Source organism: Monodon monoceros, unplaced genomic scaffold (assembly GCF_005190385.1).
Source record: "Monodon monoceros isolate NGI ecotype Baffin Bay Population unplaced genomic scaffold, NGI_Narwhal_1 Super_Scaffold_19, whole genome shotgun sequence".
NCBI lineage: Eukaryota > Metazoa > Chordata > Mammalia > Artiodactyla > Monodontidae > Monodon > Monodon monoceros.
In genome coordinates this window covers 12,931,117-13,002,856 of record NW_021703775.1, presented here as the reverse complement: position 1 = coordinate 13,002,856, position 71,740 = coordinate 12,931,117, and the positions used below count along the sequence as shown (strand labels likewise).

At 41.9% G+C, this 71,740-nt stretch overlaps 1 protein-coding gene across 3 annotated transcripts; it reads left to right on the top strand.

Moving 5' to 3' along the window:
- Window positions 1-11,405: 11,405 nt before the first annotated feature.
- Window positions 11,406-70,152, top strand: RMND5A (required for meiotic nuclear division 5 homolog A). Of its 3 annotated transcripts, XM_029231485.1 has the most exons (10): window positions 11,406-11,836; window positions 31,259-31,401; window positions 44,757-44,891; window positions 46,603-46,703; window positions 57,708-57,874; window positions 58,563-58,728; window positions 61,943-62,045; window positions 64,048-64,202; window positions 65,489-65,576; window positions 66,420-70,152. In XM_029231485.1, the coding sequence occupies exons 1-9, from the start codon at window positions 11,695-11,697 to the stop codon at window positions 65,550-65,552; spliced, it is 1,176 nt and encodes a 391-aa protein (XP_029087318.1). In that variant the 5' UTR covers window positions 11,406-11,694; the 3' UTR covers window positions 65,553-65,576; window positions 66,420-70,152. The 3 variants fall into 3 exon arrangements, 2 of the variants coding, with proteins under 2 accessions (XP_029087318.1, XP_029087317.1); XM_029231484.1 differs by lacking the exon at window positions 66,420-70,152 and having other exon boundaries at window positions 65,489-65,988; XR_003794838.1 differs by lacking the exons at window positions 65,489-65,576; window positions 66,420-70,152 and having other exon boundaries at window positions 11,551-11,836; window positions 61,148-62,045; window positions 64,048-64,153.
- Window positions 70,153-71,740: the final 1,588 nt, after the last annotated feature.

Genomic DNA, 71,740 nt, shown 5'->3' with positions numbered 1-71,740 from the left:
TGCAGATGATGGTACACTCCCAAACTCATTCTATGAGGCCACCATCACCCTGATACCAAAACCAAAGACAGTACAAAAAAATAAAATGACAGAGCAATATCACTGATGAATATAGATGCAAAAATCCTCAAAAAAATACTAGCAAACAGAATCCAACACACATTAAAAGGATCATACACCATGATCAAGTGGGATTTATCCCAGGGATGCAAGGATTCTTCAATGTGATACACCATATTAACAAATTGAAGAATTAAAACCATATGATCACCTCAACAGATGCAGAAAAAGCTTTTGACAAAATTCAACACCCATTTATGATAAAAACTCTCCAGAAAGTGGGCATAGAGGGAACCTACCTCAACTTAATAAAGGCCATATATGACAAACCCACAGCAAACATTATTCTTAATGGTGAAAAACTGAAAGCAGTTCCTCCAAGATCAGGAACAAGATAAGGATGTCCACTCTTGCCACTATTATTCAACATAGTTTTGAAAGTGCTAGCCACAGTAATCAGAGAAGAAAAAGAAATAAAAGGAATCCAAATTGGAAAAGAAGAAGTAAAACTTTCACTGTTTGCAGGTGACATGATACTAAACATAGAGAATCCTAAAGATGCCACCAGAAAACTACTAGAGCTAATCAATGAATCTGGTAAAGTTGCAGGATACAAAATTAATGCACACAAATCTCTTGCATTCCTATATACTAATGATGAAAAATATGAAACAGAAATTAAGGAAACACTCCCATTTACCACTGCAACAAAAAGAATAAAATACCTAGGAATAAACCTACCTAGGGAGACAAAAGACCTGTATGCAGAAAATTATAAGACACTGATGAAAGAAATTAAAGATGATACAAACAGATGGAGAGATATACCATGTTCTTGGATTGGAAGAACCAACATTGTGAAAATGACTATATTACCCAAAGCAATCTACAGATTCAATGCAATCCCTATCATATTACCAGTGGCATTCTTTACAGAACTAGAACAAAAAATCTTAAAATTTGTATGGAGACACAAAAGACCCCGAACAGCCAAAGAAGTCTTGAGGGAAAAAAACGGAGCTGGAGGAATCAGACTTCCTGACCTCAGACTATACTACAAAGCTACAGTAAGCAAGACAATATAGTACTGGCACAAAAACAGAAATATACATCAATGGAACAGGATAGAAAGCCCAGAGATAAACCCACACACCTATGGTCGACTAATCTACGAAAAAGGAGGCAAGGATATACAATGGAGAAAGGACATTCTCTTCAATAAGTGGTGCTGGGAAAACTGGACAGCTACATGTAAAAGCATGAAATTAGAACACTCCCTATCACCATACACAAAATGAATTCAAAATGGATTAAAGACCTAAGTGTAAGACCAGACACTATAAAACTCTTAGCGGAAAACATAGGAAGAACACTCTTTGACATAAATCACAGCAAGATCCTTTTTGACCCACCTCCCAGAGTAATGGAAATAAAAACAAAAAATAAACAAATGGGACCTAATGAAACTTAAAAGCTTTTGCACAGCAAAGGAATCCATAAACAAGACAAAAAGACAACCTTCAGAATGGGAGAAAATATTTGCAAACAAATCAATGGACAAAGGATTAATCTCCAAAATATATAAACATCTCATGTAGCTCAATATTAAAAAAACAAAGAACCCAATCAAAAAATGGGCTGAAGATCTAAATAGACTTTTCTCCAAAGAAGACGTACAAATGGCCAATAAGCACATGAAAAGCTGCTCAACATCACTAATTATTAGAGAAATGCAAATCAAAACTACAATGAGGTATTACCTCACATCGGTTAGAATGGGCATCATCAGAAAATCTACAAACAACAAATGCTGGAGAGGGTGTGGAGAAAAGGGAACCCTCTTGTACTGTTGGTGGGAATGTAAATTGATACAGCCACTATGGAGAACAGTATGGAGGTTTCTTAAAAAACTAAAAATAGAATTACCATGTGACCCAGCAATCCCACTACCAGGCATATACTCAGGGAAAACCATAATTCAGAAAGACACATGCAACCCAATGTTCATTGCAGCACTATTTACAATAGCCAGGTCATGGAAGCAACCTAAATGACCACTGACAGACAAATGGATAAAGAAGATGTGGTACATATATACAATGGAATATTACTCAGCCATAAAAAGGAATGAAATCGGGTCATTTGTAGAGATGTGGCTGGATCTATGTCATACACAGTGAAATAAGTCAGAAAAACAAATATCATATTAATGAATATATGTGGAACCTAGAAAAATGGTACAGATGAACCAGTTTGCAGGGCAGAAATAGAGACACAGATATAGGGAACAAACGTATGGACACCAAGAGGGGAAAGCGTCAGGGGGAGTGGTGGTGGTGGTGTGATGAATTGGGAGATTGGGATTGACACATATAAACTAATATGTATGAAATGGATAACTAATAAGAACCTGCTGTGTAAAAAAATTCTAAAATTCAAAATAAAAAAGAAAAATGTGCCACTTCCTCCTGGCCTCTGTGGTTCAGGTGAGAAATCTGCTGCAATTTGTTTTGGTTTTCCCCTATACAAAATGGTGTCATTTCTTTCTGGCTGTTTTCAAGATATTTTCTTTTTATTTTTCAGAAGTTTAACTGTCATATGTCTTGGATTAGAATTCTTTGGGTTTATCTAACAGTATTTGGTATTTGTTCAACTTGAATTCATAGGTTTATATCTTTTGCCAAGTTAGGGAAGTTTTCAGCTATGATTTCTCTGAATACTTTTTAAGTCTTCCTCTCATTCTCCTCTCCTTCTGTGACTACAGTGATATAATTGTTACTTTAAAAAACAAAACACCCCACAGTCACTGAGACTCTGTCCATTTTATTCCAGACTATTTTCTCTCTGTTTTTCAGAGTCGGTAAGTTCTACTGGTCTGTTCCTCAAGTTCACTGATTCTATCCTCTGCTATCTTCACTCTATTATTGAGCCCAAACAGCAAGTTTTTGTTTTTTGTTTTTTGTTTTTTTTGCAGTACGCAGGCCTCTCACTGTTGCGCCCTCTCCCGTTGCGGAGCACAGGCTCCGGACGCGCAGGCCCAGCAGCCATGGTTCACGGGCCCAGCCGCTCTGCGGCATGTGGGATCTTCCCGGACCGGGGCACGAACCTGTGTCCCCTGCATCGGCAGGCGGACTCCCAACCACTGCGCCACCAGGGAAGCCCAACAGCAAGCTTTTAATTTTACTTATGTATTTTTCAGTTCTATCATTTCCATTTCATTTTTTAATAATTTCTATATCTTTGCTGAATTATTTGTCTTCAGTTTCAAGAAAGTTTGTAAATGATTGAAGTATTTTTTTGATAGCTTTAACATAATTATCGGATAATTCCAACATTTGATTCACCTCATTGTTGGCATCTATTGATTGTCTTTTCTCATTCATGTTGTGATTTTCCTGGTTGTTGGATGAGTAATTTTTTAAAAAATTGGATAGTGGACATTCTTGATAGCATATTAACAAAGCTCTGGATCACATTTCATTTTCATCTTCTTTTTCCTTATTCTTTAGCAGGCAGTCCCCTGTTGAGATTTAGCATATGGGCGGCTGGGTATGTATGTTTAGTTTCTCTCTAAGCCCTGCCAACACCGCCTCGGCAAAAGTGGAGCACTGACTCATGCTGCCTTGTCGCAAATAGGTGGGGTGGAAGTTCAGCACTCCCCTTGCTCCACTGACAACTTCCCAGTGCACTCGGGGCGCCAACTCCCACTGTCTTGTTGCCTCTTAGTGGGGCTGTAGGGCTTAGCTCAGCTCCCTGCTCAACGTGTTTGATACCACTTGCTGGGGGAATTGGAGCACCACCTGCTTTTGCCAGGCAGGAGATGGAAGATCAGCTTCCTGACTCAGCCCTGCCAAAACCATCCTGCAGAGGAATTGGAGTGCTGCCTCCACGTCCATGGAGTAAAGGGGGTTGAGTGGAAATTAAGTCCCTGCTCAGCTCTGCTGATACCATGCTAGGGGGAGAGGATACAGTTTTTTGTGTGTTTGGCTGGAGTAGGACGGATATTGCCAACAAAGTTTTCATTGTTAGGCCATTCTTTTTTCCATTCGTTGATGAGGGCTCTTCTTGGAGCTTTTGTCTGTGCCTGTTTGTGGTGCTGGGTTGAAGGCTTCTGCAGTGCCCCATCTGAGATATGAGAGGAAACCTGTGAATTTACCACCATGGCATTTCTCAAGTCCCAAGACCCCTATGCAGCCCAACTTCTTCCTACCTTTCAAAACATTCCTATGTTTGTTCCTATGTATGTTCTTCCTACCTTTCAAAACATTCCTATGTTTGTTTTCTGTGCTATGTCCAGAGTTTTTTAGGAATAGCCTGGAGGAATGGGATTACTTCACGTTTGTGGAACTGGAAGTCTCAAAAGGCCATTTTTAAGCACTTGCTTAGTTTACTACCTGGAGTCTCCCCCAGGTTGTCAAAAGTCATGAATCTTTACAACCTAGACTCTGCCCTGAAGAGAGGCATAGTAAGATACATAAACAGATGAATCAAATGCATACATAATAAGAGGAAATAACAGCACCCCAAATTTTTATAGGGCTTCATGGTTTACAGAGTACTTTCTATATATCTACATATATATATTCTTATACATTTACTAATTACATGTATACATTTACTATCGAAAACATATTTATATTACTTTATAAATAAATATATATAACTCAGTGATATTGCAAGGTGGGTGAAGTAGATACTGTTATTTAAAAAAAAAATAAAGGCTGTTTGGTTAAGATTCTTACCAAAGAATCTTAAGTAGAAATGTTACAATTTTTGTGAATTTTAGCCCTAGACTCCTATTACCTAACCACACTACTTAGGATAAATGATCTTTTGTTTTATTAGAAACCCCATGTTAACAAGTAATCATGGAGCATAATTTTGCTTTTTTGAGGTACACTGCTTATGGGTTTTGGAGTCAGATTCAAATTCAAATTCCAGCTCCACTGTGTATTAGCTGTGTAATCTTCGAGAAATTACTTAACCCCTCTCTGCCTCAGTTTCTTCATCTGTAAAATACTGATAAAAATAATATTTACTTCAAAAGATTGCTTTGGATAATCACACATTTAAAGCAAAGTGCCTGGCATATTGTAAGCACTCAATAAATAGAGGCTATTATTATTACTTGGATAAACAAACAAAGCCGGGGCGGGGGGGAAACCCATTGCATTTCCATAATGAGGAAGTAATGATTCAGAATCAAAGATTTCAAAAGCAGGGAGGGTGCATCTACCCATTCCTGTTCGGCTGTGTAGTACCTCACATGTTGCTTAATAAACACTGACATCTCTGTAATTCTAGAACTGGAAGGGACTTAAAGGTCATCTATTTCAAGCTTCTCATTTTACATATAAGGAAACTGAGCCTGAGAGGGGTTGAATGAATTACTTCAGGGTTACAGTGCTAGCACCCTTCTGTTTACACCTGACCTGGTAAACCACACAAAAGAGTGAGCAGGAAACAAAGTAAAGAAAGACACCAGGATTCCAAAAAGAAAAAGATTCAGACCGATAAAACTTGAGGGAGCAGGTCCAAAAGGTGTAAATACCTCCCTACGGACGTCATATATGAGGGCAATGCCTACATATCATCCTCGTAGAGATCTATAATGGGATATCTAAACTAGAAGGCAACCAGTGAGTGGCTTACAGAAGGGGTGAAGGCTACATTGGGGTGGGCTTTGTTGGTGAGAGAGGCTGTCTTCTACAAACATCAGTGATGTGGAAAGAAGGTGGTAATGGATACAGAAGGAAAGGCATTATTGTCAACACTGCCTGTCCAATCCCTAACAGTAGGTCATTATGGCAGGCAAGTATCATCCATGTCGGCAAACAGGCATGTAAGTGGCAATATGCCCCAAACCACAGAGGAGATATAAAAGAAGTGAAAAACATTCAGATCAATATTTTTTGCTAGCAGTTATGCTTTCACCCATTTCTTTTTTTTAATTTTATTTTTGACTGCGTTGGGTTTTCGTTGCTGCTCGCGAGCTTTCTCCAGTTGAGGTGAGTTGGGGCTACGCGGGCTTCTCATTGCTGTGGCTTCTCTTGTTGCGGTGCACGGGCTTTAAGCGCACGGGCTTCAGTAGTTGTGGCTTGTGGGCTCTAGAGCTCAGGCTCAGTAGTTGTGGCGCACAGGCTTAGTTGCTCCGGGGCTGTGGGATCTTCCCAGACCAGGGATCGAACCCGTGTCCCCTGCATTGGCAGGCATATTCTTAACCACTGTGCTACCAGGGAAGTCCACCCATTTCTTAAATTATTCTTAGTAGCAATTTCCAGAAATGTCCATGTGGAGATTATTTTTTTGGCTTAAAAATGATGAAAATTGATTTTTAAAGAAACGATGAAAAGAAATGTTATTTTTTGTAATCCAGCATTTCATAATAATGCATTTTGTCAATTTAACCTTACTTTCATATTGGCTGTCAGCTAGAACAGTCAGTAAATGAGCAAGGTCTCTTAAACAAGGTCTGTTTTTTACAATTATAAACACAGTCTTTCTTACTCATATCTGAAAGTGCATTTTGCATAAAAGCATATTTTTAAAGCAGTTTTTTAATAGATTCTCAAATCTGAAAGACGAAATTTTGACTTTTTCTGTCTTGCCTCTGTCTAGTTTCAAGCTAAGAATAAGTCAAAATGAAAAGAATACATATGAGAATAAGGGTGAATGCTAAGTTATAGTTAACTATTAAACATTTCAAAAAGATGGCATGAGCAGTTCTAAAAACTTCTTTTTGTTAGAGAAATGTTAAGTGGACAGTAAAAGCGGTTTACAAAATAGTTACATATAACGAAGGCTACCCTTCACATATGGGTCTATGTGTATACGCAGGAAAAACTCTGGAAATTCACCCCAGATGTTAAAAGTGATTTTTTTTTTCTGGGTCTTGGGATTTCACGGGTTGATTATTTCTGTTCACCTATTTGTATTTTCTGATTTTCTTACAATGAACATGTATTTTGGTCATAAGACAAAGGGGTTTTTCCCCTCTTCTTTCTTTCTTTGGATTGTTTTCTTAAATGTTACAGAGAAAGGAATCTGGAGTGGAGAGGAGGACCAATGCAAAGACCAGAATAATTGCAAATGAAAGGTTCTCTAGACTGAACAAAATATGGGTCAGGAGTCCATTTGATACTGGATGGGGTTTTTGTTTGTTGGCTGGTTGGTGTTTGTGTGTGAGTGAATTATTTTTTGTTGTGTGGTAAAAATGCAATCATAGAAAAATAATGTTGCAGTTGTTCTGAAAATGGACTTTTTCGGTTGTTGCTTCTACAGACCCTTCTCTGAGAAATCAAGGTTTAGGCTTAAAGCAATTGTGCACTGGGTAGGAAGGGCCAATACAAAGTAAGGAGAGAACATAAAGATCTCTGCCCTTAAAATTACTATTTTTCTCTCCTCGGTTAAATTTGAGACCTCTTCTCCTCTTGTTTATTTTCTTTCCTTTAACAAATACCTAGAGCACTTTTTCTGTGTTGATTAAATCATAGGAGAGGAAAGAAAAGTCAGCCCTGACCTAGGTGCTAACAATCTAGTTGAGAAAAAAAGGAACACATTGGAAAAGTTAACTAAAAAGACAGGGGCAGTATGCATTTAAGCATTAAATGACTGAACAGCGAAGTCCTCCAGCAGTTAAAGGAGTGGCTGGTAACTTTACTATGGTCATGGTCTAGATCAGTACTGTTCAACTGAACTTTCTACAGCAATGAAAATGTTCATACTGTGCTAATTAAGACAGTAGCTACTAGCCATGTGTGGTTACTGAGTAGATGAAATGTGGTTAGTACAATTGAGAAAATGAACTAAAAATTTTTTTAATTAAAATTTTAAATAGCTACATATGGCTGATGACTACCATATTGGGGAGTGGTAGACCAAGATCTGGAAAAAGGTATCAATAGTGAAAGGTATCAATAGTGAAAGGTATCAATAGTAATAGGAATTGTCCTGTTACTTGAAGAAAGGGGAGGATCTGAGTAGCTGAGAATAAAGAAAAGCATTCTAGAAGAAGAAAAAGCATGAAGAAGCTGTACTCAATTCACCTGGAAAGTGTGAAAGTGCCCATTGTTTGGATGGGGGATTGTGATGTGTCACTATGCTGGGCAGACCATGCAGCTGAGAATTAGGATTTGAAGCTGCAAGTAATGGGGACTCGTGACTACTTCTGTTCAGTGGATAATAATAGCTCTTACCATATGCCAGGCATTATTATATTGAGTGCCTTACATGGATTGTCTGATTTAATTCTCTGTTTTTTGGTCTGATTTAATTCTTATAACAACCTTTTGAGGGGAATGAAGATTCACCTGGTGGGACTGTAGAGGTAAGAGATAAAGGCAGGTAAGAGAAGCAATTATAACCTTGGAAACATGTCAAAAGTACTAAGGAAGGTGAAGGATGTAGAAACTAAAAAGCCTCATTTAAGACATTAGGAAGTTAGACTCAACAGAACATGTGGAGGGTGAATGGAAAAGGGAGTGAGACAATCTTTATCCTTAGGGATACTGATGAGGACAAAATCCTGGGAAGCACCAATAATTCTGGGGTGACTGAAAGCAGCTGACTTAGTAGACGGATCTTGAGAAGGATGTAGTTGGCAATGGAAACAGGTTAGTGGAGTCAAGAAATCTGATGGGGAAAAGGTTTTCAAGAATCCTAGAGGTAAGTTAATGATGAGGATGGTGAAGTGGCAGAGGAACATGGGAGAGTTAAGGTAATGCTGACGAAAACTGAGGAGTCAAGAGGAGGAAAGTCTGTTGTAGAAGGGAAATACGGATTCTGTTTCTGACATGTTGACTGGAGGTAACGAGTCCTCTGGATGATGATGTCTTGCTAGTTGGGGGGAATGTGAAGCTGGTTTATGAGACACATCAAGGCTGGAGAGGGGCAAGTTTAATGCGTTCTCACAGTATAGCAGGTAAAGGGAAAAGAGAAGGTTGAGGATAGAACCTGGGACGAATGCTCATCCACATAGGTGACTAAATGAGAAAGAAGAGCCAGCAAGGGAGAAGGGGTGACTGAACCATACCATGGCAATGCCCTGAAGGTGAAGGAAGAATTTTAAAAGTGATGGTGAGTCACAATTTTCATGTGTTGCATGATAAATAGTGATGGTGCGAACCCACCCGGAAACCCATTCCGGAGGTCAAGGAAAAAAAGAGTGAGAAAAGGGTGACTGAGCTTATCAAGGAAATCCTTGGAGAAACAGGAGGAACAAGTGCAGAGGATTTTTTTGGGCAGTTTGGCCATGGAAGGACTGAGAGGAAAAGGGAAACAGCTTGAGGAGGGTTACATGAAGGTTTCCCCCATGTCCCCAGGTCAGCTGGCAGCTTAGGAAGGGAGAAGGGACTCTTCTTCCTTTAGGTATTTGACAACAGTTAACAAAATGGATGCTACAGGTAGACATACTTTGAGAAGAGTGGCAGAGGGTGCTGGAGTTGGATGTTTTTCACTTTCTCAGTGAAGCCGGAATCAGGGCCACCTGCCAAGAAAGGAGAAAGGAAATCAGGTTAGGTGGGGAAGAGAAAGAAGATATGTAACAGCAACAGTTGGGGCTGCCCTTGAGAATTACCAAGAAATAAATTACAGGATTGGGTGCTAGACCAACATGTTCCATGACTTTTAACTGCCATCTCAGATTTACTCCTGGGAACCGCCAACAATAGTAACAACCACCATCACTATTTATCATGTGGTTATCATGTGCTTCTGGGTGTTTACACAAATTATCTCACTTACTTTTCCTAACAATGATGTGAAGTGTTATTAATTCTGATTATTTCCAAATTATAAAAAAAGGAAATTGAGGCTCAAAGAGGTTTTACCTTAATTAAAAAAAAAAAAAAAGATTTCATACTATGTTGCCAGGCACTGTTCCAGGCACAGAAAAGACGGGCAAGGGGGCTGCCTTCGTGGAACTTTATTGAAGAGGTGCAGACAGAAAAGTAAACGAATAATTTAATCCGATCATTTCAGATTTTAATAAGTAGAGCGAAAAGAATAAAACTGGTAGTATAATAGGTATTATAATAAATGATATAGTTTATTATATCCAATGGAGGAGGGAGTGCGGGAGGGTAGAAGATACATTAGTGCGGTCAGTGGAGGACCCTCTGTGGGACAAGCGAGCTAATGACAAGGGGGATGACAAGGTGGAAGAGCTTTCCAAGGCCAAAGAAAAGCTAAGGACAGAGGCCCTGAAGCAAGAACCAGCTTGGCTCCTCGTGCAGCTGCAGCTTAGTGGGCAAGCAGGTATAGGCCAAGGTTGGAGGCGCCACGGCAAGTCAAGGAAAGGATTTACGCAAAGGGGGTTACTCCATCCGATTCAAAGGAGTAAGGCGCCGAAGAGGCAGGGGCCAGGCCGTCAGGATCTCCGACGCGAATTTGCATTCCGCGAAGCTGCCCGCATTACACGCGGAGCGAGGCAATCGGTCAGGAGAGGCTCCAGGCCTAGGGGCCAAAGGGCCGAGGCCTGCGGGGGTGGAGGTGTGAGGCGTGTGACCTTCCGGTGTCGCAAGAGTCGAGACAGCACCGCGGACCACGCCCGGCCAGCAAGCAGCCCCCCTCTCCCGCCCCAGAATCACCCCCGCCTTTCATTCTCCTTAGCGACCCTCGCCTGCAGCACCACCCACCACTCCTGGCCAGGCTTGATTTTTCCTCCGGGGCGGAAAATCTGTCTTCCAAAACTTTGGAACGACAGTACCCCCAGGAGTGATGGGGAAATGAAATAACTCAGGGCTAGAGCGAAGTCCTACGGGAAATAGACCTTTTTATTTCTGCCTTGTTTTCCCTCTTGGCTTTCCAGAAACGACTTGCTTCCCGGGATGCTCTCCAAGTCACCCCCTCCAACAGCGAGTCTATTGGTTTGGCCCCTAGTCTCGGATTGGCTGAAGGGTTACGCCTCGGCCAGGGATTGGAGGATGTTTGTTCCTCACGTATTCCCTGCGCCCATTGGTTCGTTTTCCCCGTTTCTGGGCGGAGTGGTTCGGCACGGTTTCCACCCTCTTGTTTACGGAGCGCGTAGTTGTAGCGCTCTCGAATCTCTGGGGCTGTCTCCAAAGTTCCCTATTTAGCTCTTCGGACCAATTGGGTCCTTGCTCCACCCTCTCCCGCTCCCTTGCACGCCTCCCGCGTGGTACGGCCCACAGCTTTAGAGCGGCGGCGCAAGCGGACGCTCATCGCGTTCCTCCGCCCGCGCTCGCCGGATTGTACCCCCCTCGAGGGTGCGCTTGGTACGGCCCGCGCCTCCTCCTCCTCCTTCTCTAGCTCCCCTCGGGTCGGCGGCGCTTGGTGCCGCCCGGGAGAACCAGGTCATCGGTCGGTTCCCGTGAAAACAAAAACAATCGGCGGCGCCTAGGCTGGCAGCCGAACGCGGGGATCGGGGGCGCGGGGCCGGGTGGGACCAGCGAGCGGGAGCAGCGGCGACGCGCCGGGGTCGGGGCGCCATGGGGCAGGCGGGCACGGGCTTCGCCGGGGTCCCCCGGCGCCGGGGCTAGCGCGTCCGCCGCCTCGGCCGCCCGCGCCGCCCGCCTGGGGGACGAGGAGCAGGACGCGGCCTCGGCCGGGCCCGGGCCGAACGGCTGCGGACACCCGGGCACCGGGGAGCCGAACGCCGCCGCCGCCGCCTCCGGGATGGATCAGTGCGTGACGGTGGAGCGCGAGCTGGAGAAGGTGCTGCACAAGTTCTCAGGCTACGGGCAGCTGTGCGAGCGCGGCCTGGAGGAGCTCATCGACTACACGGGCGGCCTCAAGCACGAGATCCTGCAGAGCCACGGTAGGGCGGCCCGGGTGGGCGCGCGGGGCCGGGCCCACCCGCCCGCGTCCCTCAGGCCCCGGCGGGCTAGGAGGGTGCCCGGTCCCGCCTTCCCCGGGGCGCGGAGACCCACCAGGCCCCTGTGACTTTTTCTCCTTCTCTCGCCCGATTTGTCTCGAACCTGCCCCGTTCTCGTTGTTAATTACGAGTCAGCGCGAACCCACCCGGAAACCCATTCCGGAGCCACGGGCTCCAGCCCGGGTTAAACGGGGATGGGGGCCGGTCCTTCGCACCTGCAAACTGCTACACTCCCGGGGTGGGCGCTCCTCGTCAATTGCCTTGGGCCCAAGGATCTGGGCCATGAGAGGGTCAGTGCAGCGAGCCCCCTCCTCCCCTGCTCCGAACACTTAGCCCGGGGACTTTCCTCGCCATTCTTCTCTTTTTTTTCCTTCTTTTTCTTAAATTAGAAACTCGAGTGTTATTCTTAGCTGTGGATTAACGGAACAGCCGCTCCTGCAAGTCCATAATTTGACTGTGTAGAAGTAGCTTTTCTTCAACTCCGCAGCGGCACCGACACGATTCCTAGGAAACTGGCTAAATCAAACTGTTCAGCTCTCCTAACGTAGCCTGCGAAGAGACAGAGGCAACTCTCCGGAAACACGTTGTAACATAAGTTGTTAGTTCGTTGCGTTACCTGGTCAAGTTTTTACTTGATTTCCTTTCAGAAAACAGATTTTGTCTAGAAGGTGTTTCCCCTATATTATTATTGCCCTGGGCCCTGGGGGCAGATACGTTGCCAGAGTTAACTTGTGGAAGCTGGTTGGGAAGGGTTTTGGGTTTTGGTTTTGTTAAAGGTCTGGTATCCTTAGATTAAAATATCCATAGTGTTGATTCCTTCTGAGCAAGAAATAAAGGACTTTATTTAATGGATTTATTGAAGAGGTTGGGAGGTCTTCTCAACTCAGAGGCTGAACAGAAGTTTCTGACAAGGGAGGTTTGGTAGCTGGGGTGATGTCGATACTGTGGTAGGTGCGATTGAGGACAGTGGCAATAGCCGAGCTTCTCTCCACCTCTCCTTCCTTCTTGTACACCTTCCTTTCCCAGACTGCTTTCAGTTGAGAGTTAGTGCTCATCCATGATGAGGGAGTCTTAACAGCAACATCTCATCGTGGACACCGGCAGTCACGTTTGAACTCCGGGGAAGAAGCAAACCAGAGACCGTAGTGGGGGTAGGACTTGGGATATGAATATGGAAAAATGAGCAGACCTAGACGGCTGCCTGTGATGGGGAAGGAGAGGTGGAGTGGGGTGGGACTCCTGGCAAGGCTCTGGTGAACTTGGTTTTGGACAAAGTTGGCCTTGAAAGGCCAATGAAGATAGCCAAGGGCATAATGTCTACTGGTGGCTGAAGATGTATAGATGGAGTTTAGGAGGAAAGTAAGGTTTAAGATGGTTTCCTGGTGTCATTCCTACAGAGGAGAGTGAAGGAGATTACTTAGGCTGCAGGGAAAAAAGACTCTAGGATCTAACCACAGGCTTGAACTCCTGTTGAAGAGCGGAGGGCCAGGAGGTGCCCCCAGAAACAGAAAGGACAGGCTTAGAAAAAGAGAGGTTGGTCAACTGGTATTTACTATTGGGAGTCAGTGACCCTCTTTGCTTGCAGTTTCATAGAATTGTTAAAATAAACTAGGTGACTGGGAGTTAAGAAAAATAATGCAGATTGAGGGGTGAGGGGCTGCTTAAGTAATGGGGCTGAAGGTGTGCCCCCTCTGCCTTCAACTGCAGAGGAGATCTTTGTTTTGTTAAAGACAGAAAGGGAAGGAGTGGGTGCAGGGTGCAGACTTGGAGCGGTGGAAGGAACATTTCATTTTTGGGGACCAGGTCAGAGATTGAGGGCTTGGATAGGCAGAGCTTGAGAGGCAGAAGATGGAAAGTAAAATCCCTTTCTTCCATGAGAAGACAGAGGGCATATTAATTGAAGGGAAATGTGATTGTGAGCCTCATTTTAGGGGATTTGGGGCCCATCCCAGATGGATAAAATAATTTTGAGAACTTGCTGAAGCAGGAATGTGTTTTAGACCTCTTTGCTTGGGATCTTTTCAAGGAACTTATGGTCAACGGGGTATTAGCCACAGAGTTTGCTGTGCTATTCATACAGTCTGATGTGGTGAATTGTGTGTGTTCCCTCTTCAGCCTCCTATTTTTTAACCTTCTTGTCTACCAAGTTGCAGTCTTAAATTAATAATCTCTTTGATTTTTAAAAAATTCTTTAGTAATAGGATTAAGTGACTAAAGGCAGCTATAAATCATGAAAGAAAAATAAGTACCACAAGTGCCAGGTCTAGTTTTCAAAATAAAGTCTACTTTCTTATGGTGTTCTTACATATATCATGCTTTGCTATCTGGGTTATGGTATTTTTCAAAGCAGATAATTTCTAAAGTTCTCTGCAGGGTATTACATTGAATCTTAGATATACCCTTCTCAAAGTTATATCGACTGAAATCTGAATTTGGAACTCCATTTTCAAGTTTAAAGGGAAGTTTGCAAGGCTCTGAATGTACCTGTCTGGGCAAGTGATCTGGTGGCCTCTGGTGACCTGAGAGAGGGGCTCCAATTGGGACCCCCCATTAGGGCTTTGGATCTCATTCTCTGGGCTCATTTGTGGTGATATTCTTGTAAGAATGTGGTATGAATAAAGTAGAATCTTGGACTTCATAGATTCCCCTAGTTTGCATCATACTGTTGGTGAGTGACTGCCTGATTTAGAAGTGTCCATTAGCGAGGGTCAGGGGATCAGGTCAGTTTTGGAGGTTGAATTACACTTTCTTATGTTTAAATTTCTTTTTTCTAAAGTTGTGAGCGGACAGCTATACCAAGTGAGGACAGTTAGGATGGTTTGTGGTAGAAACTGATCAAACATCAGTGGAGTTTAATTTGTAAGCCCATTGACAACCCAGGTCCACTCTCACCACTCTGATTCCAGATCGAAAACACTGCCCAAAGGGTGCTTGCCTGGCCTGCCCTAAGATCTCTCATTTGCTCTAAATTGCCCCATGTGGCATTTCCTCAACTCTGAGGGAAGAGGAGAGCACTGTTGTCATTTAGTTGTATCAGCTCTTCAATGAGAGTTTCCCTTGGCAAGTATATTTATATTTTGTTTCTCATTGTACTTCTGTGGTGAAAGGGAGAACATAAAAGAACTATATATCATGTATTGCTGATACTCTAAATTCATATTTCATGATAGAAAATTAGGCTGAAACAATTGGGTAACGGCTTTATGACATGTATGTGGTATACTTGAAAAAATTATAATCTTTGTAAGTGTAAAGGATGTACAGTATTTTAAAAAATTATTATTTTTAGGCTGTTATTAAAGGGAGTTCTAATATAGTTTCTGAAAGTGATTCTCAAGGAATTTTCTAAATTTAAAATTGTATTTATTTTGAGTAGATAATACATGTAAATTGTATAAATTCAAATGATAAAAAAGGATACCCAGTAAAAAAATCTCCATCTCAGTCTTTCTTATTCTTGGACCGCTTCACAGCCAGAGATGCTAGTTTCCAGAAAAAATTTTAAGAGGATTCAGGGAAATGATAATTTATCACTGTTTATTTTTCCTTTGAGGCATTGGACCTGTGGTTCTACTTACTGTGATTTAGGCTTAGTATTATCTCAATTTGCAAGTTTGTAAAGACAATTTCATTTGTGGGTGTGATCAATACATATTATCATCTAAAACTCCTTGTGTGTGTGTGTGTGTGTGTGTGGTCTGACGCTTAGTAATAAAACTGTTTTAGGGCTTCCCCGGTGGCGCCGTGGTTGAGAGTCCGCCTGCCGATGCAGGGGACACGGGTTCGTGCCCCGGTCCGGGAAGATCCCACATGCCGCGGAGCGGCTGGGCCTGTGAGCCATGGCCGCTGAGCCTGCGCGTCCGGAGCCTGTGCTCCTCAACGGGAGAGGCCACAACAGTGAGAGGCCCGCGTACCACAAAAAAAAAAAAAAAAAAAAAATCTTTTAAAGTATGATCCTCTATCTTTATTTATCTCTTTGGTGAATCAAAGAGAATTTAGTTACTACCTGCAGAATTGCTTCCTTTTTTTTTTAAATTTGAGGGTGACAAATGAGAAGTAGGCAATTAAACATGAAAGAAAAAACAAAATAGATGATCATGTTTTAAACTAATTTTTGTGGTATTGTGTCAGTAGACAAAAACCAGAGGTCCATGGTCGCATGTTAGGCATAACTTTGCATTCTAGAATTTGGGTTGTATATACTACATACATATTGAAAAGTATGTTTATTTATATATGTAAGTTCTCTGCTTTTCAGAGCCTACCAGTGTTGAGTGTACTGTGTTGAATGAATTGTGAAAGGATCAGGGTTTGGTGGACTGGTGCTTTGTCTTTTTATTCACCTTTATTCTTTGGTGTACTTCAAGTAGACTATGTAGCTTGGTCTTCCATTTGTTAATCAAACTTTTTGCTAGACAAGACACTCCTGAGAGAATAATGCCTTTAAAGCTCTGAATTGAATAAAATTTGGCATCTACGTTGAACATCTAGTCTGGAAGGTAGCAGATAAGTAGGTCAGAAAAGTTTGCGTGGATTAACAATAGCCATTGTTCAAATACTCAAGGAAGAGAATAGACCAGTCACCAAGCTACTTGGGCCTATTTTATATATGGTGAGAATAATAATAATAGGTTAGTGTTGGTGTTTTCAGTTGGGTTTAGAAGCAGATTTAACTGTCACCCATTCCTTTTCAGGCTCATTTAGGAGATATTCCTTTGTCCTTTGGCACCATACTCATTCAGACTAGTATATTACTCAGGATCCTTTTGGTTGCAAGTGGCCGAATAGTTTTAATTAAGATGGAATTTGTTGACTCATAACTAAAAAGCCTGAGGTTAGGTCAGCGGCTCCAGGGGCACAGAGGGTGTTGTGAGGACTGATTTTGGTCTCTTCCTCTCTCAGCTGTGCTTTCCATGGTTGGCTTCATTCTCAGCAGAGCTTTTTCCACATGGAAGTAAAGATGGCCAGTGGACTCATGTCATCCTTGTACTGCTTGTGATCCCAGATACAGGAATATGCCTGTTTTCTGTATTTCCAACAAAATTACCAGGGAATATCTTTATTGTCTTGGTTCAGGTCATAAGCTTTTCCTGAATCAGTAACTGGGCCTGGTGGGTGGAGTCCATTAGCCACCTTGGACTGTGCTTAGCAAATGTCAGATGTATGGCCATGTGATCCACTGTTGCTCAGAGGAGAGAGTTCTAGAAAGGAAGACTTGCACACCCAGACAGAAGTGAGACGTCTGTGATAGTTGAGCAGCTACAAGTTATATTTGATAACAGTGTTCTTTGAGATGGTTTCTTTATTTCTCAGCTTTTGCCTTGGCTCCTAACTGTAATGTTCATATAATTCAAATACTGAGTTGCTGGTATGACTTAATCTGTAGACTAGAGAATACAACTCAATTCATGTTACCTTTGGGAACTTATTTGAAATTGCTTTAATGATTGGTATAATTTTCCTAGGGTTATCTTATCTCTTAAGTAGTTTCTAACTCTGGTTAATAACATCGGTGAGGGAGAAACTTGCCAACACTTCTGTGATACTGTCATACTAGAGTTAGTAGAGAAATTTCCATCGTTTTCATGTCTTAATCTTAGTAGTTCGAATAGTGAGAGTGGTGTTTTAGGCAAACTACTATTCACTTGGGATATTAAAACTGTCTTGTTTTTATTTTGGGCCCTGCTTCTTGATCTGTAAAATCTTTGAAAATGACCCCAAAATGCAGTTGAGGGGAGAACTGTTTGGGGGGGCGGGGCCCTGGCCCTGAGTTGTGTACATGTAACTCCCAGAAGTTGATAGACACCAGGGAGGTGATGCTCTCAACAGGGCATTTCGTCTGGCCTTCCTCTTAGATTACGTGCAGTCTAACGCCTCAAAGAACAGAGACTAGAATCTCTGGCAGAACTTGAGGCTTTTAGAAATAAGCTTTCATCTTATTTGGGAACATTGTTCAGGGAGTCCATAAGGCTTATGTTGCCAAGTCTTTCTCCACTTAAGAGGCCTGGGCACAGTGTGTTATCTTTGATGAGTTTGTTGTATCTGTGGAATCCATATAGATTTAATATCTTAGTATTGGTATATGAAGACATTTGGGAGGAGATAAAGAGAGACTTCTTTAAAAAGAAACATTGTATACATGGCCTCAGTCCTCCAGGATGGTGGAGGCTAGTTCAGGAGGTAAGAGGATGAGTCTGTGCTTGTGGAGAAGAACATAAAGCTTTGTCTGTCCTTGAGCTTAGGAGATCTGGATTTGAGTCCTTGTTCTACCACTTCACTGGTTCTACAATCTTGCATAGCCTCTTTCCTCTTCAGTAGACTGGTAAGTTATATTACGGAGTTATGGGAATTAAATAGATGATATGAACTGGCTTTGAAATCTGTAAAACAAGGTTTACTCGTTTTTTTGTTGTTGTTTGTTTGTTTTGCGGTACGCGGGCCTCTCACTGTCGTGGCCTCTCCCGTTGCGGAGCACAGGCTCCGGACGCGCAGGCTCAGCGGCCATGGCTCACAGGCCCAGCCGCTCCGCAGCATGTGGGATCCTCCCGGACCGGGGCACGAACCCGTGTCCCCTGCATCGGCAGGTGGACTCTCAACCACTGCGCCACCAGGGAAGCCCCTACTTGTTATTTTTAAGGTCTGTAACTTTAAGCAGTGTTAAGCAGTGTTTTAATTGAGACACTCTGACTATTTAGATATCTTTATTACTGGTGTTTGTTAGCTACCATTCCATATCCAGTGGTCTGCTTAACACTGTAAGGCAGAGGTCCCCAACCCCTGGGCCAGGACGTAGCCGGTTAGGAACTGGGCTGCACAGCAGGAGGTAAGTGGCGGGCCAGCGATCGAAGCTTCATCTGTATTTACAGCCGCTCCCCATCACTAACATCACCGCCTCAGCTCCACGTCCAATCATCAGACATTAGATTCTCATAGCAGCTCAAACCCTACTGTGAACAGTGCATGCGAGGGATCTAGGCTGCGTGCTCCTTATGAGAATCTGATGCCTGGTGATCTGAGGTGGGGCTGAGGTGCTGATGCTAGCGCTGGGGAGTGGCTGCAGATACAGGTTATCATTAGCAGACAGATCTGACTGCACAGAGACCATAATAAATCAACTTCTTGCAGACTCATATCAAAACCCTATCAGTGAGTGGCAAGTGACAATTAAGGTGCATCTTATGAAGTAGACTGGACATAAGCAACACACTTCAGGTGTCACTGTCTGCATCACCCCCAGATGGGACCATCTCGTTGCAGGAAACCAAGGTCACGGGTCCCACTGATTCTGCATTATGGTGAGTCGTATAATTATTTCATTATATATTACAAAGTAATAATAACAGAAATAAAGTGCACAATAAATGTAGTGCACGATAAATGTAATGCGCTTGAATCATCCCGAAACCAACCCCACCCCCCGGTCCGTGGAAAAATTGTCTTCCACGGAACTGGTCCCTGGTGCCAAAAAGGTTAGGGACTGCTGCTGTAAGGAATATTCAAAAGCTATACAAAACAGAGTCTTCAAGGAGCTGTATTTGGATAATGAGGCCAGACTTTTACATTTGAGAGGGGAAAAAACCATGGCCATAGTACAGTACACTATAATAGATAAGTGTTTCTGCTTGGTATAAATACTAGCAATTCAGAGAAATGGGAAGAGAGGACCCCTTAGAAGGAGCTGCTTGGAGGTGGGCTATTTCAGTTGAACTGTAGAGCACTTGATCAGTAGTTATTAATCACCAAGTATATGTGGAACTAGGCTAGATCTTGTGGAAGTTACAGAGGACAAGCAATCGTCCTTATCATGCTGTAAGAACTTCCTGAGTAGTTGGGGAGATGAGCCCAGTATGTTTTTACAATGCAAGGCCATGTGTAGAGGATAGGCCAAATGCTGATTGAATGGTACCAACAATAGGGTAGGGTTTGAGACAGGGACAGACTCTTCTAACCTGTTGGAAGTTTCAGTAACAGACTGAATGTGGAGAGTGGGAATATAGGGCGGGGTGCCAGGAGAGGAGGTTGGCGAGAACAAAGGTGTGGAGGAGTGAGAGTACAAGAGGCGTCCTGGGAACAGTGAAGGACCAGAGTGGGGAGATAAGAGTAAAAAGAATGAAAATTAAATTGGAATCAGGTTTTATAGGGTCATGGCTATCAGGGAAGGCGGTAGACTGGGAAGATACTGAATGACTTGGGGCAGGGGAGGGAGGTGCATTTTGAACAGGGAAGGGACAGGGACATGATCTGAGACCAGTTAGCATTTAAGTTGATCGGAGTTGTGAGTGAGGTTTGACTAGAGGCAAGAAGTCTAGTTAAGGTTTATTGTCAACCTCGATCTGATGAAATAGGCACCTGTTTTGGGGTAGTGGTGGTAGAGATGGAGACCCATGCGTGGGCTCTCCTGAGGGAAGGAGTTACCAGGACTTGGTGCAGAGTAGGAGAGAAGGGCTGGGCTGGAAAAAATCAAAGGTTAATCTAAGGTCTGAGCATGAATGACAGGTAGACAATTATAGAACCAGGAGGAAAATGGGAAGTTTAGGAGAGGGGAAGGTAGAAATTTGGGTTTGATTTTTAAATGTGAAACCCACATTCAAATGCTAAAAGAAGCCCTATCTGGTTCACCTATTCATTTCAGAGATAAATAGATGTCTAGAGATTAATTCTCTATATTTCTAATTTGAACGGAGCGAACAGGCTCTCTAAAAATATCTCGCAGACATTGAAAAACTTGTGCCTGCATCTTCCTCCTCTTCTCTGGGTGGTTCTTGCCTCACAGGCTACTGTAGAGCGTCACCTTTCAAACTTGTGCCCGTCATGTTGGACTTGCTCTCTGCTCCAGGAGCGCTGTTAGTCTGTACCACGTCACTTAGCTCTCAAAGATAAATGTTTGTGTTTCTGTTTTCTCTCGTGGTTGGTTTTGCAGCCCACTAGGCTGTGATTTGGTGCAGTGGATCAGAACACCTATCTGTGAATCTACCTTTCTGTTCAGAAAGGTCAGAGGTTGACCAACAAGTACTATACTTTACTTTGTACATTTGCCAGTACATTTGTACATTACCTATACCAAAAGGTTTGTTTTGTTTTCAGGATGTACTGCCTCTAGAAAAAAAAAAATGAGTGTTTTCTCTTTGTGCCTTTTCCTTTTCCTCTGAGTAAATCTCTGATGAGCAGCTGCTGTGTTCAAGGTGCTGAGGTAGCTCATAAGAAGCTCAGAACGTCAATAGGCCACAGTTTGGTTTGCTACTTACAGTATGAAGTAGCCCTTTTATTATTATTTTTAATACCAGCCTTACCTTTTAGAGTTTCAAGTTTTTCTGTTTTAATATCTTGCAAGCACATCCATGTTCACCTTGTCAACAACTTCTTTAGAATCAGTCTTGGACTCTTATCCTTTATCTCCTTTTATTCCCATCCTAAATTTCTTTTTTTTCTTTTTAAGCTTTTTTGTTTTTAGTCATGCTTACTGAGATAATATTTCATTTTATTTTAATTTGGTTTGGCTCGGTTTGGGCTTTTGGGATCTTAGTTCCCTGACCAGGGATCGAACCCGGGCCCTAGCAGTGAAAGTGCCGAGTCCTAACCACCGGACCGCCAGGGAATTCCTTCCTATCCTAAATTGCTTAATCTGTCCGTACCCTCAACGCTGCTGACAACATTCAGCACTCAAATGTTCATTGACTCTTAATGTTGTGATTTCTCCCTCCCCTTTTTAAAAAAAAATAAATTTATTTGTTTTTGGCTGTGTTGGATCTTCGTTGCTGTGCACAGGCTTTCTCTAGTTGCGGCAAGCAGGGGCTACTCTTCGTTGTAGTGCACGTGCTTCTCACTGTGGTGGTTTCTCTTGTTGTGGAGCATGGGCCCTAGGTGTGCGAGCTTCAGTAGTTGTGGAACGCGGGCTCAGTAGTTGTGGCTCACGGGCTAGAGCACAGGCTCAGTAGTTGTGGCGCACGGGCTTAATTGCTCCGCGGCATGTGGGATCTTCCCGGACCAGGGCTCGAACTTGTGTCCCCTGCATTGGCAGGCGGATTCTTAACCACTGCGCCGGCAGGGAAGCCCCTCTTTAATTATTTTTTAAAGGAACTAATCTAGAATGAATTCTGGAGTATAGTTCTGTGAGGTCTGAGTTTTCATTTAGGTACAGTTAGGATTATGTTTAGTAAATGGATTTCTTTCTGTTTATCTGTATTAAAACTTGTGTGCCATTTTGCTTTCCCCTTAATTCCAAATTTAAAATCTCTGTCCATTTTATGAAAGCGGAGTTAACTTTTAATAACTCAGAAGAGCTCAAGTGCCATATATGTTTTATTTATAAACTTGGATATTTAAATTTTTTCCTGCCTCCACAATATTCATAAAAACGTTAAGTAGAGTCTTAGTGATTTCTGGGGAGTCTTATTTATTTCTCCCCAAATGTCCTAATCCTAGGTGGTGAGGTTCTCAGCTTTTTGGGAAATGTTAACAATCGTCGTCATAGCAATACCTTTCTATGTTGTGCCTCACCGTCTTTTATAGAGTGGTCTCCGTTGTCATGAGTCTCGTCTCTCACGCGTTTGACTCTTAGGCAGCTTGTACTTTGTGGTGTAGTTGACACCTCTAAACTGCCTTTTATGGACCAAATTAGAACTTTTCATTATCTACTGATGAGCAGACATATCAACTGATGGCATTTGTAGAGCTACCTACCAACCAGCTGTTCAGTTTTAACAACACTTTCTTAACTGTGTGGGTGTAATTTTTTGTGGTTTTTTTCCCCTGGGCTCCCATAAAAATAAGTGGCAAACAAAATTGAAAATGCAGACGCTGAGTAGGGATGCAAACTTAGTTTTCAGTCTTAATGATAACATTGTCTTGCTTGTATTAGGTGGCCCCAAATGATGAGTAAATCATGTCACAAAGTTGTTCACATGGCTGTTTTAAGCCATGTGATTAGTAATGAAGGAAAATAATGGAACAAATATATGAGCAAAATGATCAAACTGTGTTAAAAGTTATTTGTAAAACCAAGTTAAATTAGGAATTTTATAATTTTTTGCTTTGTGGGAACCAAATACCCTTTTTTTTTTTTTTCTGTACGCGGGCCTCTCACTGTTGTGGCCTCTCCCGTTGCGGAGCACAGGCTCCGGACGCGCAGGCTCAGCGGCCATGGCTCACGGGCCCAGCCGCTCCGCGGCACGTGGGATCTTCCCGGACCGGGGCACGAACCCGTGTCCCCAGCATCGGCAGGCGGACTCTCAACCACTGCGCCACCAGGGAAGCCCCTGGGTACACTTTTATAGGAACACATTATGTACTAAAGTTGAGAAGTATTTCATTTCTTTGGCAAGCTTTGGGATAATTTTCTTTTACAAACAAGGAAACTGTGGCTCAAAACACAAGCCTGTGAGTTCTTATTCCAAGTCTTCACCTACATGTTTAAGGGTATTTTTTGGGGGGTGTCGTTATTTGGAAAAGAGAAGGAACTTATCACTGGGGGGACTCTACTTTGTGAATGTGTTTTATTTGAAAATTGGTGTGTGTATTGATTGGTGTATCTCTTTGGTGTTTGGAAAATTTAGGGTGCAATGCTCTTGGGAGTAGTACAACTTAAGCATCCTGGGAGAGAGCAGAGGAGCAGCGAGCAGCTAAACGTGAAAGGTTGGCAGCTGAGAGGGCGTTGGTTCACAGTGTTGGTAGTGCCAGAGTCTCCAGTGCTGGGCTTGAAATTGAGACTGTGTAATACACGATCTGTTATTTTTCTGTTCATTCAGTAAATAGTTATTGAATGCCTGATATGTGCTGGTTGCCATGCTAAATGCTGGAGATTAAACACTCATATTTTCTACCTTCAAGTAATTTCGTGGGGGTGATAGACAAATAAATATTTACAATGTAGTGTGAAACCCTGATAGAGAAGTACAGGAAGCTATGCAAACAAATATTTTTCTAATTTACAGTTTCCGTGAAACTAATGGACATAAATCCTGAAATGGCTAGGCAGTGAAGCTGAAGGCGGGCAGAGCTTGAAGTCTTAGCTGGGCTCTATAAAAACAATTAAGGAGTTAACTCAAATATGTTTAATTCAGTTTGGCAGATGTCTGATTTTGGAGGAGACCATGCCTATTCCAATTTCTGAGAATATCATGCTCAAAATTTGTTTATAAAAGGTACTATTCTATTGCACTGAAAGAAAAATTATCTTTAACTTAGACCAACCATGTGTGTTGGTTCTTTGTTTGGATTTAAAATCTCTTACTGACATGCTAATTATTTTGCCTGTTGAATCAAGTCTAATAATAAAAGTGACCTTAAAAAAAAAAAAGTACTTTTCTGGTACAGCCACTTTGGAGGACAGTTTGGTGGTTTCTTACAAAACTGAACATTACTCTTACCGTAAGGTGCGGCAATCAGGGCTCCTTGGTATTTACCCAAAGGAGTTGAAACTTAGGTCCACACAAAAACCTGCACATGGATGTTTATAGCAGCTTTATTCATAATTGCCAGAACTTGGAAACAACGAGGATGTCCTTCAGTAGGTGTATGGATAAGCAAAGTGTGCTTATGTCCAGACAGTGGACTAAATAAAAAGAAATGAGCCATTAAACTGTACATGTACAGGGGCAACGTATATAGGGGAAATCTCAGTGCCTCCTCTCAATTTTGTTGTAAACGTTTAGCATGGCAACCAGCACTTATCAGGCATTCAATAACTATTTACTGAATGAACGGAAAAATAATAGATCGTGTATTACACAGTCTCAATTTCAAGCCCAGCACTGGAGGCTCTGGCACTACCAACACCGTGAACCAACGCCCTCTCAGCTGCCAACCTTTCATGTTTAGCTGCTCGCTGTTCCTCTGCTCTCTCCCAGTTTTATAACTGCTCTCAAAAAATAAAGTATTAGAAAAAAAAAGTACTCGTGGTGACTAAGTGGTGAGCACTGTCTCAGAACGATTTCTTTCATGTTTGTGTATGGGTTCTGAGTACAGGGAGGTTTATCGCATTGCCAGACACAGTTGGCACGGGACTTCATCCTGGGTAAAGAGTGGCCACTCCAGTGGCAAACCTGGAATCCAGCGTTCACCTTCATATCTGGTTTAGTTATGGTAAAGATGGCTGTCACAGTAATTGCCCAGCTTTCCTCCTAGGAACTGAATCCAATTAGATTTCTTTCACAGAATGGTTCTCCTTGAAGCATGTTTTGTTTTCAGACAAATAAATCAAAAGAACATTAGGACATTCCCTTCAGGACTTAGAAGTTTGGTCTCAGTCAGTTTGTTATTACAGTGATTTTCAAACCTGTTTTTACCTTTGGCTGCTTTCCACTGAATCCATTTGAAAACGCATTAGTGGAATCCTTCTCTCTGAACAGGGCTTTCCCAGGGTTCTCTTTCAGATTATTCCATTATACTTTTCTTGGGCTTCCAAATAGTTTGTAGAAATTATTTTTCCTTGGGGCATACTGAAGACTCTCTCAGTGTTAATTAATTGACCTTATATTACTAGTATCTATCATTTATAAAAACTAAGTTGCTAAGATTCGAAAATATCGATGGATTTCAAGGATGGGACATAGAAGTTCAGCTGGTAAATTCCAAATGCCCTCTCTCCAGCTTGGGCTCTGCTTTTCTGTTCCTTAACCATTTGCTTACTTTGTTGTCTACTGACTGTAGAAACAAACATGTCTGGATGGATAGGAGTTATGGTTTGCATTTTTTAGGTTTTTTAAAAAATTGAGTTAAAGTTCTCATACCATAAAAATCACCCTTTTAAAGTGTGTATTTCACTAGCTCTTAGTACATTCAGAGTTGTGCAGCCATAACCATTATCTAATTCCAGAACATTTTCATCACTCCCAGAAGAAACCTCATATCACTAAGTCACTCTCTGTTCCACCCTTCCCCCACCCCCTGGCAACCATGAATCTCCTTGCCTATTCTGGACATTTCATAGAAGTAGATTTAAACAATTTGTGGCCTTTTGTGTCTGGCTTATTTCACTTACTGTTTTCGAGGCTCCTTCATGCTGTAGCATGTATCAGCATTCCTTTTTATAGCTGAATAATACTCTGTCATATGGATTTGCCACATTTTGTTTATCCATTCATCATTTGGACATTTGGATTGCTTCCATTTTGGAGCTATTAAATGCTGCTATGAACATGTATAAGTTCGTGTATGGACATACGTTTTCATTTCTCTTGGGTGTATACCTAGGAGTGGAATTCTTGGGTCATGTGGTAACTTTGTTTAACTTTCTGAGGAATGTTTTCTACCGCTTTTGCACCATTTTACGTTCCACCAGGAATGGATGTGGGTCTGAGTCTCTATATTCTTGCCAACACTTGTTGTTGTCCATCTTTTTTGTTATAGCTATCCCAGTGGGTGTGAAGTGATTTCTCACTGTAGTTTATTTATTTATTTTTGGCTGCGTTGGGTCTTCGTTGCTGCGCACAGGCTTTCTCTAGTTGTGGCGAGCGGGGACTACTCTTCCTTGGGGTGCCAGCTTCTCATTGTGGTGGCTTCTCTTGTTGAGGAGCATGGGTTCTAGGCACGCAGGCTTCAGTATTTGTGGCACTTGGGCTCAGTTGTGGCTCACGGGCTTAGTTGCTCCGCAGCATGTGGGATCTTCCCGGACCAGGGGTCGAACCTGTGTCCCTGCATTGGCAGGTGGATTCTTAACCACTGTGCCACCAAGGAAGTCCCTCTCACTGTAGTTTTGGTTTGCATTTCCCTGTTGATTAAAGATGTTGAGCACCTTTTCCTGTGCTTATTGATTATTTGTATATCTTTTGTTGTTGTTGTTGTTTTGACTGCATTACACAGCTTGTGGGATATTAGTTCCCTGACCAGGGATTGAACCCGGGCCACGGCAGTGAAAGCGCCGAGTTCTAGCTGCTGGACCAGCAGGGAATTCCCAGTATATCTTATTTGGAAAAAATGTCTATTCAGTCTTTGCCCTTTTTTTTTTTTTTTTTTTTTGCGGTGCATGGGCCTCTCACCGCTGTGGCCTCTCCTGTCGCAGAGCACAGGCTCCGGACGCGCAGGCTCAGCGGCCATGGCTCATGGGCCCAGCCGCTCCGCGGCATGTGGAATCTTCCCAGACCGGGGCACGAATCCGTGTCCCCTGCATCGGCAGGCGGACTCCCAACCACTACGCCACCAGGGAAGCCCCAAAAATTTAGTTTTGATGAAGTCCAATTTAATTATTTTTTCTTTGGTTGCTTTTGCTTTTGGTGTCATATCTCAGAAACCATTGCCCAATCCAGGGTCAAGAATGCACCCACTTTCTTCCAAGAATTCGATACTTTCACCTCTTACATTTCAGTCTTCATTCCATTTTGATTTAATTTTTCTCTACGGTATGATTCTTTTGCATATGGATAGCTCGTTATCCCAGCACCATTTGTTCAATATGACTTTCTTTTTAACTTTTTTCCCCCTTTATTTACCATCAATCCAAATACTTATATTAATAGTGCCTGCAGATGTGCAAGGCATATAAGACTGTGGAGTATACAGTTTACAATAAGAACTTGTCTTCCCTTTGGGTCTTACATCTAGTTGAGATTGATGGTGGCATATATACATGAAATCGTTAAATAGTGTATGATTCCGTGCCAGAGGAGTGGTGGAGAGAACAGAATTCATTAGGAACAGAGAAGACTGAGTAAGTCTGTGGGCAGAGAAGTTCATAGAGAAGATAAAGCCATTGACTTTAGACAAGGTTAGATACAGAAAGACCAGAAATGGTCAGAGCAGAGCTTACTGAAGCAATTAGATTCTTTTGGCCCCAAGTATGTATGGGACACCTTTTAGACAGATTTTAAAATTTTCCTGGATTACCAAGTATTCTCTTAGCCTAAACTGTGTTATTAGAAATTGGAAGCACCTGATATATACTTTGTGCAGTTGTGTTTAGAAGTGAGGGTAGTTTCTATTTTGGCCACCCCACATTGGATTGGGTACCTTATGGGCACTATCTCCAGTTTACTTATCTTTTTACTTCTCTCAGTGGTTGTCATTGAGTCAGACTTATTATATTCCCTCTTCACAGTCCCTACAATCTTCGAGATTTCTTTTCTTAAAACTCTGGAAAAACTATTCTTGTCATGGTCACTGATTACTTCTGTATTGTAGGTCAGTGGTCAGCTCTCAGTCCACATCTTACTTGGTACATAGCAGCACATTTAACGCAGTTGGTTACTCCCTCCTCCTTGGCACATTTTCTTCACTTGGCTTTCCGAACACCATATTTCCTTGATTTTCCTCCCACACCAGAGTTAGTATTTCAGTAGTCTTTGTTAGTCCCCTTTTCCAGTTCTACTTTGTCTTGGTCTCATAAACTTGGAGTTCCCAGGACTCCCTCCTTTTATCACTTCTGTGTGTCTGCCCTGACTCTCTCTTGTTGATTTCACTTAGTATCACATGTGTGCCAGTAACTCACAAATTTGTATCCAACCTTGACCTTGCTCTTGAGCTCCAGGTTTATATATCCAACTCACTCTTACACATATGCACTGGGGTGACTACTCAACATCTCAGCTTTCACAAGCCCCAAACTGAACTCTTTTATGTCTCCCTCCCCCTCATAACTGCTCAGCCTTTAATCTTTTTCATCTGAATTGAAGACAGCTTTGTCTTTCTGGTTGACTTGGGGTGAAAACCTTGGAGTCATCTGTGAGTCCTTTTCTTCCCTCATACCCAGTCAAAATCCTGTTGGCTTTGCCCTCAGAATATGTCCGGAATCCAACCACTTCTCACCACCTCCACACCTAACACCCTGGGCTGAGCCACTCTTCTCATCTGGATTGCTGCCACAGCCTCCTGACTCATCGCCCTGCTTCTGTCTTGTACTCGTATCATCAGCCAGAATGACTGTATTAAAATGTTACATCAGTTTATGTAGCTGTTCTGCTCAAAACTTTGCAATGGGCATTCCTATCACTCAAAGAAAGTGAAAGGCAAAGACTTTACGGTACCAGAAAGGCCCTACAAGATCGGGACTCCCGCCCTGGTCTCCTGGGCTTCCTCTCCTACTGATTTCCTTTGCCAGAAATCTACTTTAGCCACACTGGCCTCTTTGCTATTTCTTGAATAATCTAGGTATATTTCTGCAATAGGGCTTTGTCCCCCTCAGTCTGGAATGCTTTCCTCTGTAGGGGAGGAAGAATAATTTTCTTTCTACCCTTGCAAGTTCTTGGCTGAGAATACTGTATTAAAAGACAGATTAACCAGTGAAAAACAGACAGTTTGTTAACACGTATACCTCATGTGTATGTGGGAGATTCTCAGGGAAAAATGAGTGACTCAAAGAGGTGGCTTAGAATTCAGGCTTAAATACCATCTTCAGCTAAAGACAAAAGAAGGGTTGGTATGGGGAGGGCAGTAATGGAGAGGTTACCAGGAAAAGCACAATAAACAAGAATAAGGTTTGTTATACAGATCTAAGTCTGAGCTGTCATCATGATAAAAAATTTCTTTAGAGGTTTAGAGCCATTCTTCTCTGCCTGGTACAGAGAGGGAGATACCCTTGCAAATGGAGATTTATTTTATAAATTTAAGTTTCCTTTACCAAAGGGTAACTTCTACTCTGTGTTCAGAGCTTCTGTGTCTGCTGTTTCTCAGAATAATCAGCTCAAAATCATCCTTACGCCAAAGAAGCGATTTTGGGGTGACGTATTCTGCTACCCTTCACCCCCCGAGGTCTCCACATGGCTAATTCCCTCGCTTCTTTCAAGTCTTTGCCCAGATGTCACTTTCTCAGTGAGGCCTACGATGTCCACCTGTTTAAGATTACAGTTGCTCAAGCCACATGCACTCCCCATTTGTTTCACTCTGCTTCCCCCCACCCCTGCCAGTGGCACGTATCCTCTTTTGTCGTACTGTATAATTGACTGACTTTGTGTTTATCGTCCTCACCAGAAGGTAGGTTTTAGGGCAGAGATTTTTGCCTGGACACTTCTGTACCTGTCACATAATCGAGTGCCCAATAAATAGCTGTTGAATGAATAAGCATCCTAAGGCTACTGTACGTTCAGGCTTTTTTTTTTTTTTTTTTTTAATTTGGCTGCGCTGGGTCTTAGCGCAGCCAAATTCCTGATGTAAATTAAAGTTTAAGAACCACCAGTATGAGCAGGATTTCAGGAGCCAGGTCTGTTGCTTACAGGTATGGATGTGTAGATCTATGAGGTAATTGACAAGTATAACTGAATTTGTTCTCTCTTGGTTCTTCTCTTTCTCTTCCTCCTCCCTATTTCCTGAGGAAGTAACACAGGGAAAGAGGATATAAAGTGTAGTAACTTCCAGTTGATTAATTGTGTGTGTCAGCGTCCCCAAGACTACCTTTAGGTTCTAGCGATTACCAGGAGGATACACCGGACCCAGCAGGTAGTCACACCCGTACTTATGGCTAACATTTATTACAGCGAAAAGATACAAGGCCAGAATCAGCCAAGGGAAAAGTCACATGAGACATAGTCCAGAGGAAACCAGAAGAAAGCTTCCAAGAGTCCTCTCCCAGTGGAGTCACACAGGGCACGCTTAATTCCTCTAACATCAAATCCTAACGAGTGTGAAGTGTTACCTACCAGGGAAGCTCATTTAGAGACACAGTATTCAGGTGTTTACTGGGTACTAGTCATACAGGCCCCCTCTGTCTAGCAGATACCGAAAGTCCAGGGATGCCAAGAAGAAAAGTAGCTCAGCACAAACCACATTATACAAACAGTTTAGGCACAGTGAGCCATTCTTAACCAGTTAGGGTGGTAGGAACCCTCCGGTTCCGGGCCTGCTTGCAAGGTTGACCCTTGGCTGGCATCTGGGAACTTGGATTTCAGGAGGGTTCCTACCCCCTAACTGGTTAAGGGTGGCTCACTATTGCTTACAGGTGGGGGTATGTTAACTCTTCTCTGCCCTGTTTCTCTTTTTCACTGTTTTCATCATGGTGTCCAAAGAAGTTTGTTTTTTCTTCTTTATGCAGAACATAAAGCATTTGGATTTATCTCTCTTTAGGAAATTTAGTAATAATCAGAATGTGAGAATGACTTGGACAGTTTAAGTGGATTGAATAAGTGAGTTTATTCATGTAGGCATATTTTCTGAAAAATGCCTTCGCAGTATTATTGTCTCCTGATTTTAGTAATTACAAAAGTGATTTATTTCATGGTAAAATTTTAAAATTTATTCCAAACAATAAAAAATTAAGATAGCTTTCTTAGAATTCACTTGAAAAATATTATCTATGAATGTGACCATCTGTTCAAAGCAGACACTGATTTTTCTTCACTCTACTTCCATCTTTCATGTTTCAAAGGGCCAATTTGTGACTTGCCATCTTTGGATTTGCTTTTGTGAATAACCAGTCTTCTTCCTTTCTTTCTTTTTTTATAGGTCAAGATGCTGAATTATCAGGGACACTTTCACTTGTTTTGACACAGTGCTGTAAGAGAATAAAGGATACTGTTCAAAAATTGGCCTCAGACCACAAAGACATCCACAGCAGTGTTTCTCGGGTTGGAAAAGCCATTGATAAGGTATGGTGTTGAAGGGAGTGTCTGGCGTGCTTTAGCATCATCCTTCATCTCCTGTCACTGCTTCAATAACATTAGCTGTCTCAGATTATTTTATGTTGTTTCTTTTATCCTTGCTTTTAATAAACTTTTGCACATCTGGTTTTACTATGTTATTCAAGTTCCCTGTTGCTGTTATTTAAAAAACAAAAAGAAAACAAACCAAAACCCTTCCCTTTTTACAGCCTTGTTTTTTACCCATTTGCTTAAATGATTACCGCTCCTAGTGTCATGATGAGTAAATTTCCAAGAAATTTTAACTTACTATGAGGGAGTTTGTTTATAGAAGTAACTTTTCCTACTTCCTGAGTAATTCCCAGGCCATGACTCTGCCTCTGTTATGGGATGATTAGGATAACACGCTTGCATCTGTCTCCCCTGCATCATTCTAACTCTTGTTGTCTTCCTGTGAGCATGCTAGTCACTTTTCTCCAGTGTTGCTTTCTGTGTGAGTGGGTTGGTTGCTAGCTAGCAAGGCCTGTCACTTGTATTGGGCGATTTTTCTTTTTTAATTTTTATTGGAATATAGTTGCTCTTGCGACATCTCTTAAATCTTTAACTTGGTGGTTTACTTTTAAGCAGTTTTCACTTTTAGCACTGGGCCAATTTTGCCCTTGGAGTTCATAGTCCTAGTGGCGACTAAGAGAAGTGGCCTAAGGTTACTGTGTGATACCTCTGACTCTTTCAGAGGAGTTTGAAACACTCAAACGTTGGGGAGTTTGTGACTGGTTATGGACATTTTTGTTCACACATTGTAAACCTCCGGGAGGGTAGGAGGAACTTTTGGGGAGAGCTGTTTGTAGTAAAACCGGTCTTATGAGCTGCTCCATATGTATACATGAGAACAGTAGCTGTAACGTAGAAACTCATGGAATCCAGAGAGTGGCTGTAACTCGTGGGTAAGTCTGTTAGAAATAATCCTACAGAGCAGTAGTGTTGAAAAGCTAGGCTCGAGGCAGCCTCAGTGAGCACTAGATGCTTGTAAGGAGATGTGCTTAACTGGTAGGTACGGTGTGACAGGACTGTGAGTGGTGGGGCTCGGGGGGCTGTTTGGGTAGCTGTGCCTTCAGAAGTGTTCGTGACCTTTTGGAGAGCTCTCACCACTCCCACAGCGCTGTGGGCTTCGCCTCAGCCAAAGAGGCAGAGGAGTGGTGTTGGCGGCAGCAGCCTCGTTTTTGGGTCAGTGATGGCCGTTGCCAGCAGAGGCTGGGAAGGCAGCAAGCGTTCTCCGAAATAGCTTTGAGGTTGTGATGCCTGTTTGTTCATTGCAGGGGAGCGAACACAGCTTTGGAAGCGGCTTCAGCCTCAGACTTCTGGGGGCTGTGGTGCTGGCTGTGGTCAGCTGGTACGTGAAGTGATTGTTGGCGTGTACTGCTTAAAGACCTCCTGGAATGGTGATGGGGGCACTTTAGAGGTGGTCTTAAATCGCTGTGGGTGAGGAACCCTCTGTTTCTTTAGGGTGAGGTAACTACTGGCGGTGTTGAGGAAGCTTCGGATTTTGGTGGCTGACAGTGACCAAGGCGTTCTAATGATGGTTCAGACCCCAGGAGGTTCCTGGAGGCATCGGCCACCATGCTGCCTGCAGTTATGCCAGTGTCGGGGGGCAGCAGGACCAGAACATGCCATGACAGTGAGAATAGCTGAAGCTTCCAAAGCAGCCAGTCAGAGAAAGCGTCTGAGAAAAGAGCCCAGATTCTGGGAATAGGTAGGGACGGCCTCAGCAGTCGTACCTCAAGTGTGTGGACTACCGGCCACCAAGATTTGGAACATTTGGGCAAATAATTCAGGAGCTTTGCATTCTGCCACTGGTAGGGTGACCGTATGTCCTCATTTCCTAGCTTATGTCTTGTCCTGTCGTAATTATCATCAGAACCCTCTTTTACTCTTGTCCCCCAGCTACTGGTGACTTGCTAAACATGTCTTCCTCCCGACCTGGCGAGTCTTTCTAGATATTCACAAGGGTTATCATGTTCTGGGTAATCTTTGAGGCAAAGCATTTAAATGTATTTGGTGCTAGAAATGGAAGTTCTCTTTTTGAGATTGGATAACAAGGGAACACATAGTGAGTAATCTATATTCTGACTTTTTTAGGGGGGATGTGTTTGAGGTGAATGCTGCTAATTAAATATTTTAATTTACTCATTTCTCTTTTGAAGACATTTTTCAGGTACTTGGAAGTTATAAGGGCTTTTTCAAGTAATTTCTTTTTTTTTTTTTTTTTGGTAGGTTTTATGTTCCTGTGAAAGTAGCTTAGGTTCTAGGGGACCCGGCTTCTAGATTCTTCTGATCTATCATATGAAATAAGATCATTAAGTTGATAGTGGTGATATTTGTTGAATTATAGTCCTGGGTCACAGCAGAAAGCTTGGATCTCTTAGCCCAGTTCACTAACATTTTCCAGTGCATTCTCTCCCCTTTTTTGGGGTGGGGTGGGGGCATCTACTTAGCCTCAGCTGTAAACGAAGCTGTTACCCTGCTAGAACTATCTAGACCTTGTACATGAGCTTCCCATGCGTATGAGGAACTCTGTGTTGGCTGTTGTTGTCAAGACTCCTTTGCCTTGTAAAGTCTTCGTGCTCTTCTAGTTTGCACCTGGTAAATTTGTGCAAGCTTCCGGGGCCGCCTGCTATAAAGGCTGGGTGGACTTGTGTGGACTGGTAAACAAACAGGATGAAGCTGAAGCCATTGTGGCTCAAGCCTTTAAAGGCTCAAGCCTTTACACAACAAACAGCCTTGAGTAATAAACTGGAATGTCATCCAGCGGCCTGTGAGTACCATGTTATGGACACATGTTCCCACCCTGCTGAGAGGAGGACAGTAAAGAAGCCGGTGACTCCTTTATGAGCAGGTTGGTTGTTGAGTGAGGAACTTCAGTAAATTTTTGACAGGCTTAAATGATTTATTTTTTCCTTTAATGTTTCAGTGCTCCTTTTAAAGTTCTTTAGTCATCACTTCGCTGAAAATGTACACAGAAGAGAAGTTTATGATGTTAACCGAGACATTTTCTGGCTTTTAATTATTGCCAACATAAAAAGTTATTGAAGATTTCTGCTTTAACGTGTTGACTATCTCCAGATGTTTGTAGTATAATCATAGTTTATAATATATAATAACAATAACCATTGGGTTTTGTGGTAAAAAATTTTTTAAATGTGTTTTTAATATTTATTTTATAATTTTTAAATTCCTTCTCTATTTTAAGAAAATCTAGAATTCTCTCCTGTGTAGTGTATTTTAGTGTTTTACTTTAGTCTTTTGACTTTTTTAAAGTTTAATTCCTAAGAAAAGTCAATAAAAACAATTATTGCTTTAGACTCCTGTGTGTGTGTGTGTGTGTGTGTGTGTGTATGTGTGTGTGTGTGAAATAGTGCTAAGGTTTTAAAGTGTCTGAAATTTGCTGTGGGACAGTGGAAAGTGGAACATACAGTTCTTTAGAAGATTGTGGTCTAGTTTGTTCATGTAAGGGTGCCTTTTGTACACATAAAAGAACTGCAAAGATTCCGAGGCAACATAAAGTAAGTTTGCATAGGATGGACTCTGCTTACTATAAAAAGGAAAGGGAAGGGCTTCCCTGGTGGCGCAGTGGTTGGGAGTCCTCCTGCCGATGCAGGGGACACGGGTTCGTGCCCCGGTCCGGGAGGATCCCACATGCCGTGGAGCGGCTGGGCCCGTGAGCCATGGCCGCTGGGCCTGCGCGTCCGGAGCCTGTGCTCCGCAACGGGAGAGGCCACGGCAGTGAGGGGCCCGCGTACCGCAAAAAAAAAAATCAAAGGTTTCTGGAGTTGATATTTTAAATTTGATTTGGAAGAATGGGTAAGATTTAGAGCAGCAGAGCAGTGAGGTGCGGTTCTTCTGTGGCACCCAGAAAGGAGCTGAACAGCTGAGAAAATGTTTGACTCCTGTTAAAGACTCTCAGGGACTGACTGGATTGGAGCGGCTGCCCTTGTCAGGACTAGGACAAGATCAGGCTGGGGACAGGCCAGTGATGGAAGGCGTCAGGATTTGTTCCAAGGAGATGAGGGGGAAAGGGAAGGAACGATGAAAGCATTTGAGGATTTGCTTGTCTTCGTTAGACAGGATGAAATTAGACTAAGGAGAAGTCAGGAGTAGGAAAATACAGCTCTCAGTTAATGGAGTGTTGACCATGTTCCAGATACTGAGCTGAGAGCTTTATATACATTTATAGCCCACGATGCAGGTACATTATTCCCATTTCACATATGAGGAGACTAAGATTCAGAAATACTAAGTAACATACTCCAGGTGTACAGCTTGGAAGTGGTGAATTGATGTTTGGGAAAAGGTATCACTCAAGAGTTTGTTCGTAAACAGTGTGCTGTTCTAGGAAATCAGTTAGGCCATTGCAGGGCTGGTAATGTTTTAAGGGGGAATATCTTCTGCCACTAGATGGAGCATCTACACTGGTGAGGCAACATGATGATTGTTAAAAAAAAATGGAGTAAGGCTACAAAAAGTGAAATAGAGAATATTTTAAGATAGTTCTGGGTGAGCCGTTTGGAACTGCCTTTTATGTAGGTATGACTGGGGTATGAGAGGAGAAAAAGATACTGGCAGGAGAAAATTTGGGGGCTTTAGCCTTAAAAAGTCATTTGGTTTGAGTGGGTGAGGTTGGCTCTAAAGTTCTTACTATGTAATGGATAAATCCTTGTAGTAGAGAGACGATAACGAAGGAAGGAGATTAAGGAAGGAAATGAAGGAAATTAAAAAGGCTAGAAAATTTAGTCTAAGATGAAAAAGCTAAGTTTTGAGTTCTGAAATATAGGCAGATAATTTGATTTATGTTTTGGGTGGGATTTTTAGAATTATTGAAAAGGAATGTTGAACAAAGTTATAAAAAGACAACAGTGATTAGAAGCTAAGAACAAATTCCCTAAAAATAAAACATGTCAAACTAACCTCCTTCCCCCCCCCCGCCCCCCACCACCAATTACTAGCAAGGCATTTAATAAAAATCTCATATTTTTGTGGTCAGGATGGAAGCTGTTCTTTTTAAATTATGTGGTTTGAATAGGAGCAGCCGTGTTCTCGATACCGTGTCCACTTCGACACGAACCCGAGTCCCCTGCGTCGGCAGGCAGACTCCCAGCCACTGCGCCACCAGGGAAGCCCCTGTGCCTCCTTTTAAATCCTACTTGCTTGGGCAAAAGAGATTTCTGTTTGTAGGAACCAAGAGTCCTGACTTAAGCAGCTAGTTGCTCTCTGGGTCTCTTCACTTGTACTGGGCTTCAGTTTCTGTGAAACGATACTGGTTTTGTCCTTTTCAGTCTGAAGATCGTTCTCAGAAGAGGAGTTGAGTTCCGCTTTCTCTGCCATGTGTCCCATTACGTTATTAGTTTTAGGCTCTGAGCAGAATGAAACTACATTATTTAGTTGGTAATGATAATTATTTGTTGAATTATAGTCTAGTCCACAGAGGAAAGCCTGGACCTTTGCAGTCAAGTCTCAGATTAGAATACAGGATCAGAGAGCCCCACTGGATCTGGAGGGGGCACAAACCCACTTTTGCCTGCGTCGAGATGAAACAGCTTGCTTGGTCTAGCATCCAAGCTAGGTTGGGTTGAGAGGGGAAACAGACCCTATCCCTATTACGCTGTGCCAACTAATCCAGTCTGTGATTGTATTCAAGTGATTTTCAATGAATGAATTTATTTTTAATGCCTCTGTTAAAGTGCTTTTGTGTTTTTATTTTTATTTATGTTTTCTAAAATGAAGCTCTTTTAAATGTAGAATCAGAAGATTTGGTGGCAAGGCCTGGCCCTCAGATTCAGCATCTGTATTATTGAAGGCTTACCAGGGGATAGGTACTGCTAATAGATATCTTCATGTACATTATTTAATTTAGTCGTTAGCAACACCTTGTGAGGTAGATTGTGGTCGGCATACACAGATGTGAAAACCAAGACTTTGGTTAAGTAACCTGCCTGAGATCACAGAACTAGAAAGCAAATGGAAGAGCTGGGATAAAAGCCCAGATTTTAAGACTTTGAAGAGCCTTTCCCAGCTGGAGCTCTTTGAAAGAATTAATTCCTAGTACCCTGAGGGCACCCACTGTATGTATGAATTTCTGTCCTGTGCTTCTAGGGTGGTAAGAGGTGTGTGCCTTCTTTGGGAGAATTAGTAAAATAGTCGCTCAGATTTCTGTAGTTGGTTCAGATAAGGAGGAAGTTGGGGAAGCAGATTGACCAGAGCAGAAAGGTATGTGAAATAACATGTAAAATAATTGTGAAGGACGGGGATGTAAATGTGACAGGTGGATAGATTGTGGGGCATTTTAAGGATCTTAAAAGCCCAACAGAGTAGTTTGACACATGTCTGGCCACGCCACATGACTCCCCTTTGTTTATAAAGAAATAACTTATCAGTGTGCACCCCCTAACCCCCCCACACACACCTTTCTTGATCTGGCTAATCTACCTATCTCTTAACTTTGAAAACTAAAGGAGAGGTATGAATATCATGCAGAGGAGAGACTGGAATGTCTAAAAGGAGCAACATTTATAAATGCTCATTATGAGACACTACTAAATTTATTTACCGACCCATAGTTGGCAAAGCACTGCTGTCTGGTATATACCTACATACGGATTATTTTATTACAGGGCATATACCTCATCATCACCTTTACTAAGTTTACTAGTAAAAATTTAGCAATTTTTCCCTAAAGGGTTTATAACAATTTATAGTCCTACTGAACATATATAACAGTTTCTGTTTCCTCAATCCCTACTTACACTTGGTATTATCAGACTTTTGTTTTTTGTTTTTGTTTTTGTTTTTTGCGGTACACGGGCCTCTCACTGTTGTGGCCTCTCCCGTTGCGGAGCACAGGCTCCGGACGCGCAGGCTTAGCGGCCACGGCTCACGGGCCCAGCCGCTCCGCGGCATGTGGGATCTTCCCGGACCGGGGCACGAACCCGTGTCCCCTGCATCGGCAGGCGGACTCTCAGCCACTGCGCCACCAGGGAAGCCCTATCAGACTTTTAAAAAATTTAAATCAATCAGATGGATGTGAAATAGTATCCATTTGTATTAACTTGCATTTCCTTCATCATCTTTGAAGTTGAGCATCTTTTCATATGTTTGACCATGTGAATTTTCTCCTTTGTGAATTTCTTGGTTATTTGTCCATTGTTTTCTACTGGGTTATTTGTCTTTTTTATTGATTGGTAGGAATTTTTTTTAAAAAAACCTCTTTTGGATATAATATCTTGGGGGTTGTAGTGAAGTCGGTATCTTTTCCCAGCCTGCGTGGAACCAGAATCCAGGTCTTTTTGTTCTCTGTTAAATATGCTTTGCCGTTTACCTCTCACTGCTAAATCAGATTAACTGGGTGCTTAGAAGGGAAGTTGATTCCTGGTGGCTGCAACAGTAGCACACAGTTAGGTTCACAGACCAATTTTTCTTCAAAAGTAGATGGAGAAGTTTAAAAAAAATGAACAGTATTCAAGAGTTGGCACGTAGGAATTAAAACAAATGCTGAGTTTTATCGTGTATGGTTATCACTACCTGCTCAATAATTATAATTTCATAAAATGTATTTCAGAAATGGATGGTGAGCAATGAAAGCCAGTCCTTAAATCTAACCAATTTGTAAGCACGTTCACGATACGGCAGAGAGGTAGGATGGTTTTAGATTTCATGGTTTCATAGTGATGGTCTGTTAAAGTCATTTACTCCTCCTCTGCCTAGCTTCCAGATTTTAAAACTTTTAACCCATCAAAAATGCGAATGATACTAAAAGTACATGAGGTGGTGTACGAATTTATGTGTCCTGATTTCTCTTTTTAAGCCATAATATCTTTTCTAGGCGGACACACCCTTGAATGTGTGCTTTTCTGCTTTTGATTCTTTTTTGAATCCTGCCTTCACATTTAAGAACATCTTTCCACTTTTTTTTCCTTTTCCTTTAAAAATATAAAAGGAAAAAGTATAGTAAAACAGAAGTGGTAATAGACAGATGTTTCTCGTCACTAGCCACTTCTTGGCTGGTTTGCGGTGCTGCTGATTTCCTGGGCAGCCATGCAAATGAGTTTGGTCACCTAGCAACAGGGGCTAGAACTGATCCTTGCTCTGATGCAACAGTAAGAATGTGCAGTTAAAACAAAAGGAGTTCTGATACTATATTGCATTTCCTCAACCTTTTTTAAAAAATAATTTTAGCTTTAATTTTTACTGCATGTGAGCAGAAAATAAGCTATGAAAAAGATTTACTTATCGACCTCAGTGGTTTAAACTGGAAAATCAGAACGGTAGAAGGGAGCTCAGAAATTTTCATCGAATGCATTGCTTATTCATGCTTAGTTGTATTTTCCAAGACTAGCAAATAAGTTCTAGAACTTGAATGTAGTAGAGGTATCCTGAGTGCAAGGGTATTCAATTTTTCTTACCACCTGTGTAGTAGTGACCATGGTACACATTATAGGAATAAAGTTACATGAAGAGCATCATTGTATAACCGTCTAAATTTGTTTAAATGTTAGACTCTTTCATTTTAAAGTCATCAAGTTTTCTAGATGAACATTTACCTTTGGTATGTATATTAAAGAAAGATTTAAAGGAATTGTTTTGTTTGATTGGAGCAGTTACTGTCTGGTGGTAGCTATTAAAATCCTGACTAAGTATATACTACCAAAAAAATTGTCTGTTTTAATGTGGTCTGTGCTTTGAGCTGACCATTGTGTCTTCCAAAGTTTTTTCTTTCTTTCCTGCAGAATAATAGACACCTGATAAATTTGTTGGGGGTTGATGCGGTTGGGGAGTAATCATTAAATGAATAAGTAGAAATCTGAAGGTTGTATTTGGATTGAATGAGGTTGATAGATCAGTGAGGAATCTTAATTAGGCTCGGTGATTCTTGCTTATAGGGTGCATTCAGACAGTTATACAGTTATAGGCAGATTTCTGAGTTCATAATAAATTCTGTCATCTGATACCCATTCCTTTAGTCATTTGAATGGCCATTTGTCAGGGGAAATAAAATATGGGAGAGTGTACATCAGTCACCCTTCTAGGCTTGTACCTTAGTCCAGAAGAGGGACAACATAGCACCATCTTCACTTCTAGTGTTCTAGTTGTCATAGACAGCATAAAGATATAATAATTTGCTTAAAAGTATTGATGAACTGTTATGAAATCCTCTCTCAACAGGCGGAATCTGATAAGCAGATGGGAAATTAGAGAACCTTATCCAAACAATTCTGGCTTTTCTTCAGTGCTAGATAGTCTATTCAGTATGGGCATGGAGACTCTTGCTGTAGCATCTAGATACCCTGTATTATTTCCATTCTTTAGATTAAGTACCAGGCCAAGAAAGAGGTCTATAAAAAGAAAATGAAGAAAAATGAAGACTCAGAGTAATCTTGCTTTTTGTTTTTGTCTGAGTAATTCCAAATGTTAATGTGCATATTTAGTTTTAGGCTACTGACTTGACACCTAAGAATAGGTAGCTCTTAAAAGAAAAATGGGCTTACTGTTGGAGAGGAGAGCTCTCCTGCATTGTAGTGATCGTAAATGGTAGGTGGTTTGCAGTTCTATTACTACCTGTTCGTGTATGTACTGTAAAATGATCCTGTGTCGTGTGGACTGTATTTAAGCAATGATTGACTAAGATTGTAATTTCAGTAAATCTAAATGATCTCGTCTAATTAAATTCATGTGCTTCAAAAAAAAAAAAGAAAGAAAGAAAGAAAGAAATGCAAGAGGTTTACCAGGGGGTAATGCCTATGAAAGATAAGGCGGTGGAAGTAAAATTGAGCAGGGAAAGCTTTCAGAGGTAGCTTTGTTTTTCCTTCACTCTTGATGTTCCGAGTTGTCTTCTACTAGTATAATTTCCCTTCTATCAGGAGAACTTTTAGCGATTCTTTTAGAGCAGGTCTTCTGCCAACAAATTCAGCTTTCCTTCATCTGAGAATGTCTTTATTTCACCTTCATTCCTGAAGGATATTTTCACTTGGTACAAAATTTGGGGATGACAGTTCTTTTCTTTTAGTACTTGAAAAGTGTGCCACTTTCTTCTGGTCTCCATGGTTTCTATTGAGAAACCTGTAGTCATTTGAATCATAGTTCCCCTATAAGTAGTACATCACTTTTCTTGATAACTATTTCAAGATTTTTTCTTTGTCTTAAGTTTTTAACAGTTTGATTACGAAGTGTCTAAGTGTGGATTTCTTTGAATTTATCCTTTTAGGAGTCTGCTGAGCTTCTTGAATCTCTAGATTTCTGTCTTTTGCCAGGTTTGGGAAATATTAAAAACATTTTTTTCTACACTATACTCTTATGTTGTTCTAGCACTCCATTGACAGGACTGTTAGATCTTTTGTTATTGTCATGCAGGGCCCTGAGGCTCTGTTCGTTTTTTTCTCAATCTTTGGTTATTCAGATTAGGTCATTTCTATTGATCTTCACTGACTTTTGCTCTGTCACCTCTGTTCTGCTGTTGAGTCAATGCAACAAGTTTTTAATTTTGATTACTGTATCTTGTTTCTTGCTGAGACTTTCTGTCTTTTCAGAAGTGTCTGCCCTTCCTTCTTGAAGCAATTTTATAATTGTTCTAACGTCTTTGATGATATCAACATCTGTCATCTTTGCATTGTTGTCTGTTGAACATCTTATGTGAATTTAGATTTTCCTAGGTCTTCATATGACAAATAATTTTGGATTGTATTTTGGACATTTTTAATATTATGTTTTGAGCCTCTGGGTCTTATTTAAGTTCTATGGAGAATATTGATGTTTTTGTTTTAGCGGACTTGACCTGGTTGGGTTCCGGCTACTCAGTCTTCTCTGAGTTTTAAAATAGTTTCAATGTCAGCTTCGTTTCCAAAGCCATTACAGAGCTATTCAGTTATGTTCTGTTTGTGTGCCAACCAGTGGCCATTCTGGGACCTGGAAACTAGGGCTGTCCCTTAGTTCAGTTTTCAAAGTGTGTGGTATGCTGCTGAGGGTCAGACCCATGCCTGTATAACTTGAGGGTGAGCCCAGGAGTTCCTAAACAACTTGGTGGGGGGATCACTTTCCTGCGTTCCTTCCTCTCTGTGATCTCCCTGCTACTTTATGGTTCTCTGGGGCTGCCATTTTAGTCACCCAGCCAGAAATCCGGGGCTTTACCTACCCTGCTCTCCCGTATATTTACCATAACTCTGCCTATATCTGGGGCTACAAGGTGGAAGGACAGAGAGAAAAGATGCAAGAGGGGTTTTTGCCCCTTGCTCTTGGGACCATAGCTTCTCTGACTGGAGAGGAAGGATCCCTTTCTAAAGGTGCCTCAGAGTTTTAGGCTTCCTGCTATGGTAGACAGAGTTCTAAAGGTCTCCCAAGATTCTTGTCCCATGGTTATTCAGTCAAACATAATCTAGGTACTGCTGTGAAGGGTAGAAATAGAAACTGATTTAACTACAGACCGCCTGGAGCTACAGTACAAGAAAAGGGAGGGAAAAAAGCATGCGATTTCCCCCTCTCTCTATGTGGTAGGAGAATACACTCCTGTTCCCCATGCCAGCACCGAAGGGCTTCTCCTGGAGTGCTCTGTCTACATCCTGGGTGCCCAGTTGTGGGTTTTGGCTGCATTGCATCCAGGCTAAGAGATATTGGAGGGAGAAAAGTAGTAAACTCACTGCCAGTTCTTTGCCTTCCTCCCCAGTCCACTTACTACTATTCACTTTTTTGTTTCCTCAAGTAGCTACTCCATTCAGTCCTGATTTTGTAACTGCATTCAGTGGGAGAGACAGGTTGGGTTTTTAAGGATTCTTTTTTTTTAACAAATGGAGTCATAACTTTGTAGTTTTGTAGAAGTTGCTTTTTTTCACTTAAGGTGTTATGGACATTTTTCCATGTTAGTAGATACAGAACAATGAACCTCACTTCTTAATTATGAATAGTAATACTAGCATAATAGCAGCTACCATGTCACTGAACCAATAAGGAAGTATATTAAATTATGAGGGCTGCTATAACAAAGTACCACAGACTGGGTGGCTTACACAGACGTTTATTTTCCCACAGTTCTGGAGACAGGAAGTTCCGTATCAAGGTGTGGCAGGGTTGGTTTCTTCTGAGGCCTTTCTCCCTGACTTGCAGATAGCCATCTTCTTCCTGTTTCATCATGTGGTGTCTTCGTCTGCTTGCGCTACCATAACAAAATTCCATAGACTGGGTGGTTTAAACAACAGAAACGTGTTTTCTCATAGTTCTAGAGACTGAGAAGTCCAAGATCAAGGTGCTGGCCAATTCATTGCCTGTTGAAGGCAGACACCCTCCTTCCTGGCTTGCAGATGGCCACCTTCTCGCTGTGTCCTCATGTGGTGGAGAGCGAGCTAGCAAGCAAGCTAAGCCCTGGTGTTTGTTCCTTGTCTTTACAAGAGCACCAGGCCTCCCGGATTAGGGCCCCACCCTTAGGACTTCATTTAACCTTTAGCACTTTCTCCCAGACTCTGTCTCCAGATACAGTCACACTGGTTGCTGGGGCTTCCATGTAGGAATTTGGGAGGGACACAGACGTTCGGTCTGTAACACATGGTCTTCCCTCTATGCCTGTCTGTGTCCTGATTTCTCCTTTTATAAGGATACCAGTCCTGTTGGATTAGGGCTCTCCTTAATGACCTCATTTTAACTTTATAAAGTATTGGGAGTTAGGACTTCAACACAGGAATTGTGAAAGGATGCAGTTCAACCCATAAAAGTATTTTTCTCTGCTTAAGATAAGGAAACTGAGGCCCACAGCCCTTGAGTAATTTTGGCCAAGATCACACATCTAGTAAGATAGAACCAGGATTCAAACCTGGGTAGATTGGCCCCAGAGCCTGTTCTTTGAACTATCTGGCCGTTCTCCTATCCCCAGTCTCCACCTTGGCACGGCAGTTGTTGGGATGTGCCACGGATTATTGAATAATCCTATGCTGGACGTAATGGGTTTTCTTTTTTTTTTTTTTCTGTTAGACAGTGCTGCATTGAACATGCTTTTACAGGGATCACTGCACACCTCTGAAAATATTGCTATCGTATAATGCCTAGAAATCAATTTACTCACAGAAGTCATTGTTAAATTTATGTATTTCCCCAAAATACCCTCAAAAAATGTGCTTGTTTACCCTCCCAGCGATAATGAGTGAGAGTGGCAAGTTTTAGAAAAGAGCAATGGAAAAGCTACTTCTGTCATAGGCTACAGATGAATTGGAATTGGGTACTTATTTGAGGTGTCTCAGAGTGAAACAAAGGCCATTGTTTCTGTTAAGTTAGGTGGGGTGAAAACATACCAAGTGATGTATCCTGGTCAATTCATGACGTGCTTTCTTGTTTTTCAGAATTTTGATTCTGACATTAGCAGTGTGGGAATAGATGGCTGCTGGCAGGCAGACAGCCAAAGGCTTCTCAATGAGGTGATGGTGGAGCACTTCTTTCGACAAGGAATGCTGGATGTAGCTGAGGAGCTCTGCCAGGTAACAGTGTGCCACCTGCGAGAGCATGACATGGAAACAAGGGAAGTCCTTGCAGTTTTTAAGTCTTCTAAGCCATAGGCGGATTTTTACATTTTAATCATCTGGGCTGACTTCAGTTTACTAGGAAGTTTTGTTTTTTGGTTTTTTTTTTAAAGTTGGTGAAAATTATAGTCCTAGAACTTGTTATTCAAATTATTTCCTTATTCCTGCCCCAGAATGTTGGTCCCAGGTCATCAATCAAGGGTCAGAAGTGATGCTACTTTTTCAAACATCTCCTCTTTTGTTTTTTTTGTTTGTTTGTTTGCTTTTTTGGAATAAGCCAGGGCATTTAATTTATTTTTTTAATTAATTTTTTTATTGGAGTCTAGTTGATTTACAGTGTTGTGATAGTTTCTGCTGCACAGCAAGTGAATCGGCCATACATACACATATACGCACTTGCTTCTAGACTCCGTTCCCATATAGGTCCTTACAGAGCACTGAATAGAGTTCCCTGTGCTATACAGTAGGTTCTTATTAGTTATCTTCTATATACAATAGTATTAAGAGGGAAGGTTAGTATAGCAGAGGAGAAAAGGACAAAGAGGTTTATATTTGCTTTTCTCATCTAGCCCAGCTTAAAGAACTTTGTTTATCAAATGAATTTCAAGCTAAAATTTACTTCAAGTGAACAGCATTTGTCTTTTATTCCATTAGACATGAAGTTAGGGGTCTCAGAAGAGTTTACCAATACCACATAGTCATAATATTAGCAGCTGCCCTGTATGGAGTATTTACCACCCTCCAAGCCCTGCCTTTATTCTTCACTGCAACCCTGTGAGGAAGAAATGGTTGAGGAAGAAATGACCGCTCCCATTCTACAGAGGTGGAATCTGAGGTCTGGAGAAGTAACCAGCCCAAGGCCATACAGGTTCTTAGTGGAGGAACTTGGATTCAGGTCCAATTCGTGTGTCTTCAGACTCTGTTCTGTGGCTTACATTCTGTGCTGTTGTATTTTCCATTTAGAAAAATGAAGGACCGTAAGGATTAAATAATTTAAAGCCAGTCTGTAAACCAGACCTCTAATGTAAGCCTTTTCTGTTAAACAATTCAGATAAGCAATAACTCAAGTCTTTCTCTGTATGTTATGGGATTTTGTGTATGTGTCCATAGAAATTTCCTAAAATAAATTGTGTCATTTAGGATTAAGTTTTGTTTACAAGTAACAGAGACCCAAAATACCAATGCCTTAAACAAGAACGAAGTTTATTTCTCTTACACAGAAATCGGAGGTAGTAAGCCATCCACTGCATATGTGGTAGCCATGTGCCGTGAAGCTCTTAGGGACCTTGGCTGCTTGTAGCTCTGCTGTTTCTAAGGTGTCCCTTGTCCACATGGTCCAGGATAGCCCGAACCCCAGCTAGACGTTTTGTATTACAGGAAGGGGCAAAGAGTATATACTTATGTTTCACTGGCCAGAACTTACATCTTGCAAAGCCATGCCCAGCTTTATTCCATATGGTTATGTGCCCAGCTAAAATTTGGGGTTTTACTATTATAGAAAAGGAGGAAGAATGATACTGGGGCTCAGTCATCAGTCTTTGCCAGAGAAATGCATGGTAAAAAGAAATTATCTTTAGTGGTTTGCCTCACATTTTATAACGTAGAACATGCTTGTACCATATCTCTTTATTCTGATTACTGCTAATGAAAGTTCTTTCAATTTTTTCAGGAATCTGGTCTTTCTGTAGACCCAAGCCAGAAAGAACCATTTGTGGAGTTAAACCGAATATTAGAAGCGTTAAAAGTCCGAGTTCTGAGACCTGCTCTGGAGTGAGTGACTGAGTTTGTTTTCTTTTAAGTACTTTGAGAGAACTCTGTAAGAAAATGGAATCAGAAAACACGTTAGAGATTTTGAGATTATATATATATCTCACCTGGGGTAGACTTCAGAGGCATCAAGGGAGAATTATTTTATTTCTTTTAGCGAAGTGAGTTTGGGGGATATGCAATATGAGAAAATGGTTAGGGCTTATTTCACTTATCAGTTGGTCTGAATTCCCATGAGAGAAGAGGGTTTCCTCTAGCTAGGCTACACCTCCGCTTTAGAGTAGCTTTATAACTGAAGGACTGTTGTTCAGATGGTCTGAGTTTGATATTTGAACTTCCATAATGTTCTGGGTTCACTGCTTGCATTCTAAAAAAAAAAAAAAGCAGTTTAATTGGTTATTGGAATCAAGTGGTATATGTAAAGAGAACAAATATTGTTATGGAGTTTTACTCTAATTGCCGTCATAAAATAATTCACTGTGAACTGGTCATTGATGTGAATTATACGAAATTACTGGGTTAGCTCTGATAAATATTATCCTAGTACAGAGTCAGCAGAGTTTTTCATAAAGGGCCAGGTAGTAAATATTTTAGGCTTTGCAGGCCACATAAGGTCTCCGTTACATATTTTTCTTTATTTTATTTTACAACCCTTTAACAATGTAAAAAAACCGTCTTGACCATCTGGCATACAAAACAGGCAGCAAGTCCTGTTTGGCCGGTGGCCATAGTGTGCTGACCCCTGTCCTAGAATTTTTTAATGTGAGAATTATCAGGTTATTTGTTTTAAAAAGAAAGAAAGGAAGAAAGGGAAGGAGGAAGGAAGGAAAGTTATAAAATAAAAGGAAGAAACTGGGTGATAGAAGCAGTGACATTATTTTGAGGTCATAGCCTTAGAATCCTGGGATTTTAAAACTGGAAATATTTGATATCGTTGTTATCAGGAAAAAAAATAGTTGGGAAGATCCTTCATGAGTTTTAAAAAATACACTTCCTTTTCCTTCTGCTAACCCATTTAATTTTTCATAGGTTAGTTTTCTGTTTCTCATAATTTCTCAGTTCTTAGAAAATTTTGCAGAGTTCTAAAAACAGCCTAGGTGAACAGGCAGAGATAGAGTCCTGTGTAAATTTATAAATATCAAATTTCTGTATAAATTGTAAATATGAGGTAACTCATTTATTTTATTTTCGTTGCTGCATGTGGATTTTCTCTATTTGCGGCGAGCAGGGGCTACTCCTCGTTGTGGTGCAGTGGCTTCTCGTTGCGGAGCGTGGGCTTCAGTACCTGCAGCACACGAGCTCAGTAGTTGCAGCCCTAGAGTGCGGGCCCTAGAGCGCATGGGCTTTAGTAGCTGTGGCACGCGGGCTCTAGGGCACACAGACGTCAGTAGTTATGGCATGCGGGCTCAGAAGTTGTGGCTCGCAGGCTCTAGAGCGCAGGCTCAGTAGTTGTGGCGCATGGGCTTAGTTGCTATGCGGCATGTGGGATCTTCCCGGACCAGGGCTCGAACCCGTGTCCCCTGCGTTGGCAGGCGGATTCTTAACCACTGCACCACCACTGCACCACCTCATTTATTTTAATTCTTTAAAGATGTAAACGTCACTTAAGCAGCACCACTGTGTACTATGCATATTACCTTTATAGTTTGATTTTTTTTAGATTTTATTGTGACATCCCTGTGAGATTATCTTTAATCAAGTACCTCTAATAACACCTCTTAAACAAAATATGGCAGCCATTCTTCTGTCTACTTTCTATATTCCACCTAAATGATTAAACAATTATAAAGGAGAGTGAGGGAGCCTAAATATAAAAATGTAATGGGTTTCACAGTTGTCTTATAATGATTTAGAAATAATATATGAGTTGTTATTTGAGGTAATAGTCATTTATCCATTAATTTCTCAGGTTCATCATCAAACTTTTATTGAGTGCTTATGTACCAGAGACTGTGCTGAGAATTTGGACTGCCTTAGCCCTCAAAATTCTCAAGGCTTGTTCCTTTTGGAATGAAGAAAATTCATAAGACCCTTTTAACTTTGGGCTTTTTCTGTAAGATCTAAGTTTCTGACTGGTAACTATGGCATATATATCAATGATTTCTGTAAATGTTTTCTGTTATTTGTAGCCTCAAGCAGTGCCTCTCAGGCAAAGGGAGGGCTCATTCCATCTACTTGGCACTAACAGTGGAAACTACTGTACAGTAGTCCCTCGGTATCCATGGGGGATTGGTTCTAGGGACCCCTGTGGATACCAAAATTCATGGATGCTCAAGTCCCTTATGTAAAACGGCCTGGTATCCTTGCCTCTCCGTATCCACGGCTGCGTAACCTGCAGAGGCCCTCCATATCTGCAGGTTCCACAACTGTGGATTCGGAGGGCCAACTGTATAGTGGAAATTTTCTCCTTTCGCTTTTCTGGGACTATTGCCATGTTAAATATCTGCGTATGGGGATGTAGTCAGTCATAATTATAGTCGTCTCTTTTGGAGTGCTTATTATACGCCTAGCATTGTTCTAAGCATTTTATTTGTATTAGTTTATTCAATCCTCATAATAACCCCATGAAGTAAGTACTGGGCTTACAGAGGAGGAATGGAGCCTGGAAGTTGCTCCATGAAAAAGAGGATATGGAGTCAAAAGGTCAGTCGAGGAAAGCTTTACATGATATTCCCTAATATTCTCCTGTAAGCGAGTCACTTTAGAAGTAAGGGAGAAAGAGAAAAACAAATATCGTATTAATATTGCTTACATGTGGAATCTAGAAAAACGATACAGATGAACTTAGTTGCCAAGCAGAAATAGAGACACAGATGTAGAGAACAAACATATGGACACCAAGGGGGGAAGGGGGAGGTGGGATGAATCGGGAGATTGGGATGGACGTATATACACTATTGATACTATGTGTAAAATAGATAACTAATGAGAACCTGCTGTACAGCACAGGGAACTCTACTCAGTGCTCTGTGGTCACCTAAATGGGAAGGAAATCCAAAAAAGAGGGGATACATTTATACATATAGCTGATTCACTTTGCTGTACAGTGGATACTAACACAACATTGTAAAGCAACTATATTCCAGTAAAAGTTAATTAAGAGAAATGAGAGATTCACTTTAGCATATTAGAGGGGCCATCAGCAGTCCTACGGTAAAGAAACTCATTTAACTTTGTAAAACCCAGTGTTTCCCATGCGTATTTAACCAAAGACTCCCTGTCTCCTAACACCTATTAAAACTCACAAAATTGGTGATCTGTAGAACATAAGTTTGGAAAATCTTAGTTTAACAGAAATCTCCATTACAGAAACTCAGACTTCTCCAATTCTTGCTTATTGGTGGATGCAAAGCAAATACTCATTCAACATATTTTATGGGCAAGGTATGGAAAATTCACTGTACTCAACTTGTACCAAAAATTTAAAAATGTGGGACGTGAGTTTCAGGGATTTTGGTTCAGATACACAGTGGAAAATCTTTCATATTTCATGTGTGGCATCTTCTCTTTGTACCTGCTGGGAGGTACAGGAACCACCGTGGAACCACACGAGAGAGAAAGAAAAAGGTGAAAGCCTGCAGCAGTTCTCGAGGCAGCCTAGGTAGTTGAGGCAGCGGCCAACCAAAAAGATTAATGTGGATAGAGGTCATGGAAGGCCTAGATGAGAAGGAAGTCTGGTGAGCGTTACCTATTAACCGCAACTGATAAAAGACGGTGGAAAAGAAGTGAGTAAGGAATGGTGTGACATGGCAGAGAGAAGTGGCAGAAGAACAGCTAATTATATATACAGATCTAGTCAGGACCCTGCCTACTCTTTTGTTCCTGCCCCTGTATTTCTGAGTTTGTGTACAGATTTTTCTCCTCATCCAGATCACTTTATCTGTTTTTTGAGTTCCTCTTGGCACCTAGTAGCATAGTGCTTATTTCGTAGCAGGCACTCAATAAAAGATGGAATAATTTGCAGGAGAACTTTGAACAAACATGACCTCCTCCTTCATGTGGCAGATAGACGCAAAGCCAAAGATAACTAGTGTCAACAAAAGAATAACAGTAACTTACTTTGAGGAGATGGAGAAAATGAGAAAAATAGAAGCTGTCTGTAACTCTGTGCCAGTTACTGACGTTTTGAAAGTGCTGTCTCGAGGGGAAGCTGGTTGGTTGCCTTCCTAAAGGTGTTTCAAAGAGTAATCCTGCCTTGGTGGATTTGCCGCAGTCTAGAACCTGACTCTCAACCTAGCAGACTTGGAAACCTGTTTTTTTTCAATACCCAGAGCAGGCCCAGGGGCCTCATAGCACTTGCTGAGAGGAATTTGCAGTTCTGTTTGCAAAGTCTCAGTAGAATGCCATTAAGAGAACAGAAACTAAGTGAATGATTATAACAAAGAGATGTTATAGAATTTTTCACAGAAGAAGAGAGAAAAACTATTTCATTAGTCTAGATCACTGCAGAGTTTTCGATTAGACAGGCCATGAACAGTATCAGGCAAGCTGTTGAAGTATGAGAGGAATCCCATCTCTAAGCCTAGCGATTAGGTGAGGCTAGAAATAAAAACCACAGAGGAATGTGAGGTGAGCTTGCCATTGTGGTTTCTTGGTGGTGTGTGTGAACGGTGGGTCTGAGGAGAAGAAAATGGTTGCTGGACTTAGAGAAATTGTGGTATCAGTGCATAAAACACAATTTATAAGCAGAGAAGGGTTTTAGAAAGTGAAAATGACGGAAGCAAGCCAAGGTGCCTGGTCATAGAGCCTTGGCTGCCACTGGCAAAGAGGGTGACCAGGGTTACGCTGTTTCTGGTGTCTGTTTTCTCGTTGTTAGTTTTGTCTTCCTGTAGGCAGGCAGTCTTGCTGATTCAGGCATTTTTAATAGCTACATAGAACCACAGAATAAAGACTCTGATAGATGTACTTTTGGAGAAGAGGAATCAAGGTCTGAACAAGTTGGGTTTCCCTCCCCCAGTCTGAGGGGGTTCTGTTTCGTTTTGTTTCTTTTTTTGTTTTGTTGTGTCCCAGGGGTTGTTAATTCTGAAAGGGCAGAAGAGCTGAGTTGAGGGATATTGTTTTAATTCACGGGGACCATGCACTAAGTCTGGTGGAGAGAGCGACTATTAAAAAGAAGCTAATTGAAAATGGAAAGAGGTGCCCAGTGGCAAGAACACAGAAGAGAAAAAAGCACAATGGAATATAAAGGCCAAAGGGGAAAAAATATCTGGGGTGAGGACATCATTTTCTGTTGTCTGTTCTATGTTTGTTGCTGGCAAAAGTCTGTATGAGGTTCCAAGACAGTAGGTACTCCTCAGGAAGAAGAAGAGACGTGGCCATATCTTATCTGGATCCATCCTCACCAAGGACCTGGGCATTACTGGAGATGAGTGGGCAAGCTATGACTATAGAGAGATTAAGAATCTTCTTCTACAAAAAGGGAAAATTGAAAGAAACTGTCACTGAGATTAAGTGTTTAAAAGAATAAGGCGTTGAACTAGGCCAGGAGGGGGAACTAAAGGGGACTCTGGAACTTGTTCTTATAAAATGCTGAACGGTTATTAATTTAAGCTTATCAAACACTTGGTTTTGTGGTGGGAAACTAGCAGTAAATAAGGCAAAGTCATATTTAAGTACTTTATTAAAAACTCACGGGCTTCCCTGGTGGCGCAGTGGTTGGGAGTCCACCTGCCGATGCAGGGGACGCGGGTTCGTGCCCCGGTCGGGGAAGATCCCACATGCCGTGGAGCGGCTGGGCCCGTGAGCCATGGCCGCTGAGCCTGCGCGTCCGGAGCCTGTGCTCCGCAACGCGAGAGGCCACAACAGTGAGAGGCCCGCGTACCGCAAAAAAAAAAAAAAAAAAAAAAAAAAAATCCCTAATCTATAGAACTGTGCTGTCCAACGCGCTGGCCACTTGTCAGAGGTAGCTATTGGGTATGGCCGCCAAGCCCTGTGTTACTAAGAACCTCCTGTAAAGTTGAAGGTATGATTCAAACGTGAAACACGGTAGTTCGTGTGGTTTCTTAAACAGCATGGAAGAAGGACAGAGATCCACAGCACCTCTGAGATGAGTAAAACGTTAGTAGTTCCAGCGATGGACTCAACTCATATCTGAATTGCCATTTGAAAATATCCCAGAAATCCAATGCCAGCTATCCTAAAGCGAAGCGATAGGGTGCTTCACTTTTCTGGCTGAATTCCAGTTTCTGGATTTTTTAAGCACTTGATTCGGTCACCAGTGACATGCAGCCAGTCCACACCTGTGGAGTAAACACATGTCACTCATTTCCCTGAGCTTCAGCTTTTACCCCCAAGAAGATAGCCCCAAGGTAGACTAGAAGAAGAAGGTATTTGTAAGCCTTTTTAAAACGCTGTGAAAGGTTGTAGTGGAATGTGCCGTAGGAACTGGAGAGAGGCATTTTTATTCACTATTATCAGAAACAGATCCCAGCCCAGGCTGGCAGAATGGTGAGAGGAGAGATAAACAGACCAGTGCTGTCAGTTAGGTTTCTGGGAAAGAACAGCTAGCTCTGAAGGTAGAACCTTGTTTTAATTATTTTTGGATTAATATGGAAATTCTAAACATGGAGCTAACAATGGGCCAAGTCTTTTCGGAGGCCTGACGATGAAGATAATTAACGCTTCATGTTTCTGTGGGGTAATTGCATCAATGTGGGTTGTTTCTGACTTGGTCACCTAAGTAAGTAGTATTGTTTTGGGGTCTTTTAATGGAAGTGGCCCAGAAGGTCTCTCTACTAGTCACTGCAGTAGCAGTGAACAGAGAGAATTGTGACATGGTGACCTTATTGGCTGTCATTGTTTTGGTCTCCAGTGTTTCTCTAAACAAGGAATGGTTCCAAAGCTGGCATTGCTCTTGTGGCACACATTGGAGATGTGGGAGCAGAATTTATTTTAGAAACCACAGTAAAGCTAATAATTTACCTGAATGTTTACACGTAGCTTGCTGGTTGTAGTATAGTGATCGTTCGTTTTTTAAAAATTAAAAATCAAAAGTTTTCTGCTAGGAATGCCATTAGCCAGAGTACAGCACCCCGTTCACTTATTAACTGTTTTTTTTGTCTTTCCGTCACATGTCTTCTAGTGCTTTGTAGACAAGTGGATTCAGTTTTTGGTGCCGGTTGTAGTTTGTGCTTTTGCAGTCTCGTGTGCTTTGTTGGTTTTGCATTTGTTGTTATCAGGTTAATCAAGGTCTGTTCTACCCCTTATTCCTGCTCAGTGAATCACACGGTCCAATATTCAGTGTGAACTTCTAGCGAAGACAACCTCAAAAAATTTTGAAGGGGATTAGCTGGTACATGCTGATTCCCACAGAGTTGGTTCTATAAAAATCAAAGCAGCACTGAGTATTACATGGAAATGCCCAAGTAACTCTTTTAAATGTAATTTTCTTACTAATGACTTTGGAGAACGTTAAGCCTATCCCCTCAGTAAACACATGTTAAGTAGCTTATTATTGTCTGTGCCAGTCTCCCGGCTCAGTGCTTCTACGAGCCCCCTCATTTAATGCCCATAACCCTCTGAGTTGCCCCCGCTTTACAGTAAGGAAACAGACCTGAGAGCATTAAGTGACAGACTGCCCCGATTCACCCCACAGAGCCAGGATTTAAAGGGCCATGCACGTTTGGCTCTATTAACCTGTACCCTCTATCACTGTACCCCATGCAGAGTAGAAGGGGCACCGAGCTGAGCAAGGCAGAGCCCCTGCTTTAAGAGGCCAGAAACTGTCCTACCAAGTAGATTGTGTGTGAAGAGCTGGGAGAGGTTCAAATAAAGAACCTCTCGAGCTCTGTGGATGGAGAGATGAGTAGGGAACTTGTAGAAAATATGATCATTGAGCCTGGGCCTTGAATTTTTCAATTCTGTTCTCAGCTACTCAATTTGTTTGATTGCACTATTGTAAAAATGTAACTAGCACCTGCACTGGGAGATAGGACCATGGCTTCTAATTTCATAGAAGGAACAAGTCCTGTATCTGGACCAGCTTTCATTCACCTGGACACATCACTGTTGATGGTGGTGCATATTGCTACATCAGGTTGTCTGAATCTGTTTGCATGTTTTTCTTGGCCTGCACCTCTCTCTGCCTCCATTCTGTTCTCAAGAGGCCTCTTATTTTCCTCCTTTAATTCTTTATACCACATGGCAGATGCCTCTAATTTACCCTGTCGGCATCAACCTCTTGGTTTTCCAGCCTTCCCTCTTAGAAACAGGAGTGGAGGGGCAGAGATCTCGGTGATGACAGGCCCCGTTCCCAAGCTTCTTTCTCCATTGTATCACTCTGGGCTGTCTTTGCCTTTATAAAGTAACCTCCTGCCTCTGAGAGCCTTATGTTTTTCCTCTCCTATTTCTTTTCTCTGTTGAACCGATGGACAGTTCTCTCTGCACGATTCCAGTGTGCCCAAATTTCACTTACCACAGTTTAGGTAAATAACACCAATTCCCCAACAACACAGTTCAGATTTCAGTCACCATGAAGTATTGTGAGTAACTGCATAAAATAAAAACTTCTCTGCCAGCTCTTCAGTCCACAGATACATAGTAACACATGTGCATCATGATCATGACTGGTCACCTCATTGCTTTTTCAGTCTGTTGGTGATTGGTCACAGTGCAATTCATTTCACCCTCAGGCAGCAAAGGTGACACATTACAGAAATGGATCATTGAAAGAGGGACTTGGTCAACAAAGATGAATTGCTAGAAGTGAAACTGCATGCATTGAGGAAGATTTGAAAATGATGACAGCAAAGTGAAGCTAGGACAAGACCTAGGCCTACATGAAGCTATGGTACACTGCATATTGAAAAGTCCTATGAATGTAAAAACCAAGGTTAAAGTCGCTTCAACGCCTTTTAATTTAAATCGCACTGGGAACAGAAAGCTGCTTGTGATTTAAATGATGGAGCATTTACTTCTACTTTGTTTGTAAAAACAAACAAGACAAACCAAAACACCTCCCATCAGTTTGGCTAACATTCGGGCCAAAGTGCTTAAGTTATTAGTTGCCTCATTGAAAGAAAACAGTTTAAAAAGGAGATTGAGGAAGGACTCTACTGCCAGTAAAGGATGGTTTCAGCATTTCAGAAATCATCGTGAATCGACTAACAAACTGTCTAGGGAGGCTGCTAGCGTGGATAAGAAAGCTGCTGTGAAATTCGTACCCAGATTCCAAAGATTAGGTAAGGCAGGTGTTAACGATGATTGTCCAGAGAGACAACCCCATCAAGAACTTACACAACTAGAGATGTAGGACCACGAAGTGATCATGAAGGATATCAAAATAGATGAACTCTCTCGTTAGGAGGCAACACAGAGTGTTAAACCTATACTCACCTGGCTGGTTAACTGTGGCCCAGGAATTAGGGTCAAGAAAATACAAACATGGGGCCCCGGGTACAATCCTGGGGATGAGGGAGAGGCCGCGTCAGCAAGCGTTTCACCCTAACGCTTAAATGTGCTTTTACATGTCTGCGGGGCTAAAAATGGGGTAGATCAGCCTTAGCTTAGAAAGTGGCATTTTGCCAGAGAGGGAGAAACTTAGAAATGTTTATTCTAATCCCTGGCCTTGTGAGATTTAAGCTCAATGTACTATTCAGAAGTTAAATGAAGATGATACAGTGTTTCAGAATAGAATGACAAGAAACATGACCCTTAAGAAACACGGGAAAACTTGTATTCTATGAATTTAGGTTTTGCATTCTTCCTACACTCTCTCTGCAGCTCTTTTTTGTAATCGGTATCTACTTTTCTAAGAATATTGTAGGGGGACAGCGATTAGCAATGCTAGTTTTTCCTGATTATTTTGTAGCCCTGTCTGTAGCAAAATTTGAAAGTGTGTCAAAATAAATTCAAGGTGTAAATTAGGAATTACATTGTCTAAATGCCTCTCCAAGTTTAGAAATGAGGTACATATATTTATAGCTTGAAAAGCTTGAATTTCTAATACATAGCCTGAATTACTTTTAACAAAAGTAATTTGCAATTACCGTTAGCTCTTTGATGAAAAAAGAAAGTTAAGAAATTTTGTTTAGTTTTACATTAGCTAAAAAAGTTAAGTATAAAAATAAGTAATATATGTTCATTATAGAAAACTTGGAAAACTCTCCTTTTTTTTTTTTTTTTTTTTTGCGGTACGTGGGCCTCTCACTGTTGTGACCTCTCCCGTTGCGGAGCACAGGCTCCGGATGCGCAGGCTCGGCGGCCATGGCTCACGGGCCCAGCCGCTCTGCGGCACGTGGGATCTTCCCGGACCAGGACACGAACCCATGTCCCCTGCATCGGCAGGCGGACTCTCAACCACTGCGCCACCAGGGAAGCCCCAACTGTTTGTACTCTAGAGGCCTGCGTCACTGTACTTTGGATGATTCAAAACCGCATGTTGTTCTTTCCTTCATTAGCACTGTTTGTACAAATCTTTTTGGTGCTGTGTGTTGACACTGTATGTTATTTACACAGCTTTATCTGCCTGATTAGACTGAAAGCATCTTGAGGGTAAATACTTATGATTACTGTTTTTAATCTCAAAGCACGTATAGCACCAGATCTTGCACCAGTGAAAGTTTAAACATAGATGTGCCCCTTCAGCATCCTGTGTTTCATTTATAAACATGCCAGTTTAACAGGAAAAGAGTAGTGGATCTAGGCAGTCAGTAGTCAATCTCATGGCTGACACCTGCTTCATAGTGTGGCCTGGTACAGTTCCAAATATGTCAGAGACAGTCCTGTCTTGGTGTTAAACCTTATTAAATATGTAATTGTCATCTAACTTAATATTTTTTCTTTCTTTCACTGGCTGCAAATCATCTTTAGGTATAGTTTGTTTACTTTCTTTACGAAAGTCTCTGGGCCTAGGGCTTGATGTTACCACTGACTTCCACAAGATGGCAGACTAAACCCATTTTTTGGTGTTAGGTGTTTGAAACCATTTTTAACACACATGCTCGTGCTCTTAATTACTGTTAAAAATCTTTTTTGAAGAAAAAAAAATCTTTTTTGCTTTTTCTTTAGATGGGCAGTATCAAACCGAGAAATGCTTATAGCCCAGAACAGCTCCTTGGAATTTAAGCTACACAGGCTCTATTTTATTAGCTTGTTAATGGGTGGAACTACAAATCAACGAGAGGCATTACAATATGCGAAAAATTTTCAGCCATTTGCCCTGAATCATCAAAAAGGTGAGTCTAGAGTCAGCTGTTTTTAATGGTTGGAACAGGACCATGGCCGCCACTGGAATTTAAGTTTATCTTAACTAGATCTAATATACATTTGCTAATAAACTGAAACAATTGTAGATGATAAATCACTTACTAAAAAAAGCTTCTTGGCTGGCTCTAGAACAAAAGTAAAGCATTAAAGCCTCTTAATTGAAAAGTCAGAGAGAGACATTGCATTTTGGGGGATTCTGCATTAACCTAAGAGGAGACAGAGAAAACGTAAAGTATGCACTTGGCATCCCCCCACCGTACTGCTGTTATGGCCACGACAGAGTGTCTGAAGGTGCAACAGGGTAGCAGTAATTACTCCCAGGTGTCAGTGTAGAGGGACTGACTAGTTTTACAGCCAAAGATATGTGATGACCCCATTTATGACATTATTATTACTTCTCTAGATAATGGTAATTATACTATGCTGTGTATAAATTATAAGTTCGGTATTTAGTGCTTCCCTTTTCTTCTTCTTTTTCTCTGTGCTGTTTCTTTGATAGAAACCAAGCTTAAGTGCCAGAATTTTAAAAGACATTGTCAGTAAGTTATTTTATGCCATGTCAGCTGGGGGAATTCTTGCCTTTTTCAGTGTATCGCCTGAAAGCTCTGTTTCAGGTGTGATCATTCACACCTCCAAATTGCTTCTGCTTTTGTTTAGACATTCAGGTTTTGATGGGAAGCCTCGTGTACCTGAGACAAGGGATTGAGAACTCACCATATGTTCACCTGCTTGACGCAAACCAGTGGGCTGACATCTGTGACATCTTTACACGGGATGCCTGTGCCCTCCTGGGGCTCTCCGTGGAGTCCCCGCTCAGTGTCAGGTATGGAAGTTGTCCTGTTATTGAAATGTGCGTTGCATTGGTTAGTTCTGCTTAACTTGTTGTCTAGTTCTTGACGTTTAAAGCTGAGAGAACGTGTGTCTTTCTGAAGAAGGGTACAGTTGGTGTTTCAAGAGATCGTCACAATTGGCAGTGACCTAGTTCTGAGTGTGGTCTGTGATCCTTTGGGGGGGTCTCTGAGAGCCTTTTCCACTGTGTTCACGTTGTGGGTTAAACTGCTCCAGCCTTAGCACAGATCGGGGCAGTGGTCCCAAACCCCACAAGGACTGGCTGTATTCCTCACCCACCACACACTTGCAGATTTTTCAGTTTTACTTAAGAATGTTCTTGACAAAACGTTAAAAGTCACTCACTTTATTAAATTTCGACCTTTGAATATACATCTTCTTAACATTCTGTGGGCCCAAATAGGAAGCTCAGATAAAGCACTTCAGCTCATGCCAAATCATGAGGCAGTATGATGATTGTCTCAAGAAAAAGCATCTGTATAATGTTTGAGTTATGAGCTAAAAACTAGTTGCTTTTTTCCTGGAACACAGTTTTCACTTGAACACAGTTTTTACTTTTACGTCTTAGAAGACAGACTACAGTTACTCACACTCAGGTTTTTGGCAGTATTTATTCAGATGAATGAATTAAGCTTGTCGCGTCAGGGAAAGCAACTGGTGGTATCTTTTGCTCCAGTGGTAAAATTCAAGATTGTAAGCTAAAATAGAAAGTTGGGAAAACTTGAACCGACCACTGTAAGCTTGACAGTTCCCCAATGCTTAAAGACATTTCTGATGAGATTGGTGGTAATAATAATGAATTTGAATTTTTTGATATTACATAATGAAATGTGCTAACACTTGGAAGATCAGTAAGATCTCAACAAAATCATGCATGAGGAAAAGATTCATTCAGAGTACGAGACCATTGGATTTTAGTGGAGCAGGGTACAAAAAGTACAATGGCAAGGATTCAGATTCCACTTTCCAACTAACATTAAAAAAAACTAGTACTTCTTGGGACTTCCCTGGTGGTCCAGCGGTTAAGACTCCATGCTCCCAATGCAGCGGGGGGCTGGGTTCGATCCCTGGTCAGGGAACTAGATCCCGCATGCTACAACTAAAGATTCCACATGCTACAACTGAAGATCCCGTGTGCTGCAACCAAAGACCCGGGGCAGCTAAATTCAAAACAGAACAAAACTACTATTTGTTGAGTTTTGGTGTGGCATTAAAGAAGACTATCCACAGTTACCTGAAAAGGTGGTGTAAGTGCTACACATCTGTGTGAGGCTAGATTTCTTTCACTTACTTCAACCAAAAGAATACATTGCAACAGATTGAATGCAGAGGAAGTCGTAAGAATCCAGCTGTCTTCTGTTAAGCCAGACATTAGAAGGATTTGTAAAAATGTAAAACAATGCTGCTCTTCTCACAGGTTTATTTTTGGTTTGGAAAATACAGTTATTTTTTGTGAGTCTGTTATTTATAACATGTTTTTATTTTTAAGTGAATTAATCAATATTTTAATTCTCAGTTTTAATTTCTAATACAATAAATAATGATAGATATAACCCACAAAATTAAATGCTCTTTGAGATCCTTAATGTTTAAGCCGGTAAAGGGTCCTGAGATCCAAAAGGTTTAAGAACCAGTTTTGTTTTTTTTTTTTTTGCGGTACACGGGCCTCTCACTGTTGTGGCCTCTCCCATTGCTGAGCACAGGCTCCGGACGCGCAGGCTCAGCGGCCATGGCTCACAGGCCCAGCTGCTCCGTGGCATGTGGGATCTTCCCAGACCGGGGCACGAACCCATATCCCCTGCATTGGCAGATGGACTCTCAACCACTGCGCCACCAGGGAAGCCCCAAGGACCAGTTTTAAGAAATAACTTTTTAGGGACTTCCCTGGCGGTCCAGTGGTTAGGACTCTGCTTCCACTGCAGGGGGCGCGGGTTCAATCCCTGATCGGGGAGCTAAGATCCTACATGTGCCTTGCTGCGCAGCCAAAAAAAAAAAAGAACCTTTTTAGCTCTTCTATTTATTTGGTTCCTCCAGCGTTTTGAATCCCTGCTGCGTGCCAGGCATTGTGTGGGACACAGAGATGAATAAGGCGCAGCCTGCATTCCACAGGGGCTCCACCTGAACGGAGGAGACAGACTCGTGCAGTTAACTGTAAGGTGTGGTGGGGCTGCAGGTCTGGTTCTCTGGGACAGACTCTGAAATGAGCGGAGACTCACGTGCAGGAAGTGTGCTGGGATCAGCTCCTGTGGGGAATGAAAGCAGCAGGGTCAGGCAGAGGGAGAAGCTGGACTGTGATCCAGCCTCACCAGAGGCCTCAGACCACCCCTGCGGAGCTCTGGAGCTGCAGTGGCCTGTGGAGTTGTCCCAAATTGGTGCAACTTTTGTATCCTCAGGTGGAGCAGTCATCGAACGTGTCCCTGGTCAGGTCGCTTTCTCCAAATGAGGACAGTCCTGAAGGGGACTCAGTGGAGAGCTGACCGCCAGCACTTCTAGATGAGAAAGGTGCTTCTGCCCTGTACAGGGGTGATCTGGGTCTGGAAGGAACTGTGAAAGAAAATGTTTCAGAGTGTCATTAATGTTAAGAATGCCATTAATGGACTTCCCTGGTGGCGCAGTAGTTGAGAATCCGCCTGCCAACGCAGGGGAACACGGGTTTGCGCCCTGGTCCAGGAAGATGCCACATGCCGCGGAGCAACTAAGCCTGTGCACCACAACTACTGAGCCTGCACTCTAGAGCTCGCGAGCCACAACTACTGAAGCCCACATGCCACAACTACTGAAGCCCACGTGCCACAACTACTGAAGCCTGCGTGCCTAGAGCCCGTGCTCCGCAACAAGAGAAGCCACTGCAGTGAGAAGCCCAGCCACTGCAACGAAGAGTAGCCCCTGCTTGCCCCAACTAGAGAAAGCCCACGCACAGCAACAAAGACCCAATGCAGCCAAAAATAAAATAATTTAAAAAAAAATGCCATTAATGACTGGTAGGCAGAGCTTATTAAATCTGGTGGTTTTGTAAACTAAGACTGTGTGTGTGTGCACGCACGCAAAATAGGGGGCTTTGTAATGCTTTGAATCCAATGGCCAGGGTCCTCTGCACATAGCACGGAGTCTGGAGGAGTTGGCGTTTCCTAGGACCAAGCTTTCTGACACCTGGCCTGGCATTAACATTTCCTCTTCTGCCTTCCCAGTTTCTCAGCAGGTTGTGTGGCACTGCCAGCTTTAATTAATATCAAAGCTGTGATCGAACAGAGGCAGTGCACTGGAGTTTGGAACCAGAAAGATGAATTACCTGTGAGTGCCATTTTCTGTTAGTTATTACCTCTCCTGTCATTAGAAGAACGTGGATGTTAAGGATTTTAAATGCCTGTCTTGCCTTTTAATCAGGGAACGTTATTGTAGCCTTTTGACAGGGATTCTTTTATGTGTATGTAGACATGATTAAACAGTAGAAGTGGGGAGCTAGTACATTTTGGAGGCGCTGGAGGAGCTTTCTTACCATTTTGACTTAGAGTAGCAGTGGCAGCTAATGAAGGAAAGCATCAGAAGGGGGGAGGGTGGATATACTGTAGTATGTGGTATGTTCTAAGTGCGGTTGCTAAACCACTCGTACTGTGAACTTTTTAAAATATGAAAGCAGTGAGCCAACTTGATTTAGTTTTGTCTGGAACATTGCTATGTATGAGATCATGGGCTTGTGCTGGTTATATTTTTCTAATACCAATTAAAATAAGTGTATAGCTGTTAAAGGTCGTCGCAGTGACATCTGCGGTCATCAGTGGCCCTCCCGTGCTGTGTGTCCACCGTTGTCATGGGCTGGGCCACGGTTTTAAACATCTGTTCCAGTCACTTGCCAACTCTGTAACTTCTCAAAGCAGTAGTTTGTCCGTCTCTGAAATGGGGACCGTCCTTCTCTTTATGGGGCTATTAAAGGCTGGAGGTAACAGAGGGTTGCTTAGAATAATATAGGACACATAGTAGGTAGTCAGGTTTTGTTGCCGTAGTAGTTACGACATGGAGCAATAACAAAGGTCATCGTGTGTGTATGTTTCCATCAGGCCTCTGACAGTAGGCACTGAAACTTTGACGGGAATTATCATTCCTGTCATGACTTGGTCACAGATCCTAAAGGGCCAAAATATGCATTTGGCTTTTTGCTTTTTTTCTGCCACCTCTGTGCGCAGGTTTATCTGCAATTACCCTGTTCTTCCAGCTGGTAACTGTCGGTTGGTTGCCCCAGCTTCTCAGAGATCTGTCCTGATTAAAGGCGCAGGTGCACTGCCAGTCCTGAGCGTGGTCGGGACACGAGCAGTACCCTGCATGGCTGCTGCTCATCTGAGCAAGTGAAACGAACTTGAGTCTTCACTCGCTTTGCTGAGGCAGGTGCCTGCAAGAACCTGGCAGTTTCCCAGGTGTATTGTCAGTATCTTTGACACTTGCGCACTAGAGCAAAGCACACTGAAATCTGAACTCACCCAAAGCCTGTGTGTCAGGGTGATAAAACAGTTGCGGGGCGGTGGGGGGGGGAGCAGCCGGGGGGATGATCTGGTCATTTTTCCTCAGGATTATTGTTACACTTTGCCACCTTTCTTGAAAGAATCTGAGCAATAGACTATTATGTTGATACAGCCATTTTAGATTTAAAAGGAAAGAAAACAGTAAGAACTGATGTTTGTGGAGCCTCTGTGCTGTGCTAACCACTATGCTAAGGTGATTTCATAGCTTTTGTTTTGTTCACTGCAAAGAGAGATAGCTGATACGAGTGCTGTGGGCTCAGATGGATGGGTTGTGAATTCTCCTGCTGAACTTTAGTTTAAAGCCCTTGTTTCAGGTAGTTTCTCTGGACAGTTACACCTAAAACATGGAAAAGATCTGGATCTGAAGCCCACACAGCAGTAAACAATGTTTAGTCTGCCTTTAAAGGAATTATCACACTGAATTGTATCACCTAGCTAAGGGTGCTGTAAAAACAGTCAGGAGTCTCGTGGGTTTACTCTTCGATATTTGCTGATGGATTTTCAAGAGCATTTGACTTCTAGAGTGTTGCCTTGCCTTTGACTCTTGCTCTCAGGCAGCAGAATTTGGTTTGATACGTAGTGTTAAAAATAATTTAGAATTAGGAGGTAACACTTTGAATCCCGAAGACTGTCCATCTTTGGTTAGTTTAGAAGAGTGCTGTAAAAAGTTACCTTCGGAGGAGTAGGTTTGATAAATGCTCTTTGCTGCACAGTACGTACTGACATGTGGATGGTTTTCTGTAATATAACTTGAGCCTTTTACCTTTTTTTAAAAACAGATTGAAGTGGACCTTGGTAAAAAGTGCTGGTATCACTCAATATTTGCCTGTCCTATTCTTCGTCAGCAAACCACAGATAACAATCCACCCATGAAATTGGTCTGTGGTCACATTATATCAAGAGATGCCCTGAATAAAATGTTTAATGGTAGCAAGTAAGTGTCTGACTTTTTCAGTGGCAGTAAAAAAAAAAAAAAAAAGAAACAAATACTCTTTTGGAACTTAGTGGGAAGATAAGTAACAAGGATAAATAAATGTAGCTAGAATTTAGAAAGAAATAGATTTCTTAACTACTTATTTAGTTTAGTGGGTGGTATCTTTTCTCAGTCTTTATTAGTCTTTGTTCGTGAATTTATTGATTAGATTTATAACCATGATCTTTAACTCTTAACTTTTTGGGTGGGTGGTACATTGTCATCCCAGCCCTTCCCCTCCCTTTTACACAAATGGTAGCATACTCTACACTGTTCTGAACTTTGCTTTTTTTCACTTAGTGATACATCTTGGAGATTTTTTTATGGTGTAGAAAGAGCCCTCATTCTTTTTTAAAGCTGTAGATTATTCTGTCATATGGAAACGTGATAATTATTTAACCAGCTCCCTGATGATGAACATTTAACTTTTGTTACTATAAAGTGAATTACCGTATCTATATGTGATTTATAAATTTGTAGAATTGTAATTCAACAGGTATATACATTTATAATTTCTATACATAATGAACCCAAATTTAAAAATACAGTCTCAAAACCCTATTTCTAGCTAAGGCAGCTAGAAAATTTCTCATTGGAGCTCATTTCAGACCCATTATGGTGAAGTCTTTCTTTTAAGAGAAGGCCCTGGAGCAGTTCATGTTCTTCCCAGAAACCCTGGGAGTGCAGGTAGGTGGTGACTTGAAGCCAGAGCTTGGTCTTGGTTCAGACCATGCTGGTTTCACGTGCCACTGCAGGGTATTGTGTGCCACGACAGGGCACGGAGGCGGCTCTGGGTAGGCTGCATGCCTTGTAGGCTTAGCAGCTGGCATCAGGTTTGCTGCATGTGAGTGGATTGTGACACCAGTACCTCTGAAAGTCATTTTGAGAAAGGTATAAGCTAAACCTTGGAGAAGAAAAATTGGATTTACTTCTGAAACCCCGAAAGCAATTTTCAGAACAGTTGTCTTTGTTTTCAAAATAGTTTTCACTGATTTCCACTGAAGAAGAGCCTTGGAGTTTAGCATCTGGCTTGGATGGTGTTTCTTTGTGACCCTTCAAAGCCTGGCTGTTACATTAAGGGAAAGCACAGTTAATCCTCAAAGCAAAAAACAGACGTGTGTGTGTGTGTGTGTGTGTGTGTGTGTGTGTGTGTGTGTGTAATTGTTAAAGACTCTATAACTAGATAAAAATTGAATACTCAGTACTGATCCTGTTCCTTGATTTAATGTTTTCTTTCTTGTCTTTAGATTAAAATGTCCATATTGTCCAATGGAACAAAGTCCAGGGGATGCCAAACAGATATTTTTCTGAAGAAATAACTTTAGTTTGCAATTTGTAAGTGAAACTGAATCGAGAGAACGTTCCATTTAATGCAGCTAACCAAGGACTCCCATGTTTATATAAGCTAATGCTCCGGAAACTTTGCCAACATTTTAGTGTATACACACTGAGGGGAGTGCTCCAGATGAATATTATCATAGGGCTTTATTATATTCTTGGTCTTCATTTCTGATCAAGTAAATACACCAGCAGTTGTCATTCAATGCAGGTTTTTGTACTTAATTATATGGTGATTTTTTTACTTTTTAAGAGCAGAAACAGAAATTTACCTTCCTGCCATGTGTTTAATATCTCTCCTGCTTTTACTTTTGTCATTCTCCTGATAACTGTAAGCCTTGAGAATGTTTGTGAAAAAGTTTTATTTCCTGTTATGTGTACATAATTAAATGAAAATTCTTCAGAAAAAGTTTGAAAAACTGAATTGTGGTTATGAAACTAATTTGCAGGGGTTTTTTTGCTTAAGGAAGAGAGCTGTGATAGATTCCAAATTTGCTTTTTGATGTTTTCCTCTGCTCCAGCTCTCACCAAGTAGTCAGCAGACCTGCATCTGAGGTCTGCTTGTAGCCCCAGGAGGCTGCCTGTTATAAAATTCCATCACCAATTTATTAGCAGGTTGGTGTGAGCAGTCTTCCACTAGAACAGAGTGGAAGCAGTACTATTGTTTCTTTGCTTTTATTGCCAAGAGGTGCTTGTTTTAAAAAAGTGTTCAATAAAACAAAATTGTGAAGTTAGAAGTGTTCTTACGTTGGTATTTGCTCTCTTGGTCTTGGTAGCCCTCTTCTCTCAAATCTGCTTTCAGGACTTGGCTGTTTATATTGCGTTTGTATATCGTTGCAGGCACAGTGTTGCGTGTATGTATATATATATGTGCACCAGCATCAAACATTGTGTATCTGGAGGGGAAGAAGCATGTTCCAGTCCTAAAATGCAGTTACCAGACTCATCACTTTCAACCCTTAAACTTAGAAGCTAACAGGTTTTCTGTAGTGCAGAATATGTTTATTGCTGTTTTTATATTTGAATAGTATACCGTTCAATGCCTCTCTTCTGCAAAGCATATCATCTCGTCGACTGTGAATCTGTATATTATTCTAATGGATACAGATAATGATCTTTTCTCTTGTGAGGTATCTTCATTTGATGCACTGTCCAAAAATAGCCATGCGTAAGAGTCTTTCTCTGTATGCTGAACTACGTGGAAAAGACTTCTGTGGACATAATTCTGACTTAAACCCATGAAGTTACTTCATTTTGAGAAGAATGTCATATGGAAATCACCAAATACTTTGCAACTCTGTGTCGTCTGACATGGAACTGAATACCAATAGAGGAAAACTTTCATGAGAAAATGAAGAAAGAAGAAAACACAGAAGCAAAGAGAAACGTGACGCTTCACATTTTAAACTGCAGATTGACTTCGTTTGCGGGGGAGGGAGATACCAGATTTGGTGCTAAGTTAATTGGAAACGGGCAGCATTTGCTGTAGTGTATCCTAGCCTGGCTGGTTTATCCTGCAATGTTCACCTGAGGGAACGGGGATTTGTTTGTAAAGGAAAGGGGTACTGCTTGATTGCTATGTGTGATCAGGCCGATGGCAGGAGTTACTGTGTGCTGGGGGGCTTAGCCAGGGATCGATTGGCCTGCCGAGCCGCTCGCCATGCCCAGCCTCCGGCTCAGCCTCATGGCTTTCCTGTTGGCACCCTCTGTCCACTAACACAGTGAAGGAAGGGAGCAGAGAGAAGCTCCTTGGACTCCAGGAGAAGGTAGAGAACTCCAGGCGACACTCTGGCCGAGGATGTAAAATTGCTTTATTATGTATTTTTTCCTTTGAATGAAACCCGGAGTGTCTTTTTTTTTTTTTTTTTTACCTTTTTCTCACTAGGCCAGATGTAGTTTTAGTTTTAGTTACAACTTACTCTCACCTTTCCACCTCAAACACCTGCACAACATTTAGGCTTTACATAAGGTTGGGACAATACAGACATTGCTCCAGAGGCTGGTGGTAAATGTCTATTGGCGGCCAGACACTTCACACAGCTGGCTCAGGCCAGTTTCAAGGAGAAAATCAGGAGAGAGCTCTGCTTTGTCCCTCTCCCCGTGTTGGAAATCCTGTTGACAGTTTACTGTGCAGCTCATGAAACTTTAGAAAGAATATGCTTTAATGGAAGCATTGGATTTTACAGCTTCCTGTGCAAGGTCCTTGTGGTCCCACTGGGCAGGCAGGGTTAGGGCCAAAAATTTGAAAGTCTATCGATCTGACAATTTAACGTGCAAATGATGTCTTCTAACCTTCTTTAATGAAATGCATGGACTTCAAATTCACTGGTGACTAAATGTGAAGGAGAGAGGTGGATTTGAAGAGGCCAGACCTTAACCAAAGATGCTGAAATAAAACGTGCTGTCCTTTCTACTCTAGAAACACCTTCACCAATGGTGTCAGGACCATGTCATTACTGAGGCCGTCGGTCAGCAGTGCGGGAGGATGCGCTTCATCGCTCTCTGCTTCCGCTTGCAAAAGGTCGTGAAAAAGAGCCAAGGTTTTTACAGTCAGGCTAGTTACGTCCATTGAAAACAGAATTTCAGAGTGGTTTCTTAAATTTCTTTAGGAAACCATTTCCATTTACCAGTCATGGACAGAGGCCATGGGACTATGCTAAACCAGTAAAACCTTATCAGATTCTTAGATTCTGATTTAGAGCATCTGTGCTTTCAAGTACCGTCTGAAGTGCAGTGGCTAAGGTTGTCTTTTGATCTTTTTTTCTCCTTTGTGTGATCATCACAAATGCCATTTCTGTTGCTTTAGTGGTGATTATAAGATACTTCTAATACATAAATGAACGGGTATTGGTGCCTCTTGATTTTTAAAATTTCGAAGAAAAGAGCCACCTCATATTCATAGGGTGTGTGAGTATTTTGTGGGTGTATGAGCATTTGACTGAAACTAAGGAGATTATGAAGTAAATCTTTTGTTTTGATTTTTGTGTAGCAGCTGACGTATACAGAGACACTAAACCCCACGCCACATTTTGTGGGGGAATGAGGATCCTTTTTTCTCTCCAGGTAGTCCCACAGGTTATGCAGTTTAAGTTCAGTATATTTTACGCTGTGAGTTATTTTCCACGTCGGTGGTTTCAGCCTTTGGGACAGTAGATACTGCAAAAACCAGGAACTCTTGGTTTATCTGCACAAGACAAGCTGCTGGTAGACATTAGCCCTCTGGTTTTCCAGCTCAACCTCTGATTAAGTGGATTGACAGTCAGGCTGGCCAGTCTACTTAGTCAGCTGACTCAGGTTATTTTCAGGGAAGGCATGGAGGCATGTTTGGTTAATTTCATCACTAGGATGTGTAAGGTGAAGACACAAACCAAATACCTTTAATTACTTAACTCTTCGTACATTATCTTTGGTGACACTAGAATGCTCTGGTCTTGGGGGCATGTTAGCAAGGAACACAACAGAAGGTTTGGTGCTTCATAAGCCTGTCCAGCTATGGCAGGTTTTATGTAGCGCGGTGGTGTTTACCATAAGCAGGTACAAACTTCATGAACTGTTCTTAATGATAATTGAATAGATACCAAAAATGGAATGACAAATGTATTTTAATAGCAGATGAGGCAATTAGTTTTAGGGCGAGTTTTTCCGCTGTTGATTCTACTTCAAGACGTAGGGAGAGAAAACAGTTTCGTTTTCAAGACATTTCCCTCTACAGTTTGATACTGTAGTGAGCATATGCTTCATTTACTTCCAAAGAGGCAGAAGCAGCTGGAACTGGCTTATAGCACATGCTTTGTTTCATGTTATGGGTGATGACCTACACTCTTATTTTAACGTTCTCCAGCAAGGCAGATGTGGGGCTCACGAGGACTTAGTGCCTGATCTTGTCTTTTGGGAAGGGGTGGGAGTGAATGTATCGGGGATGGGAGGGAAGCTAAGAGAAGAAAATGGGAGCGTGAATGAGTGTGCGTGTGTCTGCACTTCACCATTACCCCCACCTGTGTCTAGCAAGGAACAGGAATTTAATGTATTTTGCTCCTGACTGCAGTGTGCATGTATTTTTTTTGCCCTCCTCCATGTTTTCTAGACTTATACTAAAAGGCTTCATCAGATCATCTTGTTCAGATGGCTCAGGATTGTATTTCTTTTGCTTACCCTGTGCTCTCGGGTTTATAGTATTTCTATAATTACGTAACAATAGTGTGGCACTGTAATCTATCATATAGAGCTATATGTATGGAAAATTTTGATCAGTTTTTTTAAGAAATGTATCCTGTTTGCAAAGCCACAATAAAGTTCCATCTTATAGACTATAGGCAATAAAGCTAACAATAAACCTTATTTAACACAAACCATATCCACATTCTCTGTTCATTTGATCTTGAGAAACGTCTAGCATATCCAGTAGTTTCAGGGATATCATTTTAACTTAAAAGGTTCTGATATATTTAATTTATAAATTTCAGACTGATATAATAGAGTTTTGGAAAACTATAAGAAATGCTTTGTTAATGTGTGTATTCCTATGTAAAACACATGGCTTCTCCTGTGTATATTTTTAAAAATTAAAAAGAAATGCACATTTGAAAAGTGTTTTGTGGAACCGGTCTGTATAAATGTGACAGGTGCCAGAGGTAGGAGGGAGGGAGTATGGAGGTAAGAGAACATCGCTGTCTGTATTTGCTGAGGGTCTGCATGTAAAGAATTTAAGCAAATATCTTTGTCACCATCTCATCCTGTTTCTGGGCCACCAGCAGTGTGAGAAGAGGAGGTGGCTGGGCACTGTCCCCAGTTTCTAAGGGGGGAATCGGGTTAATGTTTACAGGTTCCTGCCCCTCATACTCATCCTGTGGATGCCTGGGACCCTCTGACCAAGTGAATAGTGTGTGACCGGGAAGAGGGGCCCGGAAACAGCTCTGCCCAGGCTGCTGGTGGAGTGGGGCGTGAACACCCAGCTTTGCCAAGGAGGAACAGAGGACGAATTGTCTTGTCATACACCGTGACACACTAAGGTGGTAGAGACCAAGGATCTATTTGTGCTGCTTCTGTATATTTTCTCAGAGAGGGAGACTCATCAGAACTATATATTTAATGCTTATGTGTGGTGCGCTCTGATATTTTTTATTATTTGGTTAATGCTCGTCAAAACAATTGATTTCATGACTCTCTAATGGGTCGGGATCCACTGTTTAAAAAAGCCTTGCATTGGGAATTCCCTGGCGGTCCAGTGGTCAGGATTCTGCGCTTTCAATGCTGAGGGCCAAGAAGCCGCGAGGTCCGGCATGAATGGATGCGTGCATGCATGGATGGATGGATAGATGGGATGGGTGGTTAGGCAAGCCAGCCAGCCTTGCATTAAGGGACGATAGTGTAATGATCCATTCACAAAGCTTCACTGAAATCTCCTGTCAATATGTATGATAGAAAGTATTTTTTCTTTTTCCAAAAACCTTTTCCTTGCAGCGGGGTGTTACGCTCCCGTGAGCCTTCCACGCTAGCAAATGTAATATTCCTGAACATTAGAAGCACTGCCTAAGCCAGGGCTCATGTGTGTCAGGGAATTTTGTACCTCCTTAGCTATGCTTCCTTCCAGCTTAGAAAAGTGCAAAGCGCTTCAAGCTAAATACTGGCTTGTGCAATAGAATCCGTTAGTTAGTAACTTAAGCAGTTGTGTGCCTGTTAAATGCAGAAAGTATTTAACATATCGTGGAATGACATCTTCAGTCATTCAACATGGAATTTTTTTTTTAAGCGCCAGGCACTGGGAGGAAGCAAGTTCCTGGGCCTCCAGGAGCTTATGGACTGCTGGTAGGTGCAGAAAAGTAGAAAAGTACGAAGACCCTGTAGTGAGGTTAATTCCCACCAGTGACCTAACTACTGGAGGATGATGGGAGAGAAGAGAAAGGAGAGATGTAATGATTTGTGTGTGTGTGTGTGTGTGTGTGTGTGTGTGTGTGTGTTTTGGCTGCACCCCGCAGCTTGCGGGAATCTTAGTTCCCTAACCAGGGACCGACCCCGCGCCCTCGGCAGTGAAAGCGTGAAGTCCTAACCACTGGACCACCAGGAAATTTCCTGATTTGCGTGTCTTTAAGGTCCACTCTGGCCACAGTGGTCTGAAAGGTGGTTGGGGAGAGGAGGGGTTTAGACCCTGGGAGGCCAGTGCA

Excerpts from the sequence above, each read along its gene's own strand:
- RMND5A (XM_029231485.1), top strand. The coding sequence starts at position 11,695 with ATGGATCAGTGCGTGACGGTGGAGCGCGAGCTGGAGAAGGTGCTGCAC. Across the intron at positions 11,837-31,258 it reads CGAGATCCTGCAGAGCCACG|GTCAAGATGCTGAATTATCA; the intron begins GTAGGGCGGCCC and ends CTTTTTTTATAG. Across the intron at positions 57,875-58,562 it reads TGCCCTGAATCATCAAAAAG|ACATTCAGGTTTTGATGGGA; the intron begins GTGAGTCTAGAG and ends GCTTTTGTTTAG.